The following is a 72,089-nucleotide window of genomic DNA, read 5'->3' on the forward strand; positions in this document are numbered from 1 at the left end:
CTGGATGAATAGTATCTTCCTCCATTCGCTCACCCATTCGATTCACTTTTAAACATACGTCAAGTTCATGGCCTACACTTAAAAATAGGTAGAAACATTAAACATAATTTTGTATCAATCTCGAGAAAATCTCATTAAAATTATTGGTGCTGTTCGTAACAGAGAATACTTTCAGATTATGTTTGGAGATTTGGTATCACGGATTTGAATGTATTGATGTGTAAAGCAAGGTCCTGGGATCGAGCCCGACAACCGGTAGGATTTTCTTAAAATGTGGACACATTTATTCGAGTAAAAAATTTTCATTCCATATGTTTGATATTTAAAATACATAACTATATGTCCGATAACCACTTTTAAAGTTCACACAATGGATCACGTAATCAAATGTTGGACTAATAACCAAAATACGTTTTTCAATTGGTAGATGAAAATAGTGTTGTTACTTCACTTTCCACTGCGTAGGCAAAATCTGTTTGTGGACGGATGTTCTGAGCTGATCATCACCACAGAGGAAATGGAACAGAGATACTATGATTCATAGTATGAATAAATAGATAAATAATATACGAGTATCACTTTCCAAGAAATATTTATAAATCATATACGCAAACCTAACTCCTGAACTAATCTATTAACGAAAGCCATACCAAAATCCTTACAGTGGTTCCTGAGAATTGCCTGAACATAGACAAACTGCAGTGGTTGACTTTTTATTATTAATAGAAAAATCGTATCAGTACGGAACTAACATTTGGCATGTGTTTATTCCATGTCTTTATGTATAAAAAAAAGGGAGTTAGATCGTCACAAAGTGGACCATTCGATTGCATGCAAAATTACAGATTGTAAGTTGTTGTTATACCTAATAACGTGGTTACATGTTTGAGGGTCCTTGGGCAGTTTCCGCACTAACACTGCAGTCGTGCAGTTGAGCGACGGAGAATCGACCAAGTGTGTCTCCCTGTGACAGTGCATTCGCAGCAGATAGTGTTGACTGAATCCTCCACTGCATGTAATAAGTGCCTGATTTGGCTGAGGCAGCAAGGGTGCTGTGACAGCACTACAGGAATAACGGTTTCCGTTCGAATGGCTGTAGCCATGGTTACGAAAGTTAAAAAGTCAGCCAAGAAGGCTAGGAGAGTATTCTTACTAGAAAAAGTAGATAAGCAGTTGTTAGCATCGCACTTAGTAAATGAATCGACTTCATTTACTTCCGGTACGAAGGACGTGGAAGAATTATGGGCAAATTTTAAACACATTGTAAATCACGCATTGGGCAAGTATGTGCCGAAAAAGTGGGTTACAGACAGAAAAGACCCACCGTGGTTTAACAGCGCAATTCGGAGAATGCTCATGAAGCAAAGGCAGTTGCACTCGCGGTACAAGAAAGATCGGTAGAATGAGGACTGGCAAAAGTTAGTAGAGATTCGTGCTGCCGTAAAAAGAGCGATGCGCGAAGCAGTCAACCACTACCACCGAAGCATTCAACCACTACCACCGTCATACCTTAGCAAACGATCTTGCTGAAAACCCAAGGAAATTCTGGTCTTACGTAAAATCGGTAACCGGGTGGAAGGCTTCCATCCAGTCACTCACTGATCAGTCTGGCCTGGCAACGGAAGACAGCAAAACGAAAGCTGAAATTTTAAATTTAGCATTTGAGAAATCTTTCACGCAGGAGGATCGTACAAACATACCGCCGTTTGAGTCTCGTACACATTCCCCTAAGGAACACATAGTGATAGACATCACTGCGTTTGTGAAGCAGCTGAATGGGTTGAAAATAAATAAATCTCCAGGTCCTGATGGGATTCCAATTCGGTTTTACAGAGAGTACTCTATTGCATTTGCTCCTTAGCTTACATTTATCGCGAATCTATTGCCCAACGTAAAGTCCCGAGCGACTGGAAGAAAGCGCAGGTGACGCCTGTAAATAAGAAGGGTAGGACGGATCCTCAAAATTACAGACTAATGTCCTTAACATCGGTTTGTTGCAAGATTCTCGAACATATTCTCAGTTGGAATATAATGAATTTCCTTGAGACAGAAGTTGCTGTCCATGCATCAGCACGGCTTTAGAAAGCATCGCTCCTGCGAAACGCAACTCGCCCTTTTTCCACATGATATCTTGCGAACCATGGATGAAGCGTATCAGATGGATGCCATATTCCTTGACTTCCGGAAGGGGTTTGACGCGGTGCCCCACTGCAACTCCTAACTAAGGTACGAGCATATGGGATTGCTTCCCAAGTATGTGAGCGGCTCGAAGACTTCTTAAGTAATAGAACCCAGTACGTTGTCCTCGATGGTGACTGTTCATCGGAGGTGAGGGTATCATCTGGAGTGCCCCAGGGAACTGTGGTAGGTCCGCTGTTTTCTATCTTCATAAATTACATAAATGATCTTTCAGATAGGGTGGATAGCAATGTGCGGCCGTTTGCTGATGATGCTGTGGTGTACAGGAAGGTGTCGTTGTTGAGTGATTGTACGAGGATACAAGATGACTTGGACAGAATTTGTGACTTGTGTAAAGAATGGCAGCTAACTCTGAATATAAATAAATGTAAATTAATGCAGACGAATAGGAAAAAGAATCCCGTAATGTTTGAATACCCCATTAGTACTGTAGCGCTTGACAGTCACGTCGATTAAATATTTGGGCGTAACATTGCAGAGCGATATGAAGTGGGACAAGCATGTAATGGGAGTTGTGGCGAAGGCGGATAGTAGTCTTCGGTTCATTGACAGAATTTTGGGAATATGTGGTTCGTCTGTAAAGGAGACTGCTTATAAAACACTAATACGACCTATTCTTGAGTACTGCTCGAGCGTTTGGGATCCCAATCAGGTCGGATTGAGGGAGGACATAGAAGCAATTCAGAGGCGGGCTTCTAGATTTGTTACTGGTAGGTTTGATCATCACGCAAGTGTTACGGAAATGCTTCAGGAACTCGGGTGGGAGTCTCTAGAGGAAAGGAGGCGTTCTTTTCATGAATCGCTATTGAGGAAATTTAGAGAACTAGCATTGGAGACTGACTGCAGTACAATTTTAATGCGGCCAACTTATATTTCGCGGAAAGACCATAAAGATAAGAGATTAGGGCTCGTACAGAGGCATATAGGCAGTCATTTTTCCCCCGTTCTGTTTGAGAGTATGGTGCATTGCGGAGTATGTTTGTAGATGTAGATGAGTGACTGTGGACTTAGGATTCATGAGACGCCTTGAGCAAAAATATCTCTGCTGCCACCACCACCAACCCACCGAAATGAAACACAGATAATTATTTAAGGTTGACTTTCAAACTTAAAGAGTGATTTTTATAAAAAAAAATACAAACAGAAAAAAATTAATAAACTTTCACACTATAAATGTAAACTTTGAAATTGTGCTTTAACTCAAATTAAACAGAAAAAATACAAAGAATTTGCATTAAATTTAGGAAGGTATCAGGACGCAATACACGGATTACTGAAATAAGGAGCTTTGTCCTTGCTCTGTCATTTGAAAACAAATTTACGATTTTTGCGTACTTGAGTTTGACTGTCAAGTCTGACTCGACAGCAAAGCCACCGACGTAATCAAGACGATCCTGTTTTGTGATTTTCTTAAATACTTATTTGTGTATTTTACAGTGGAAAAAGACCTTACTGTGGAGTGTGCTCGAGTGTATTTGAAGAGCAATGTTCAGTTTTGGCTAAAGATTCTCCAAGTTGCTACCTTCTTGAATCCTGCACGGTTCTGGAAGACAGTACTATTCACTTTCATTGTTTACTTGAGAGGTGTCGCGTATGAAGTGCAGTAACTCGAGTACAAATGCTTGTGGGAACGACGACGTCGGTGACTAGCGAGGGCAGCTGTGTGGACTCGCTCTGACTGTTTAGTGCGCGCAATCCTCAGTCGTGTCAACATGTTCCGTGCACATTTGCAGACAACATCGTAATTACTCCATGTACGGGGTAGGTAGGTAGGTTTGTGGGATTTAAGGGACCAGACTGCGAGGGTCATCGGTCCTTTACGGGGTGTGTACCGCGTGTATTGTGTATTAAACTGCGGTCCTAGAAACGACGGAGAGGCTTCTTCCCGCCGTAACCCCCAGTGGTCCACAACCCCACAGCAGTCCACCCCTCCGCCGCCCCACACTTAACCCAGGGTTATTGTGAGATTCGGCCCCCAGTGGATCCTCCCCCTTCCCCCCCCCTCCTCCCAGGAACGTCTCGTACTACAAAAGTGGAACCCGAAATGTCTGCGTGGTAGTGTAATGTCGCTGTACGCGTACGTGGAGACAGTGCTGGCGCAGCAGTCGCCGACATAGTGTGAGTGAGGCGGAATAAGGGCAACCAGCCCGCAATCGCCGAGGTAGATGGAGAACCGCCTTAAAAACCGTCCACAGGCTGGCCAGCAAACCGGACGTGACACGAATCGGCCGGACTGATTCGTGCCGGGGACCGGCACGCCTTCCCGCTCGGGAAGCACGGCGTTAGCCCGCGCGGCTAGCCGTCCTCCACTGGTGGCCCGCAACGCAACACTCGAGCCGCCACGGCAGCCACTGTGACCCTCCCACACCTCCGACGTCACGGACCAGAGGAGCGCCCCCTTGACACGCCTGCAGGACCTGATGATTACGTTTTGGTTTGTGGGGCGCTCAACTGCGTGGTTATCAGCGCCCGTACAATTTCCCAACCTTTGCTCAGTCCAATTTCGCCACTTTCCTGGATGATGATGATGAAATGATGAGGACAACACAAACACCCAGTCATCTCGAGGCAGGTGAAAATCCCTGACCCCGCCGGGAATCGAACCCGGGACCCCGTGCTCGGGAAGCGAGAACGCTACCGCGAGACCACGAGCGGCGGACACCTACAGGACCTGCAGCGCCACTTGTTCCTCTCCCTCCTCCCCCTCCTCTGCTGGTCGCCTCACCGCACAGTGCTCCGGACTCCGTGCAGGCGGCTCTGTGCAGACATCCGTCCCAGAGCGACCCGACATCTTTGTACGAGGGCCGGTGTGGAAGCTCGACGAGACAGCGCGACGCGACAGGGCTGCGAGCTGGACAGTGCGGTGGACCAGACGCTGTGTACCAGTGCTCGGTTTTTGTTTTCCTTCCAGTAACTCGTACTGGCTCCATGTGGGTAATGAGACCGACTTATGTTGTTGGTGGCTCAGGCCGAAAGTGGTTCATTTGCTAAACAGAAGGTGTATATACGTTTCTTTCCCATAATTCTGAAAACATGTTTAGGTGGTTGTGTTTTTTTTTTAAGTCAATTGAATTGTTGTTCAGAGGTTACTTTGTCTGGCCATTAACTTATGTAGACATTTAATAGCAAGGAAGTGCATTCATTTCTGGTTTCAAGTTGTGGATTATGTGGGAAAATTGCTTTGAACAGACATTAATTGGTAAACAACTGAATGCTATTTCTGAGTTGAAGTTTATTGTGTTTCAAAACATATTAACGATTATTTTTAGTAGTTCACTTATGCAGTTGGGCGATTTACAAGGCGCTACGGTCGCAGGATCGAATCCTGCCTCGGGCATGGATGTGTGTGATGTCCTTAGGTTAGTTAGGTTTAAGTAGTTCTACGTTCTAGGGGACTGGTGACCTCAGAAGTTAAGTCCCATAGTGCTCAGAGCCATTTTAATTTACAAGGCCTGTTGTGTTGTTTCCTTTTAAAAGTATTATCAATGTTATTAATAACAAAGTGTGTTGTAAAAAAAATAAACAGTGAAGGAAGTACCTCAAATGCCTTTGGTCCATCCTTGGGTGGTATTAACAAACTGTGAAAGCCCGTTTCAGTTCGCAAATCTTGTTTCTTCTCGGTGGATTTTAATTCCTACTGCAAATTTTTCTTTTGTTTCCTTTACCGCTTGTTCAATATACATATTGAATAACATCGGTGATAGGTACAACCCTGTCTCACTCCCTTCTCAACCACTGCTTCCCTTTCATACCCCTCGGTTCTTTTGACTGCCATATGGTTTCTGTGCAAATTGGAAATAGCCCTTCGCTCCCTGTCTTTTACCCCTCCCACCTTCAGAATTTAAAGGACAGTATTCCAGTCAATACTGATCCGGTCGTGTCTTCTCTATCGGCGGTTTACTACAGCCATGGTTTCCTACTAGATGCGTGTTAAATCCTCGAGATCTGAACTGTAGACTTGTCGAATCCTGGACTACCCTTCCTGAATTTCGAGTGGACTTGGCTTCTTCAGTTCTGACACAAATACAAATAGCTCACTGAAATCCTTATAAGACTAAAAATTCTTGCTCTGTTCTTCAGCCAGTTTATCCAAAATCAAAAGGATATCCACACCTCATCTAATCCATTACCTTCTTTGATATCCGAATCATATTCGTCGAACAATTTCTTCGTTTTTCTTATCGTGTTTCTTGTCCTAACTTCACTTTCTCGAACTTCGAGCAATTTTACGAAGAGATTCAAATTTCTTCTCACATTGATTCTTGAAAAATTGGTATCCCATTTTAATTTCTTCCGAGAGACTAACTACGGAACTGTGCAACTGCGGAACACTGGCTGACTTACAACACTGAACCTTTCGAGAATTGTACCCGAACTCGCAATCGCAAAGGATGTTTCAAAACTACACAATTTCTCCGTTATGCCTTTAGCTTCAGAGTTCAACAAAGGCTACACACTTTAATTCCCAATAATTGACTGTGATGCTCTGACCACTGCCTCGCTATCTATGTTCGAAGTTTTGCAAACTTTTTCTCTTGCAGCCAGCCTGTCCAGTTGTAGAGAGGGATTTAACAGTCAAACTGTATTTGACGAAAATTGTGCTTAAGTATTCCATCGCTTACTACAACCACTGAAAGAATTAAATACAGCGTGTCCATAAGTTTTTACCCCACTTTGTATATTAAATATCTATGATGGTATTTTTTTGTTACAGGTCTGCTAGGGAACCCATTAGATTTCGAGAAAACAGTGTGTTGTGTGGCTAGAAGAAACTATATCATCGAACACAGTGAAGCGAAACTGTCCCATTTCAAAAAAAAGAAAGTCACCTCAAGCTGCGGCAGACCACTTGTTTCGGGTGATTCTGGGCAGGTAGCTCAAACTGCATTCACGAGGTCGCCACCGAAACCGATTAGACAAGCTTCGATCGCCGAAGAATACAGTTCATAAAGCTGTTCGCAAACGTCTTAATCTTTATGTATACGAGGTCCCAATTTTTCACGCAATATAAGCAGATGATGGCCCAAAACATGAACGATTTGCAGTGTAGATGCTGAACGGTTTGGATGAGGACAATGATTTATTGAAGCGTGTGTGTTTTTCCGATGAAACTACATTTCACTTTTGTGACAGAGGTATCAAATGTAATGCCCGGATCTGGGGATCAGAAGATCCTCAGATTGTACGAAAACAGCTTTGGGACATTGGAAACGTTATTTTGTGGTGTGGGTTGTGTGTGATCGAGTGACTGGCCCAATTTTCTTCCTCGAAATCGATATAAGTGAATATGTGAACCCCTAGACATGTTGGTGAATTATGCCGTACCCCATCCATGGGATATACAAGACACTGTCATCTATCAAGGAGATGTCACTCCCCATCACTGGGCTCCAGGGATTCCTTAATGAAAGCCTCCCCAACAGGTGGACAGGCAGAGGGGGCCCAGTTCCGTGGCCGCCGCCGTCACCTCATCACATCACTTCACCATCCCCTTAGATTGATTTCTTTGGGGATGTGTGTACAAAACAGCTGTTCGTGATATTGTGACAATGCAACACCGCATCAGAGAAGCCATTAGTACAATCACACCACACGTGGTGTAGAATGTGTGGCAAAAGATTGAATACTGTCTCGATATTTTGCGTTTACCAGTAGTGCACACGGTGAAGTTATTTCAGTGTTGAAGTGAATACCTATATTAAATGTTTATGTAATGTTCTAACCTTGATGAGTAGACACCTATGTGGATACCAAATCTTTCATTTGTCGTATTCAGTGAAGAGTTACACTGTTTGTTATCAGGGTAAACGATGGATTTATCACAAAATGTCAAAAAAAGAAGTGGAATGATAGCAACATTTTACTGTACTTCAGCCCACTAAATAGAATGTGTGTGCTGAATAAGGAATATAGTGAGCGTACAGAGAGACAGTTTTAACTGTCGCTTCCAAGACAGGGTAAATACAGGGTGGTTTTAATTAAAGTGCAATTACTGCTGGAAGTCCAGTGCGGGCTGTAATTATCGCATGACAACGAAACTTGTACATATGCTAATGCGTTAATGCGAAACTGATTTACACGGGAAAAAATATTTGTTTTTTCCTCCAGGTGCAAATCTGGTGCTGCAAACTGTTTGTATGACAGTATTTTTTTTTTTTTTTTTTTTGGTTGGGTTTAAGGGCGCTCAACTGCTGAGGTCATTAGCGCCCAGTCACTGTGGTTAAAGCACATGGAATCTGGTAAAACTCAAGGGGATGGAGGGGACACAAGAAGGACCTGACAAAGATGCAGACAAAATAAGTAAAAAGATTAAATGTCTTTGGACAAGCCAGTTAAAGTTATAAAACGCAGAATACGAGCAGCTGCTCGAGCGTCATCAGCTAAAACATCCGGTAAAGTAGATGGCAGGGACAGGACAACACGAAATTGACTAAAACGGGGACACGACAATAAAACATGGCGCACTGTTAATACCTGACCACAAGGGCACTGCGGGGCTGGGTCACCGGAGAGCAGGTAGCGGTGGCTAAACCGGCAATGCCCAATCCGCAACCTGGTCAGAAGGACCTCCTCACGCCGAGATGGTCGGGAGGATGTTGTCCAAGCAGTTGGTAGCGGTTTCACTGCCCGGAGCTTGTTTCCTTGGAGGGATGACCAAGCATCCCACCACAACGACACAAGCCTCTTACAGACAGCCCCACGAACGTCGGATGACGGGACACAATGGGAGGCTGGCCGAGGCAAGAGGACTGCAGCCTTGGCCGCAGCATCTGCAGCCTCATTCCCAGGCACTCCCACATGTCCGGGAACCCACAGAAAGCTGACAGAACCACCGTTATCAGCGAAATAGTGGAGGGACTGCTGTATCCGTTGAATCAAGGGATGGACCGGATAGGGAGCTCCAAGGCTCTGAAGAGCACTGAGTGAGTCAGAGCAGAGTACATATGATGAATGGTGGTGGCGGCGGGCATACTGAACGGCCTGATGGAGAGCAAAAAGCTCGGCCGTAAAGCTGGAACATTGGTCGAGGAGCCGGTATTTAAATGTGGCGGCCCCGACGACAAAGGCACAGCCGACACCATCGTCAGTTTTGGAGCCATCGGTGTAAATAAAGGTGTGACCGGCAAGTCGAGCACGAAGTTCGGCAAACCGTGAGCAATACATTGCAGCCGGAGTACCATCCTTCGGGAGTGAGCTGAGGTCGAGATAAATATGAACCAGGGCCTGGAGCCAAGGTGGTGTCGGGCTCTCACCCTCTCTGAAGGTGGTAGGGAGGGCAAAATCCAATTGTCGAAGCAGGCGATGGAAGCGGACTCCGGGGGGCAGCAGGGCAGACACATACAACCCGTACTGACGGTCGAGAGAATCGGCGAAGAAGGACTTGTAAGAGGGGTGGTCGGGCATAGACGACAGCCGGCAGGCATACCGACACAGCAGTACGTCGCGCCGGTAGGTCAACGGTAACTCGGCAGCTTCAGCATAAAGACTCTCGACAGGACTAGTGTAGAAGGCTCCGGTCGCAAGACGTATCCCCCGATGGTGGATGGAGTTGAGCCGGCGTAAGAGGGACGGCCGAGCGGAAGAGTAGACGAAGCTCCCATAATCCAGCTTCGATCGGACTATGGACCGATACAAGCGAAGCAGGACAGTGCGATCCGCTCCCCAAGATGAACCGCTAAGAACTCTGAGGACATTAAGGGAACGTGTACAACGGGCCGCCAAATAAGAGACGTGTGGAGACCAACACAGTTTCCTGTCCAACGTGAGCCCTAGAAACTTAGTTGTGTCCACGAATGGGAGAACAACGGGACCGAGATGTAAGGATGGCGGAAGGAACGCTTTATATCGCCAAAAGTTGATACAAACCGTCTTTTCTTCAGAGAACCGGAAGCCATTTGCCACGCTCCATGAGTAGAGGCTGTCTAGACAACGCTGAAGGCAGCGCTCCAGGAGGCATGTTCTCTGGGCACTGCAGTAGATCGCGAAGTCATCGACAAAGAGAGAGCCTGAGACATTAGATGGAATGCAATCCATAATTGGATTGATCGCAATGGCAAAAAGGGCTACGCTCAAGACGGAGCCCTGAGGCACTCCGTTCTCCTGGAGGAAGACGTCGGACAATACGGAGCCCACACGTACCCTAAACTTTCGATCCGTTAAAAAGGAATCAATAAAAAGGGGCAGGCGACCGCGTAGGCCCCACCTGTGCATAGTGCGGAGGATACCTCCTCTCCAACAGGTGTCATAAGCCTTCTCCAAGTCTAAGAACACGGCTACCGTTTGGCGCCTTCGCAAAAAGTTGTTCATGATGAATGTCGACAAGGTCACGAGGTGGTCAACAGCGGAGCGGCGGCGACGAAAGCCGCATTGGACATTAGTAAGTAGCCGTCGAGATTCAAGAATCCAGACTAACCGAGCATTAACCATGCGCTCCATCACCTTACAGACACAGCTTGTAAGAGAAATGGGGCGGTAACTAGAAGGAAGGTGTCTATCCTTCCCGGGTTTGGGTATAGGAACAACAACGGCGTCACGCCAACGCATGGGGACTTGACCTTCGGTCCAGACGCGATTGTAGGTACGGAGAAGGAAGCTTTTGCCCGCCGGAGAAAGGTGTGCCAGCATCTGAACGTGAATGTCATCCGGCCCCGGAGCAGAGGACCGGGACAGTGCAAGCGCACGTTCGAGTCCCCGCATAGTAAAGGGGGCATTATAGGTTTCCAGATTCAGCGAGTGGAAGGAAGGTCGCCGAGCCTCTTCTGCCTCTTTCCTGGGAAGGAAGGCAGGATGGTAATGGGCGGAGCTTGAAACCACCTCGAAAAAGCGGCCAAAGGCGTTGGAGACAGCCACCGGATCAACAAGGACCGCATTACCTGAGGTCAGGCCAGGTACCGAGGAGTGGGCCTTAATGCCCGACAGCCGGCGCAGGCTACCCCAAACGACGGAAGAGGGAGTAAAACTGTTAAAGGAGCCGGTGAAAGAGGCCCAACAAGCTTGTTTGCTGTCTTTGATGACTCTACGGCATTGCGCTCGGAGTCGTTTGTATTCAATACAATTCGCCAGCGTAGGATGGCGGCGAAAGGTGCGTAAAGCACGGCGTCGAGCACGGATAGCGTCCCTACAAGCCTCGTTCCACCAGGGGACGGACATGGATACCATCTGGTCCTGGGGCGGAGGAGCGAGAAGATGAGAGGGCATGTTGGAGTTCCCGCATGGAGAAAACAGTATTGTAGCTTTCGTGTTTTTGAAAGGAGAAAGAAAGAGGTCGCACTTCCGCTACACGTTTCTTCGGGAGAAACGCTGGCGGCTAATTTGAAGAGCTCGAAATCTCAGCAAAGTGCTGACCCAACGAGTTAGAAATTGCGACGTGGTCCACTAATGTATCATGCGCGACAGTGAGCCCAGAGACCGGGGAGAAACTAGGCGCGCCTGAGAACCGTCGAAGCCGACTCCAAACTTCCGAGGAGGGAGTGAAGGTATTAAATGAGCTAATAAAGAATTTCCAGCTTGCCTTCTTGCTATCGCGGATGACGCGACGGCATCGCGCACGGAGCTGCTTATAGCGGATACAGTTGGCCAAAGTAGGATGGTGACGGAAAATGCGAAGAGCACGTCGCCGCTCACGTATTGCATCACGGCATGCCTCGTTCCACCAAGGCAAGGAGAAGGACGCAAGGAGAAGGAGGCAAGGAGAAGGAGGCAAGGAGAAGGAGGCAAGGAGAAGGAGGCAAGGAGAAGGAGGCAAGGAGAAGGAGGCAAGGAGAAGGAGGCAAGGAGAAGGAGGCAAGGAGAAGGAGGCAAGGAGAAGGAGGCAAGGAGAAGGAGGCAAGGAGAAGGAGGCAAGGAGAAGGTGGCAAGGAGAAGGTGGCAAGGAGAAGGTGGCAAGGAGAAGGTGGCAAGGAGAAGGTGGCAAGGAGAAGGTGGCAAGGAGAAGGTGGCAAGGAGAAGGTGGCAAGGAGAAGGTGGCAAGGAGAAGGTGGCAAGGAGAAGGTGGCAAGGAGAAGGTGGCAAGGAGAAGGTGGCAAGGAGAAGGTGGCAAGGAGAAGGTGGCAAGGAGAAGGTGGCAAGGAGAAGGTGGCAAGGAGAAGGTGGCAAGGAGAAGGTGGCAAGGAGAAGGTGGCAAGGAGAAGGTGGCAAGGAGAAGGTGGCAAGGAGAAGGTGGCAAGGGAAAGAGTAAGGAAGACAGTGAGATGGAGAAGAACCAAGAAAGGAACCAACCAAAGGAACTAAGAAACGAGAAGTGAAATACCGAAAATACCACAATTATAGGTCGTGGAACCGTCCGTCTCTGGACGCAGGCGCTAACTACCCCCTTGAGGGGGATGGACTCCTTTTGGTCGCATCTTACGACAGGCAGGAATACCGCGGGCCTATTCTAACCCCCTAACCCGCAGGGGGGAGTCTGCATGTCGATCAGATCAACTTGGCAACGACTGCTGATTTCTGAATGAAGTATGGGTTTCGACATGTGCCCCCTTTCCTTAATGCTCCTTTTGCGCTGACAAGTTTCACACATAGACAGATAAATGTGTATCGTGTCCACTGTTGCGCTTGCGTATTTTCTTTATGTTTCAACGTTTAATCTGTCTCTAAATCCATGACCGACAGCCTGATGTGCTGCTTCAATAATGTCGAAAATTTCTTCGACACGTAAGTAGTACTCCACAGGCTCTCTTCTTGTCACTGACTTGCTGGTCCCACAAATATTAATAACCTTGAATCGATTTAATCTTATGTACTGCTTCTGTGTCTTTTTCTTATCTTATTGTGCTTCTTCAGTTCCGTCCACTGATTTATCGTAAGATCCTTTTGTCGTAACATTGTAGTGGTTTCCTCTTTTGTCGTGTTCTTCAGTCTGTAACATCCTTCTCACAAATTATTCTTTCCATCGCCTTTCTTGATATAGATCTGACATGATAAATACGTACAAACTGATCTGCACGTGCTTAGCCCCTCTACCGTGTTGTTTGTTGTGGCGAAAAGCGCCCACTGGCGGGCTGGGCTATTGTCGGCCGCTGCAGCGCTGCCCAGGCGGGGGGTTTTGGCGCCTGGAACTGTCCGTGTCGGCGCCTTCTTGTTTCCACTATCTGGAAGTGTTGGGATGTATGATCAATATTCAAATAAATATTACGTTGCACAATACAAAAAAGGTTTTTATTTCAATCAGTTGCTCTTTAATATTTGACCCTAAATAAATTTAGTGAAAACTAGTTCTGTATACCAGTAGCTTAGTTAGAACGCGTTCTTACTAGTTGAAGCTAGTTGATACTGATACTCTTAGTTACAACTAGAATTTACTGCTGGTCAAAAGCGAAAGCCAGTTAAAACTAGTTTTTACTAGGCAAAACGCGTTTTGACCAAGTGGCACAGTAGAAACTAGTATTAACTAATAAGAGCGCATTCTAACTAAAAACGGGTTTTGACTGGAACAGATATATTGTGGATTAGTGAAGTTCAGTGGCAGGAGGAACAAGACTTCTGGTCTCGTGAATACGGGTTATAAATACAAAATCAAATCGTGGTAATGCAGGAGTAGGTTTAATAATGAATAAAAAAGTAGGAACTCGGATAAGCTACTACGAAGAGCATAGTGAACCTATTATTGTAGCCGAGATGGACATGAAGGCCACACCTACCACAGTACAAGTTCATATGCCAACTACCACTGCAGATGATTAAGAGCCTGAAGAAATGTATAACGCGATAAAAGCAATTATTCAGCTAGTCAAGGGAGACGAAAATTTAATAGTCATTGGGGAAAGGAATTCGTTGGTAAGAAAAGGAAGAGAAGGAGAAGCAGTCGGTGAATGTGGATTGGGGGTCAGGAATGAAAGGGGAAGCCACCTGGCAGAATTTTGCACAAAGCATTACTTGATCGTAGCTAACATTTGGTTTAAGTATCATGAAAGAAGGTGCTATACATGGAAGAGGCCTGGAGACACTTTAAGGTTTCAGATAGATTATATAATGGTACGACAGTGATTTAGCAACCAGATTTTAAATTTTAAGACAATTCCAGGGACAGATGTGGTCTCTGACCACAATACATTGGTTATGAACTGTAGATTAAAATTGAAGAAACTGCAAAAAGGTAGGAATTTACGGAGTTGGAACCAGCATAAACTGAACCAGCCAGAGGTTATAGAGTGTTTCAGAGAGAGTATTAGTGAGCGATTGACAAGAACAGGGAAAAGAAATACAGTGGAAGAAGAATGAGTAGCTTTGAAAGAAGGAATAGTGAAGGCACCAGGTGATTAAGTAGGGAGAAAGACGAGGGCTAGTAGAAATTCTTGGATAATAAAAGATATTGAATTTAATTGATGATAGGAGAAAATACAAAAATGCATTAAATGAAGCAGACAAAAAGGAATATAAACGTCTCAAAAGTGAGATGGACAGGAAGTGCAAAACGGCTAAGCAGGGATGGCTAGACGACAAATGTAAGAAGCATGTAGAAGCATGCATCACTACGAGTAAGATAGATACTGCCAACAGGAAAATTAAGGAGACCTTTTTAGGAAAGAGAACCACCTGTATGATTATCATGATTGCTGAGATGGAAAACCCATCCTAAGCAAAGAAGGGAAAACATTAACGAGGAAGGAGTATATAGAGGGTCTTTAAAGGGGCGGTGTACTTGAGGACAGTATTGTGGAAACAAAAGAGGACGTAGATGAAGATGAAATGGGAAATATGATACTGCGTGAAGAATTTGACAGGGCACTAAAAGACCTAAATCGAAACGAGGCCCCTACTGATAGCCTTGGGGGACCAGCCATGATAAAAACTCATCTACAAGGGTTGGAACTAATAGTGGTAACTATTTATTTACAGCTCCTGCAAAATAGATACGTGTTTCAAAGTTTGACTGACCTTCAAAGTAGTCACCAGCATTGTGTATGACCCGTTGCCAGCGATGTGGAAATCGCTTGAATACTCTTAGCAGTGCCAGTTGTGTTGACAGTTCGAGCGGCGCGGTCTATTGCTGGACGAATTTGTAGCAGTTCTGAAGCGAATGCCGTTAAGTGTTTCTTTCAGTTTAGAAATCGAGTTGAACTCACAAGGGCTTAAATTAGCAGAGTGCAGTAGGTGACATAGCACTTAGCAGCGCCATCAGTCAAACAAACCAGTAACATCTTGCACTGTACATGCTTTAGCATTGTCCTGCAAAACGATGGTCAGGTCCTGCAGAAAGTGTCATCGCTTCTGTTTCTAAGCTGGTTGTAGGTTGTGTTCCAAATTGAACAGCAGAACAAAAGATAAATTTGGAGTAAGAATTAAAACCCATGGAGAAGAAACAAAAACTTTGAGATTTGCCAACGACATTGTAATTCTGTCAGGGACAGCAAAGGACCTGGAAGAGCAGCTGAACGGAATGTACAGTGTCTTGACAGGAGGATATAAGATGAACATCAACAAAAGCAAAACGAGGATAATAGAATGTAGTCGAATTAAGTCGGATGATGCTGAGGGAATTAGATTAGGAAATGAGACACTTAAAGTAATAAAGGAGTTTTTCTATTTGGGGAGCAAAATAACTGATGATGGTCGAAGTAGAGAGGATGTAAAAGTTAGACTGGCAATGGCAAGGAAAGCGTTTCTGAACAAGAGAAATTTGTTAACGTCAAGTATAGATTTAAGTGTCAAGAAGTCGTTTCTGAAAGTATTTTTATGGAGTGTAGCCACGTATGGAAGTGAAATTTAGACGATAAATAGTTTAGACAAGAAGAGAATAGAAGCTTTCGAAATGTGGTGCTACAGAAGAATGTTGAAGATTAGGTGGGTAGATCACGTAACTAATGGGTGTGTGTGTGTGTGTGTGTGTGTGTGTGTGTGTGTGTGTGTGTGTGTGTGTGTGTGTTTGGGACGTCATCGTGTATGTGTTAGAAACTAATGTATTGGTAGAAATTATGTCATAGCAATTTCTATAAGCGCTACAGATGTCTAACCAAGTATGTAACATAAGAAATACCACACTCCAATAGACAAACCCCTTCCAAACCACCACTACATTACTATATTGTGTGACGACATAATAAAATACCGATGCCTCCAACAGAAGATACTGTTTCAGATGCTGTACAGCGCTATAAAATACGCACCTAGAGATACAACCGTCCAATAACTGAAACCACCTCAGCGAACATCAGTTCGCTGACGGTAGCTTACCCCTTTGACTGCAAACTGGATGGATAGCCGCGAAAACTGCTGCTTGGAATATGGCCGCGAACATGCGGAGCAACTGCTGAGAACGTTGGCGTGTAGTCATCCCCAGCCTGGTGGCTGACACTGCTGCCGTATCAGTTTTGCCCGAAAAGTCTCCTGCCCGCTGTAATATAAAAGCAAACAGATCCCAACATATCGGTGTAAATTCAAAGAACGCTACAAATACACACCTGGATGATGAGGATCTGCTCCCCCTGTGTTCACGGGATAATGCCAGCAGGGTACCGAACTCCCTGTGCGGTCGCGGCCACAGAGTCGCGAATGGGAGAGCACTGCATGTCTGCCTAACACTACACCAGACCGTCTCCCCAGGTGTGGAGCAGAAATTTGCGTTATTTAAACAGTATGTATCTGTGCACACGCAAGAGACCTAGTGGCTGCCACAAATAGCAGTCAGTGACTGGGGGAGAGGACAGTCCGCCACAGCAAACGTGTCGTAATGCACCGACGCCCTTGCAGATAAATGTTGCTAACAAATTTAGCGCCGAGTACTCCCTTTCCCACCCCCTTTTCTCTAGACCAATCAGAAACAGGCTTGCTCTGCTACCGCCTACCATCATTCTTTTAAAACCTCTGTGGGATACTGCTTTTGTTGTGTCCATTTTCCATTTTATATGTCTTTATGACAGATTGATTACATATACAGGTTCTTTTACACAATCTGGTGATGCCACAAAACGGTGAAATGCATCGTCGATGTTAAATAATTTCGCAATCCAGTTTGTTGTTATGCTGAAATTGTATGGGTGACTTTTTCAGCCAGGTGGACTCCCATGTTGAGTGAAGACAAGTGATTACGATGTATAAAAGTAAACTCTGCAATATTGTTTGTATATGCGAGATCACTAAGTCTCGTATATTTACCAGCGGTAAACCAGAGTTTGATCATTGCTACTAACATTATTTGACTGATCCATAGAAATACAAAGACACACGCTGGAAAGCTAGTACATTGTAGTATTTAAACATTTATTGAACGTAACTTCTACAATACAATAGCTGGCTGTATAATAGATGTAGACATCCATCGATCTAGTCAGATGTGGTTCCTCTCGGTCGACTAGTACTTCGATCGGCGGTGCAGTACAGCGGCCCGGGGGTATCTTCTCACAGACTCTGCTATAGCGGTTGCCATTAGTAGCGGACGAAGACTGATCTTCCTTCGACTGGCCGGGCCTATATAGTGAGCTGTAGCCAATAGAAACCCAGTGTAGGAATCTGTGGCTGGCTATCTCGCGGTGACCTCTGCAAGGAAAGGTTCCTATTAATCGACTGGAATGTTTGACGTGTTTACCTGATGTCTTCGGCTGTTGGTTTGTTTCCCCTCATAGCGTGGCTGTTATGCGGTGCTGCCTGCCATTTAGGGGAACCCGATGGCAGACAGTACACACCTCCCTTCCTGGGTGGGGGGTGGGGGGGTGGGGGGGGGAGAGGAGGGCGACGTCGTCCTGCTCGGTCTTGGCGGCCTCGTGTAGGAGGCGGTGAAAACTCACACCCGCAGAGTAGGGCGCGGCGTGGCGGGCCAGACGGGTAGAGCTGCGTTGTGGAAGAGGCGGGGAAGCCGGCCGCGATGGTTCCAGGGGCATAGGTTCATCGACGTCCGCGGGATGCTGCCCGAAAAGTGGACTGCGTGGGTGTCACTGGCTAGGCTGCGACACCGGCGGCGGCGGTGCCAAGGTCATGGGGGCATCGTCAACGCTGGCGGATGGCGCAGCCGGTCGGGCCGGCGGAGGAGCCGGTGGAGCCTGCAGCCGCTGTGGAGATGACTGCTGTTGCTGCTAGATCGGGTCTGGCACCCCTGCACGCCGACCACAGGTGGAAGAGATCACATCCGGGTGGCCGGAAGAAGGCGGCAGAGCGGTTTGCCGGAAAGACCCTGATATCAGCGCTGGAGTTGGTTGCGGTGCCGGCAGACCACTTTGTCGGCAATGCAGACATCAAAGAGCTGACGGCCTCGCGGCTGGACGATCACCCCCTCAATCCATCCGGCTCTCGGGCCGAAACCTCACGCCTAGATAAGGGATCCCGGAACAAAGGGAGCCTGTGCAGTCGGAACCCACTGTTTGGGTCCGGGCCGGAGGAGGTGCAAAAGGGTACGAGGTTGCCGGCCGTGCAGAAGTTCTGCCCGACTACGGGAGCCGATGGGCGTCGACCGATTGGAACTGAGGAACAATGTCCGCGACTCGTCCAAAGTGTGGGTGGAGGCATATTTTGACATTTGGGCCTTAAATGTCCGGACGAGGCGTTTGGCCTCGCCGTTCGATTGCGGGTGAAAGAGCGGAGTGAGGACATGTTGGATGCCGTTGGCAGAACAAAACGTCGCGAATTTCTGGCCGTTATCGGTAACAATTGTTAGCGGCAACCCTTCCAAGAAAAAATCTTCCTTGAGAGCAGCGAGGGTCGCTTCCGCAGTGGTGCTGGTACGACGGATAACGAACGGAAAACGTGAAAAGGCATCGGTGACGAGAAGCCATTGGTAGCTGAAGAAGGGGCCGGCGAAGTGCAAATAAATGCGATCCCATGGACCCGCCGGCTTAGGCCAAGAGAGGAAGGTTTGAGGGGGTTATTTTTAATTGTAATCCTGAAGTATTTAGTTGAATTTACAGCCTTCAGATTTGTGCGACTTTTGGCGCAATCGAAACTCAGCGGATTTTGAGAGCTCGTTTCTCAGAATGGAGCAGGATAAGGTTACGATTGTGGATGGAGCCGTAATCACTTACTCTCAGTTGCACAACAAATACGTAAACTTTATTTAAAGAAATTAAAATTTTAAAACGATCTCTTAAAAAGACGATTGACTGTGTGATAGCACAGAAAAAAATATCCACAATTTTAGGGCCGAAGGCCACCAACAATAACCTCAAACAACAAACGGCTGAAGGCCTGAATTAGAAGTGAGAAGAACAATTCCAAATTGCACTTTTAAAATAAATACGTTGCTTTTAAAACAAGTTTGCTTAAAAAACTTATTGTAACACGGCTGAAGGCCTTATCACCAAAGAAGTTGCTGTGGCCTTCTCCACCCGACATCACGGCGCCTACAGCATAAGCAACGAAACTGACAGCCTGCAGCCGCGGGTTGCCCGCGTCGCGGCCACACCGAAGCACTACACGAACGACAGGCAGTATTGATGGATGGCCACAGCAACAACCACAACAACACCACAGCAAAGACACCAGCAGCCACCAGGGGCCACTACCGGCCCACATAAACGTCAAACCACGTGACGGAAAATAGTTCCGAGGTACTCATCCGCCGAAGCGCTATAAAGGCCGGCGCTCGGCCACACACCGGCAGTTCATGGACCACCAGCAGACGTGGACAGCTGCCGCCGCGGCAGCCCGGCTTTGATCTTCTCGCTGATCTCTGGATTAGGCTTGGTATATCGGAGAAGTCTCTGGCCGAGACTAGTAGAAAATTATTCAGTTGTTTTCTATCTTATTGTTGTATGTAGTTGTGATTCGAAGACGAATCACTTTTTTGTGATGGTGTTATACTTGCAGAATTTGTTTTGGTTAATTGAACAGCCCAATAAATTCTTTTCGGACTTTGATCGTTAGTTTCTTCTGCTTACGCAGACATATCAGAAGTGAAATTATTGCTCGGCTGAAGGCCACATCAACAATAATTAGTGAATTACAAATATCCTTAAAACAAAGATCACAATCTAAGGAATCAGGACAAGCAGTTCTCAGCAAGTGTTCCAAGGGTCGGCCTGGGAAAGTAATTCAAACATAAAGTAGGGTGAGACAGGCAGTCAAGAGTAGTAGCGACGCAGGAGGATAGCAACTAAAACTACTCAAACTAGGGGCAGATTAAGCGTAGACCGACCGACTAACCAATGCGCCTAACGTCCAATCACTGGTACAACGATGGAATATTTTTAGGCAAGGGCGAAGACAGACAGCACTACGTCTTCACAAAACACCCAAGGGTGAAAGAAGCACTAGGACCGACGTAGACACCCCACCCCACCAAATTATATATATACTACCTCAACGGTAGTGAAGGCGGAGAGAACGAATCTCGGTACGGTGGAACTAGCGGAAGAGGCACATAATACAATAAATCCACCTTGCGTCTGACTTGTAACAAGCGGCACTGTGGTCGGCGTCTGTTCACCAGAGGTGCGGCCGTAATACAAATTCTGGAACTAACCACTCCAGTCTTAACCACTGAGCTTTTCTGAGCTCAACCCTTTGATTCTAAGTACTATTATGGAGCGTTTTAGTAATTACAAAATTACCCCAGGTGGTAACAAATCCTCCGCCATCAGTGGCGCAACTAGTCTATCGGATTCTGGGGAGACTAGGCCGAAACGCTATATCCCAAACCAGAGGAAATCGAAGTCTTTTGACCGACTCATGCCCAAGGTCGAAACATTTTTTGGAACTATCAATATTAACTCTCTCTTGGCACCAGGAAAACTCTATAAATTAGGAGACACTAAAAGAACAAAATATCAAAATTTTAGTCCTCCAAGAAACAAGGTTGCCTGATGAGAATACCATGGATTTTGGAAACTACCGATTGTTTAAAAGTAAAACAGACAAAAGAATTCTTAAAAACACTCCGCATCTGGGTCTTGCAATCGCAATTTCGCAAGACATTCTTGGCTCCGTAATCGAAGTAAATCCAGTAAACAACAGACTAATGACAATTTCCATGAAATGTGCAAATAAAATGTACTGTTTAATTAACGCACACATGCCTATCAACCAGGAGAATAAAACAAATCCAGAAAAAGTAAATAAGTCATGGGAAGTGTTAGAGAATACAGTCTCCAAAATTCCTCAAAATTATGTAAAGATTTTAATGGGTGATTTTAATGCACAGTTAGGGAAAGAGAGAAAATTTAGAAAAACGGTCGGTGAATTCCCTGCACATAAATAGACCAATCAAAATGGAAAGAGGCTGGTAGAATTTTGCAGAAATTTCAATCTCAAAATTATGTCAAGTCATTTTAAGAAAAAACCTTCAAAACAAAAGACATGGCGATCACCTAACAAGGACATAGGTGAATTCCCAATTGACCATATTGCAATCTCGTATCCATGTCACAAAGAAATTTTAAATGTTCAAGTTCGTAAAGGCGCCAATATTGACTCAGACCATTACTTAAACCGTGTGAAACTAAAGCTAAAACCCCAAAAGTTCAACAAAAGGACACCATTAATCCCCAAATTTGACACCAGTAAAATCCAACCATCATTATTAGCAGACGAATTTGACAAAACAAGTGCACAAAATTGGGAACAACTCAAACACAAGATTATCAAAACAGCTCAAGATCAAATTCCTTTACGAAAACACAAGAAACATGCTTGGTGGAATGAAAACTGTGATCATGCAATCAAAGCCAGACAAGAGACATTTAAAGCATGGAATAGCAACAAGACAGAAGACACATATGATACATTCCTGACAACTAGAAAAGACACTTCAAAACTAATTAGACAAACAAAAAGACAATATGAGAATAGTCAACTCTTAGAAATTGAAGAAGATTTTCAGAAATACAATACCAGAAATTTTTATAAAACTTTTAAAACCAATATAAAGGGGTACCAACCCCAGAATCTTTGCTTCAAGAAGGAAAATGGACAGTTGGCTCTTAACAACCAAGAAAATTGCAAAGAACTTTCTAAATATTTTAAGAATCTTCTAAATTGCCCCGAGCCCACAGAAAGATTTCCACCAAAAATTCCCCAACAATGCAATCCAGTTTCACTTGCACCAAATGAAGAGGAAATCAATAAAGAAATTCATAGGTTGAAAAACAACAAAGCATCTGGTGAAGATGGAATTGTTGCAGAACTTGCCCAGAACAGATTTTAGCCCTCAAACTAATTCTCAGACATCAAAAAATTTACAATAAAAAACTAGTTTGTACCTTTGTAGATTTTAGAAAGGCTTATGACTCAGTGGATCGTGAATCTCTTTTCCAAATTGTGAAAGAACAAGGCCTGGATCCTAAAACCACGGCAATTATCAGAGACACGCTAACTGGTACAAAATCAAAAAAGTTCAGAGGAGAAATTTCAGAATCCTTTGAAATAAAAACAGGCGTGAGGCAAGGTGAGGTGATGGACTCTCTCCGTTGCTATTTAACTGCGTTCTAGAAAAAGTAATACAAGAGTAGCGCGAACGAAAATTGGAGTTCAAAATTGACCAACCAGTGAAATTAGGACGAACAAATATTCGAATAGACTGTTTGGCCTTTGCAGACGACTTGGTTATTCTAACGCAGGACATCCAAATTGCTCAGAAACAAATAGAAATTCTTAAAGAAACAGCAGAAAGAGTAGGTCTCCAAATCTCATTTGAAAAAACACAGTATATGACTAGCAACAAACTGGCACCCAAACTTTTGGAAACTAAGTATGGAAAAATCAAAAGAGTTTCGCAATTCAAATATTTAGGTGAAACAATCTCAGAGACTGGTCTAGAAAAAATTGGAAATGAAATTCGTTGTCAAAAGATGGAGACAGCTTTTAGACTTACAAAAGACATCTACAACAAAAAATGTCTCTCGAGGTACTCTAAATTGAGACATAACAACACGGTCATAAAACCAGAGTGCCTTTATGGGGCTGAAACGCTAATTTTAAACAGAAAAAAGGACATTCAAGAAATCCAAAAAAGAGAAAGAAAAGTAATCAGAAAAATTCTAGGTCCAAAATATACTGAAGAAGGAACATACAGGCTAAGAGCAAATAGTGAAATTCAACAATACACCAGCATATATTCGGATATGAAAAAACGCAGATTAAAATTTTATGGGCATATTAAAAGAATGGATGCTACCAGACTAACTAAACAAGTAGTAGAATTCTACGAAAATCGAAGTGAAGCTAAATTTGAGACAATAAAATGGATTGCTGCTATGAAAGAGGACATGAAAGAGGCAGATATAAAATAAGATGAAATTCAAGACAGAAAATTATTTAGGCAAAAAATTCATGACTGGGTAGTTGGTCAAGCTGAAAAACCAAAGAAAACTGGAACCACATGGTCTGATGAAAGGAAAAGAGCTCATTCCGAGAGAATGAAAACAATTTGGGCAGAGAGAAAGTCTAAAAGAAAATAACTGAATGCCCGTGATTGTACTTCGCGTGGTCCAGTAGGGCCCAAACGTGAATAATAATAATATATACACTCCTGGAAATGGAAAAAAGAACACATTGACACCGGTGTGTCAGACCCACCATACTTGCTCCGGACACTGCGAGAGGGCTGTACAAGCAATGATCACACGCACGGCACAGCGGATACACCAAGAACCGCGGTGTTGGCCGTCGAATGGCGCTAGCTGCGCAGCATTTGTGCACCGCCGCCGTCAGTGTCAGCCAGTTTGCCGTGGCATACGGAGCTCCATCGCAGTCTTTAACACTGGTAGCATGCCGCGACAGCGTGGACGTGAACCGTATGTGCAGTTGACTCACTTTGAGCGAGGGCGTATAGTGGGCATGCGGGAGGCCGGGTGGACGTACCGCCGAATTGCTCAACACGTGGGGCGTGAGGTCTCCACAGTACATCGATGTTGTCGCCAGTGGTCGGCGGAAGGTGCACGTGCCCGTCGACCTGGGACCGGACCGCAGCGACGCACGGATGCACGCCAAGACCGTAGGATCCTACGCAGTGCCGTAGGGGACCGCACCGCCACTTCCCAGCAAATTAGGGACACTGTTGCTCCTGGGGTATCGGCGAGGACCATTCGCAACCGTCTCCATGAAGCTGGGCTACGGTCCCGCACACCGTTAGGCCGTCTTCCGCTGACGCCCCAACATCGTGCAGCCCGCCTCCAGTGGTGTCGCGACAGGCGTGAATGGAGGGACGAATGGAGACGTGTCGTCTTCAGCGATGAGAGTCGCTTCTGCCTTGGTGCCAATGATGGTCGTATGCGTGTTTGGCGCCGTGCAGGTGAGCGCCACAATCAGGACTGCATACGACCGAGGCACACAGGGCCAACACCCGGCATCATGGTGTGGGGAGCGATCTCCTACACTGGCCGTACACCACTGGTGATCGTCGAGGGGACACTGAATAGTGCACGGTACATCCAAACCGTCATCGAACCCATCGTTCTACCATTCCTAGACCGGCAAGGGAACTTGCTGTTCCAACAGGACAATGCACGTCCGCATGTATCCCGTGCCACCCAACGTGCTCTAGAAGGTGTAAGTCAACTACCCTGGCCAGCAAGATCTCCTGATCTGTCCCCCATTGAGCATGTTTGGGACTGGATGAAGCGTCGTCTCACGCGGTCTGCACGTCCAGCACGAACGCTGGTCCAACTGAGGCGCCAGGTGGAAATGGCATGGCAAGCCGTTCCACAGGACTACATCCAGCATCTCTACGATCGTCTCCATGGGAGAATAGCAGCCTGCATTGGTGCGAAAGGTGGATATACACTGTACTAGTGCCGACATTGTGCATGCTCTGTTGCCTGTGTCTATGTGCCTGTGGTTCTGTCAGTGTGATCATGTGATGCATCTGACCCCAGGAATGTGTCAATAAAGTTTCCCCTTCCTGGGACAACGAATTCACGGTGTTCTTATTTCAATTTCCGGGAGTGTATATGCACAGTACAATACAAGAGGTTGTCAAACTACACGCCGTGTCGGACAGCATCAACACGACGAGGAAAGGTACACTGCCGGAAAGGTACCCTAACCTCCAGGGCAGGTAACTGGGGGGCGTTAGCGGCCACAAGGCAGAAGATGCCACTGGTTGTACTTCACTAATAAGAGTAATACTAAATTCAGTGATGAATAACAAATAGAGAAAGACGGCTGCAATATTTCACCGCCTCTAAACACTTCACCCGTTGCCGCCAGGCTCAGCGGCCCTGGGAGCAACAACCCGCCTGCCAAAGTCGAGATCTCAGAATAGTCGAGGTTGCCTTAGCAGTTAACTCTTCACTCAAACGTCCAGGGTTCGGTGTGCAACGAAGTCGCCGCTCTCACAGCCACCCCTCCTCGATCCGGCAGTGGCAGCACGCCGCCAGCAACCCCGGCTTGCCCCTCGCGCTGCACGGACCTGCTCGCTGCTGCGCCCCCTAACGACCTCGTGTCCGTTCACCCTCCCACTGACACCAAATCCAGTACGCAGACAGCATTAAAACAACTGCTCATTCAAAACCACAAGATCACAAGATACACACGGAGCCCGGGAAACAATTCCGACAACAACTCACAATACTAAAACCAGTCACTAAGAAACAACATGGACGAATTACAAGTCGGCACAAACACAGAGAAGCCGAAGTGGTTGGAACACCTAATGTACGTCGTCCGCTGCGACGACCGACCGACCGAACGACCAACCAACCAACGGTCGTCTCCACTCAAGTCAGGTACAGGAAAGATCCCAGTATAAATCATAGACTGGCAACTTATTTCCATGAGATCACTTCGACGGCCAGAGACAGGCGCGCACACGCACACACACACACACACACACACACACACACACACACAAATAAAATATCACGGTCCATTCAACTGAACCTCGCTGGATCCGGTCCTTGACGTGGCCGTGCACTCTCGCGACCACATCCTTCCGCCGGACAGTGGATGTGTGTCGCGAGCGGTCGGGCGAGCACTGGCTGTCCGGACCTCACTGCTGCTCTGTCCAACTCCTCTTGTTCGACACACGACGACCCGGAAATACTAAAGGCTGCTCCAAAGATGGTACCACAGTAAGCGCTATCGATAAGCGCTGCTGCTGCTGCCACTCACGGACAGACAACGCGAGCAAACGTAGCGGCGACAGTGAACACACTAAGAAAACGAGGCGCCACTCGCTACTACAAGATGCCAAGCTATGATCCTGATCAGTTACCGCTTAGCAGCCAGCTATGTTGCTCGAGCATCAGATTAGCGAAGCTGTTACTTCACGTCATCAAGAGAAACAAGGATATTCCTATCTTCAGTATCATTGTCGTCCAATTGTTTTTATTGTGATTATTGCGTCTGCTGAATCATCAAGTAAATATAGTAGTCATAGTGATGGGAGTGCAATAAAAATGAAGGTAATTGCGGGTAATGCTGTTCAGATAGTTTCAATTAAATGTCCAAGCTGTAAATTTCGGTTTGTATAGCTCTCTATGGATCGGAGTGTGGAAACAGATCCCTTAATCTGGGAGGTAGGTTAGAAAATTTAAAAAAGGAAATGGACAGGTTGAGGATACATATAGTAGAAATTAGTGAGGTTTGGTGGCAGGAGGAAGAGGGCTTCTGGTCCAGTGAATAAAGGGTTATAAATACAAAGGCAAATATGGGTAAAGCAGGAATGGTTTAATAATGAATAAGAAAATAGGAATTCGGGTACACTACTGTGAACAGCATAGTAATGCATTGTCGCTGATAAGATACATTGAGGTAAAAAAAAAAGTCATGGATAGCAATGTCAACATATAGAGGTGGATGTAGTATCGCGTACATGAAGTATAAAAGGACAGTGCATGGATGGAACAGTCACTTGTAGCCAGGTGATTCATGTGAGAAGGTTGCAGATTTCATAATGGTCACACGACGGGAATTAACTGACACTGAAGCGTAATTTGAGCTAGGCGCTTGGGAAATCCATTCCGGAAAGCGTTAGAAAATTCAATATTCCGCGATTCACGGTGTCAAGGGTGTGCCGAGAACACCACATTTCGGGCATTACCTCTCATCACGCACAGTGCAATGGCGACAGCCTTCACTTAACGACAGAGAGCAGCACTATTTGCGTACAGTTGTCAGTGCCAACAGACAACCAATATTCCGTGAAATAAGCGCAGAAATCAATGTGGGACGTAGGACGAATGTATCCGCTAGACACAGTGCGGAGAAATTTGGAGTTAATGGTTTACAGCAGCAGACGACCGATGCGGGTGCCTTTTCTGACAGCACGACATCGCCTGCAGCGCCTCTCCTGGACTCTTGACCATTTGGGTTGGATTCTAAAGGACGGGAAAACTGTGTCGTGGTCGGATGAGTCCCAATTTCAGTTGGTAAGAGCTGATGGTAGGATTCGACTATGGAACAGGCCCCACGGACCCAAGTTCTCAACAAGGCGTTGTGCAAGCTGGTGTAACGGTGTAGGCTGTGTTTACATGGACGGACTGGGTCCTCAGGACCAACTGAACCTATCAGTGACTGGAAATTGAGATGTTTGGCTACTTGCAGATCATCAGCAGCCACTGACTGACTTCATGTTCCCAAATAACGGTAAAATTTCTATGGATGACAATGCGTCACGTTATTGGGCCACAACTATTCGTGACTCGTTTGAAGAACATTCTGGACAATTCGATCGAATGATTCGATTGCCCAGATCGCCTGACACTAATCCCATTTAGGGGACATATAGACAGATCAGTTCATGCACGAAATCCTGCACAGGCAACACTCCCGCAATTATGGGCGTCTATAGAGGCAGCATGGCTAATTACTTCTGCAGGGGACTTCGAACATCGTGTTCAGTCCATGTCACATCCAATAGCTGCATTACGTCAGGCGCAAGGAGATCCGACAATTTTAGGAGGTATCCCTTGACTTTTGCGACCTCCGAGTAGTAACGAAGCCCACACCTCTCTCTGAATTTTTAGTGAATGAGAATATCCTGGGAGAAAACTGGTAAGCATAGTTTTCCCAGTATGTCACGGTAAGAAACTTATTGGCTGTTGTACCCGTCCGCGTCGGGCGCGAGGAAACCATAGACGACAAACTTAAGCAAAAAATATCAGAAAATGAAATTAATTACACTACTGGCCATTAAAATTGCTACACCACAAAAATGACATGCTACAGACGCGAAATTTAACCGACAGATGCTGTGATATGCAAATGATTAGCTTTTCAGAGCATTCACACAAAGCTGGCGCCGGTGGCGACGCCTACAACGTGCTGACATGAGGAAATTTTCCAACCGATTTCTCATACACAAACAACTGTCAACCAGCGTTGCCTGGTGAGACGTTGTGATGCCTCGTCTCAGGAGGAGAAATGCGTACCATCACATTTCCGACTTTGATAAAGATCAGACTGTATCCTGTAGCGATTGCGGTTTATCGTATCGCGACATTGCTGCTCGCGTTGGTCGAGATTCAATGGCTGTTAGCAGAACAGAATATGGAATCGGTGGGTTCAGGAGGGTAATACAGAACGCCGTGCTGGATCCCTACGGCCTCGTATCACTAGCAGTCGAGATGACAGGCAGCTTACCCGCATGACTAACGGATGGTGCAGCCACGTATCGATCCCTGAGTCAACAGATGGGGACGTTTGCAAGACAACTATCTGCACGAACACTTCGACGACGTTTGCAGCAGCATGGACTATCAGCTCGAAGACCATGGCTGCCGTTATCCCTGACGCTGCATCATCACAGACAGAAGCGCCTGCGATGGTGTGCTCAACGACGAACCTGGGTGCACGAATGGCAAAAAGTCATTTTTTCGGGTGGATCCAGGTTCTGTTTACAGCATCATGATGGCCGCATCCGTGTTTGGCGACATCGCAGTGAACGCACGTTGCAAGCGTGTATTCGTCGTCGCCATACTGGCGTATCACCCGGCATGATGGTATGGGGTGCCATTGGTTACACGCCTCGGTCACCTATTGTTCGCATTGACGGCACTTTGAACAGTGGACGTTACATTTCAGATGTGTTACCACCCGTGGATCTACCCTTCATTCGATCCCTACGAAACCCTACATTTCAGCATTATAATGCACGACAGCTTGTTGCAGGTCCTGTACGGGCGTTTCTGGGTACAGAAAATGTTCGACTGCTGCCTGGCCAGAACATTCTCCAGATCTCTCACCGATTGAAAACGTCTGGTCAATGGTGGCCGAGCAACCCCACAATACGCCAGTCACTGCTCTTGATGAACTGTGGTATCGTGTTGAAGTTACATGGGCAGGTGTAGCTGTACACGCCATCCAAGCTCTGAGTCAATGCCCAGGCGTATCAAGGCCGTTGTTACGGCCAGAGGTGGTTGTTCTAGGTACTGATTTCTCAAGATCTATGCACCCAAATTGCGTGAAAATGTAATCACATGTCAGATCTGGTATAATATATTTGTCCAATGAATACCCGTTTATCATCTGCATTTCTTCTTGGTGTAGCAATTTTAATGGCCAGTAGTGTATTTCTGATAACCGATGCAAATTAAGCATCTGTTTACATCACCGTCCAATAACATCGTGAAGCAGAACACCACCAGTCCACTGAAACGACAACCTGTGTCATTGTTCCACGTTAATGGACCGATCAGCTTAATACTATTCTTATGTAAAGATATACGCAACAAATGAAAAGAAATGATCGGCAATTTGATCTCTGAGTGGTTCGACCTGGAGATATTCAAGTAAGTAACGAAAGACACGTAATATATCCGGTGGTTCTACCCTCGAACAATTCTTCAGTTATATTTTATTTACTGGCTGTGAACAGTGACAGAAATATTCGTACATAATCCTAGTTATCACAGGACTCAAGAGGTGTGCTTTTTCTAAATAAACGCGATTCATACATTTCCCTTAATATCGTATGTTTAACTAAATACAAAGGACCACAGGAGCAGATGCTTACCCTCTGTAGAATCCGACAGAGAAAACGCCACCATCAGGCGAGGATAGATGAAGTACGTAACGATCGCTTATTTCTTCACCGTCACTATGTATTTTGCATTTGCCGCTTCGCTCACTTACCAAGTGTCTATCCAAACGATTTTAATTACAAAACATTTCTTTGTATAAAAAAAACAGAAGACATTTTTCGGTACGATAAATTACAGTATTAATAGACTTCTATAAATACGTTTTTGAAATCACTTTGGGGGCAAGACATAAATGTCTTTCACAGATAATGAGGATATATTATGTGTTGTAAGCCCAATGAATGAATGAATGAATGAAAGAATGAATGAAGTTATATGATGAACAGAACATACTTTATGCATTCAATCAGTTATCAGCTAGTACTTAATTGTTCGTTTAAATATTTTTCAAAAGAATTTTACTCTTTTTTTAATGTATTGGTTATGTATGATTTTCTGATGGCAAATTATTTTCAGAAATATTCTCATTTGCTTTAGTTGTATAATAACCAAATAAAGTTTACTTGCGCACTGATCAATAAACTGTCATTATTATAAGGCTTAGTTTTCAGGATTGTATGAGAACTTTTTTTCAATATTTACATTTGACTGAGGCAAAAGTGAATAGTTGTGTTTACGTGGCATTATACTTTGTTTCCATTCCTCCCAACGGGAAAAAACTCAGCGAGGGATAAAATTTCCATCCAGTTTTGTTTAACATAAAGTTTGCTTCATATTTACAACCGCTGCGTAATAGAATTACACACAAAATTGTTTTGCTTTAATTATGTTATCAATATTATTGTACTGATTGTTTTTAAGTCCGAGCTATTTTTGGCTCAACAGTTTACAAACTGTAGTAAAGTTCTTAAACTTTAGTGTGATACAAGTCAGCGTTGAAGTCTTAATTGTAAATTTCATTTGATACGACTCTCTATGTAATTGATACGGAGCTCACATCACACGGTCGGCGGCTCCTATCATCTGTTCTGTTGCGGCTCTGCCGCTACACCAACTGCTTCATATGAACAAATGCCTGCTGCTGGTACCAAGGTTAGCACGATGTGTCGCGCGCTGCGCTTCTGCTTTTCACCTCAGCATCGTTTATACGAAACAAATTAAGTGCAGCATCACAGAGACTAAACATTTGTTATCAACTATACGGCACTGTAAAGAGTTTTGCTTAGCATATTTGTCTAGTCAGTTGTTTAATGTAGTTTATACGCAGTTACTACTGTTCGTTCATTTCAAAGTGAGAACACGTTTCCTTGTTGGCAACACTGTCAGCGATCAGAGCGCCGCATGACATCCACTACACTACAGAACTACTGTTAGCCTGTTGCACATAGTTCAGCTCTCAGCGAATCATATTATAAAACTGTCTACGACAAACTGTAGTTTAGCGTTCTTTTAGGGCACAGGTTATTTATTCAGTCTATAAAGTTTTTGTACTTTAAACGCGCACAACCATACGTGACAATTGTGGACTTGTTAAGCACTGTTACTGAATACCACAACGGCAGACATCAGTTCGCTTTGTTAGTACCACGTTTATCAGACGCGTTTATTTGTGGTTCGGTGCGAGAACACTTATGAAGATACACTTGGTTAAAAGCGTTCGTGCATACTTCATCCGATTACCTCCATAATCCGACGCAGCAGAGGTGAGTACAGATTCACGTACTACTATGGGCTTTCACATGTTTTATTTGTTTATGCTTGCGTAGCCTTTCAGTATGTGCTGAGTTCCACAGTGGGTTTTAAACTGCACTATCTACAGAATCATTGTGTCTCTTTTCTCAGGAGCTTCTGTGTACGTTGACAATCAAATAGTTGCTGTGCAAGTATTTTGTTCTCATGCAAGGTGAAGCTTAATACAACACTAGAATTATTTTTATATTAATATCTCTCTTTTGTGATTTTAGCAGTGGAGCTATGTAACAAGATTTATATGTTCTCATAGTATTCGGTCATGTACTTAGTTACTTGGTTTAGTGGCCTGATGTTTACATGTGAAATATATTTCATAAAAGAAAAACTTTTTTTCTTTTCGTACATGGCATCGCTATACGACCTTTACTTCCGTAGAAATTACGGTGTCTACGCAATAAGCGAAAATTACCACAGGAAAAAATGGGTAAATAAAACGTCCGCCGCGTGCGCGAATCAAACATGGGCATCCAGACACACACAAAGAGAAATTTTGTGTAACTACGAGATTGACAAGATTCAATAAGCAACTCATATCCTAGATTTTTCTATTAGTACTATGTGCTTGCTTTATTTATGTAGAAAAATTCACAAGAAAAATAATTACTGGCTCCTGCCAAAACTTAGCAACTACGTTTGTAAAAATAAGCTAAACATAAGCCATACACAATTACAGATTTGTGCCTTGCTTGCATAGCTAAAGATTTTTATTTCTCTTGCTTGCTGGTATATCCTACCCATACTGGTTGTGCTTACAGTAAAAGTGTGATTTTATGGTGTACATTTTAATATTCATTCCCATACCATGTATCTATCATAAATTAGTACTTTCCCAAATTATTTTGAATTAACTATTGTACTGTTCAGGAGATATTTAAAATTCCTAGCTTTACACGCCACTGTGGTTAGTCCATGAAACAAAGCGTACTTCTACTGCTTCAAAGCTTGTGTCCAAATCTTGATCAGTTGTTATACAAATATATTTGCATTTATACATTAGTCCATGAGATTAGTACAGCCGATCATCTGTCTGAGACTGTCATGAATTAAACAGAAATATTTACTATCTATAATTACAAGAAATTCACTTAACTTTGAAGGATCATGCTTTAAAATTAGAGAAGTTTTTTTTTCATTTTTAGAAGAGAAATTCGCCGGACTGTCTACAAAATGCCATCCTAACTATTAATACTATATATGAAGCTAAATTCAATAGAAATAGCACCACCTCTCCTTAGGCCCAGAGAAAGCAATACGTCACATGACAGTACTGTATGTGCAGACGAAGTTGGTAGTCGGCACATGACTGGTGTGAATGACCTGAAGGCATTTCGCATTTACAGTTGCCACTGCGCGCGGTGTCAACTTAGTTTGCGCCTATGATACTCGTACCCCTTGATACCAGGCTTATGCGGTAAGACATTTGAATATTTATTCAGCAAATCAGCTAGTTCAGCCTTTTGTTGTTCTGTTAAATGCCCTGATTCGCCTATTTTCGTTTGAATATGGGATACAATATCCATGGCATCTCCTGTATTCTGACATTCTAGTGCATTATGAACGCAGTACTGCCCACCACTAGTGGACAGAGCCTTAGTTTAAAGTTTGAGACTTTGGCCTTCACTTTTTCGCAATACCTACCATGACATGATGTTTTCCTTAAGAAACTTACAACTTGTTCCGTTCAGAAGGTCGATCTTTGTGTCCCCTCTTCGCAGAAATCCCATGCCTACCAGACAGGAAACAGACAAATTCTTGACAGTGAGAAACGTTGAGCCCGGGCCGAATAACGCTGCGCGAACGGCTGGGCACCTTTGGGGAGAGTGGTGGTGGTGGTGGGGGTTACGGGCGCGTCCTGTAGAGGAACTTTAGAGCGCTGGAGGTATAGTGCGTTCTAAACCGAAGCGTACGCTCAAAATTTTCGTTTAGTATTAAGTGGAGCCCTCACTTGTATGGTGACCATTCGAAAAGCTCTGCCACCTCTGCTTTCGTTAATATCAAAAAAGAATTCCGCTGAATTGGTTTTCGCCTGGTTTATTAACCATTTGTAATTTTCAGAGAAGCATCATGAGTGCCGAATTTTAATAATACCTGTACTTTTAACTTGTTGCCCTGTTAAAACTTGCTTCTTTTGCCAGAGCACAGCAGAGTTTACAGTTTCACCTCACAAACATGTTGTGCAGAGACAATTCCGAAACAGTGGCTCATGAAGTTTAAGTAAGGAACTGAGGAAAAGTAAGATCGGTAGCTTATGAAAAAGCACACCCGCGGTATAAATATAAACGTGTACTGTCTAATATTGTTCCGAAACCTATAGCATGTGCTTTCTTCGAGAAAGTCTAGTTCGTGGAATAACACGGTAAATGAAGTTCTGCATAATAAACATAAGGAAAAATAGTCTCTTTGCGTTTTATCATTTGCCAAAATCTCATTTAGATATCTCAAACAGTTGAGGAAATATAAGAGATGATGTTGATATTACACTGTGGCTTCATTGATACGTCAGAGCAGTTTTTTCGAGATCGATGACAGACACCGAGTCCCAAGTCTAAACAAAAATTCAGTATGTTAGCTAAATTTAATACACCGCTATAATATAATGTAGTATGCACCGAACGTTATCATAGCGACTCTTGTTTTTCAATGCAAACTTTTTTGAAATTCGTGCAGCGCCTTACTTCCATGCAAATATTCAGCTATGACTTAAGGAAATTATGTGCACACATTATCATGTAGATGATACTACTGTTCGGACCTCACGTTCCACAGTCACCTAACTAATTGTCCCTTGGCACCAGTAGCACCGGAGACTACACAGTTTTGGAATGGCATTATCGGTACACTAGTTTTACTAGTTACACTTTTGAAAATTTCACGTCACGGACGTTAATACCTGGTCCTCTGTCCAGTACAACTGTCGTGGGTATGCTCTCCACTACAGCATTCACGGCTGCCTGAACTAGTTCTTTAAGTTTCATTATGTTTAAAGCGTTCAAAGAAAAATAACCAATAAATCAGCAAGGTGTCAAATGGTACGGTGTTCATGTGCTCTTGTGCTCTTACCCAACAGCTGCCACTGCTCTTCATGCCGTCTATCAGTTCCACTCGCCCCCCTTTCTGACGGTCGTAGTGAGTACGATGGGGGCGGTTTTTGTATGACCCACCAGCGTTGCTTGAGGACCATTCCTGGGACACCTCTAAAGTGCTCACGGTATGATTTTGCGGGGGTGGCGTCCAGTTAGGCGCAGGCCCCGTGTTTTGTCCCGATATACTGCGTCCATTATTTCTGCCATTGTTATTCAGCGACAGTTTCCTAGAATGTGATTCCAACCTATGAATTGGGTTCCGAGAGCAGTTATACCCTGGAGTATAATCAATGTCCAATACTTTGGTTACTATGTCGGCCGTCTGCATGCGACGGTTAGTGCATATGTTATTATCTGTTGTGGCGTTCATTCGCGTGATACGGCACTGCGCCGTTGCCACACTCACCCTAACAAACAGTATTTACAATTAGTCCAGTAGAATTAGCATTCCAATCGGAAATAATTGCTACAAAAATTTTATTGTTTTAATGGCTTCGTTTGTGTCCCAGTATGACTATCGTAGGTTTTCCCCCCACAGCCGAGTTATGGAAAAGTGCGGGGGGGGGGGGGGGGGGGGCAAAAATGTACCCGAGAAAGTGGTATTTTTCGGTTTCGTGATTATATCTCGTAAATGACTCACAAATCGAAAACATAGTGCAATTAAAAATTGTAGGGCATGAAATTCTGCATTGAACGAGACCATCTGTATATTTCTTGGACCACCCGTTTCCATACTAGTGTTCTTCAAAATTGGACCAATTTCACATGTTCATAAAAAGTTTTCGTTTTAACCTGTTTTTTGGTATTATCGTAGAAACTAACCCACCTATCAATAATGTCGTTCAGAGAAAACATATGGAGAGAGAAATTTGGCATTCGATGAAACCAAAAGTGAATTTATTGAACCACCCATTTGTGTACTGCTCCTCATTAAATTTGGACCATTTCTCATCAATTTCAAATGTAGTTCTTCAGTAATTCTTATGTACAGTCTTTTAAACACAGAACTATAGCAACCAATTGTCTTGTACTTATGTAATATAGTACTAGAATAAAATACTAAAATTTTGTAAAATTTGAAAAATATTAAAGTTTCTCATATGTCGAGGGTTAAGAACTGAGACCTCGTATCTGACAGATGTCAGAGAAAGTTCTGACTCAAAAAAACTTGCAAGTGGAAAAAATACATGTTATAACAAAATGATGCAAACAATACAATGCACAACCTGTTAGTAATAAGTGATTATCTCTAAATAAAAAATCAAAACAATCAAAATTTTTATTAAAGGTTTTTTTTTAGCACCCCTGTGAAATTTGTCTTGTCGGGTACGTGGTATCCGTTCATAACCCTCAATATAATATATTGATACCCATTCAACTGATATGAAGGACGCAGGAAGAGAGAGACACTCCTTGAAATTAAGTAGTGATTATTATATTTCGTAATTACAGAATTTTACGTGAATGTATGAGATGAGAAGGTAAAAGTAGGTATGTACACAAATTTCACATACGTCAACGTTTGACTGTCTTGTTGAGAGGAGACTGTGGAGCTGTTTCTTTGGAGGTAGTAATGAGGCCAAGACAAACTCTGAAGCCTGCCATCCCCAGAGGAGCGGATCCATCCGGTGTCCTATCCACATTTGTACTTGTAGGTAGGTCCACAAGCAATGCTGGCGATCTGCTTCCGACGTTGGTGGTAGGGATGCTAGGGTGAATCTGAATTTCATAATCGCTTTGGAAAACAGGTCGAATCGCAAGTTGTCTGAAGTCTCTCCTGCCATACCTCCGTAAATCGGAGGTCAGCTTCGACAATAGCCTCAGCTTGAGTGTCATGCTGTAAGAAAGGTTTGATATCTTCCAGAAGACATTTATTTTGACCTGTAGATTGACCACCTTCTTCTTGCCCTGACCGAAGGGTGCTGAAGTTGTGTCACATCAACTTATGGGGTAATGAAATATGAGTGACCTGATCTTTGCCAGTTTGAAACTGTTAGAATCAAAAACTTTTGATGAGGTCTTACCTCTTCCAGGTTTCAAGAAATATATATTTGCTGATGGTGTGGCTAGGGCATTGAGCATGATGAGAAGGTCCTTATCCTCACAAACAACCACAACCTTCTCATGCTCCTGTGAAACCTCAAGCACTGTGGCAACAATTAGGTGGTCTGCGTCTTCAGTAGCTTGCCTTACTGAGAAGCCTTCATCTTCGAGCCTCGAAATAAGCAAGCTAATGAGATGTACTTTATTTCTGGAAAGGAATTGCTCCTGAGTCATAGTCACCATCACTAGCTCGGTAAATATGACCTCAGGAGTAGTGTGTCTTTCGCTTCGGCAGAGGTGCTTAGCATATTTGATTCTCTTGGTGGGCAGGTCTTCTGGGTAGCCATCGACCACCACATCTGTCGCACTTCCGCTGTAGTGTCTTCTTACAGGGTGTTTCAAAAATGACCGGTATATTTGAAACGGCAATAAAAACTAAACGAGCAGCGATAGAAATACACCGTTTGTTGCAATATGCTTGGGACAACAGTACATTTTCAGGCAGACAAACTTTCGAAATTACAGTAGTTACAATTTTCAACAACAGATGGCGCTGCGGTCTGGGAAACTCTATAGTACGATATTTTCCACATATCCACCATGCGTAGCAATAATATGGCGTAGTCTCTGAATGAAATTACCCGAAACCCTTGACAACGTGTCTGGCGGAATGGCTTCACATGCAGATGAGATGTACTGCTTCAGCTGTTCAATTGTTTCTGGATTCTGGCGGTACACCTGGTCTTTCAAGTGTCCCCACAGAAAGATGTCACAGGGGTTCATGTCTGGCGAATAGGGAGGCCAATCCACGCAGCCTCCTGTATGTTTCGGATAGCCCAAAGCAATCACACGATCATCGAAATATTCATTCAGGAAATTAAAGACGTCGGCCGTGCGATGTGGCCGGGCACCATCTTGCATAAACCACGAGGTGTTCGCAGTGTCGTCTAAGGCAGTTTGTACCGCCACAAATTCACGAAGAATGTCCAGATAGCGTGATGCAGTAATCGTTTCGGATCTGAAAATGGGCCAATGATTCCTTTGGAAGAAATGGCGGCCCAGACCAGTACTTTTTGAGGATGCAGGGACGATGGGACTGCAACATGGGGCTTTTCGGTTCCCCATATGCGCCAGTTCTGTTTATTGACGAAGCCGTCCAGGTATAAATAAGCTTCGTCAGTAAACGAAATGCTGCCCACATGCATATCGCCGTCATCAATCCTGTGCACTATATCGTTAGCGAATGTCTCTCGTGCAGCAATGGTAGCGGCGCTGAGGGGTTGCCGCGTTTGAATTTTGTATGGATAGAGGTGTAAACTCTGGCGCATGAGACGATACGTGGACGTTAGCGTCATTTGGACCGCAGCTGCAACACGGCGAACGGAAACCCGAGGCCGCTGTTGGATCACCTGCTGCACTAGCTGCGCGTTGCCCTCTGTGGTTGCCGTACGCGGTCGCCCTACCTTTCCAGCACGTTCATCCGGCACGTTCCCAGTCCGTTGAAATTTTTCAAACAGATCCTTTATTGTATCGCTTTTCGGTCCTTTGGTTACATTAAACCTCCGTTGAAAACTTCGTCTTGTTGCAACAACACTGTTCTAGGCGGTGGAATTCCAACACCAGAAAAATCCTCTGTTCTAAGGAATAAAACCATGTTGTCTACAGCACACTTGCACGTTGTGAACAGCACACGCTTACAGCAGAAAGACGACGTACAGAATGGCGCACCCACAGACTGCGTTGTCTTCTATATCTTTCACATCACTTGCAGCGCCATCTGTTGTTGAAAATTGTAACTACTGTAATTTCGAAAGATTGTCCGCCTGAAAATGTACGGCTGTCCCAAGCATATTGCAACAAACGGTGTATTTCTATCGCTGCTCGTTTAGTTTTTATTGCCGTTTCAAATATACCGGTCATTTCTGAAATACCCTGTAAGTATTCAACGTATTTGGTTAGCATTAACTTAAGTGTTTCACCATTCTTCCATACAACGCACTGGAGAAGAAATCCACCATCGATGACAAGGGTGCCATCTCATATTGGAAGAATTCTTTAATAAAATGAAGAACAAACCGCCTTCAGTCACAAGTGGCGTTCATTTACTGCACTACGCATTTCGAGCACTGGAGGCTCATCTTCAGGTGCTTTTTAGTGATTTACGTAAGGTTTTTTAGTTGTTTGCCTGTTGATATTACATTTTTCTGTTACAACATGGTATATTCTAGATGTAAGTTTAACAGCGTTAATAATATGAAAATAACTTACAGTTTAACATTGTATGATGTCTGCTTCTGTTGTGCAGTTGGTATACACAATATACGTCTTTAATTTTGCAGTACATACTGGAATATATACATAGTCACACACTTTCTCGCACATTGTAGTAGCAGAACGTAAACATGCCACAGATTCTCGTTCATACAGATATTCTACTTCTATATATAATCGACTTTCTTGTTTCACAGAAGATAATACGATAGTATTATTAGTACACAGGTATTATTAAAATAATTATTTGGCACAATGTTGTAGGTTGTCAGCTGTTCGTACTATTATGGATTTGATTTCTCAGGAAAATAAACTATTGTAGGCGTAAAAAAATTGTGGCTGTTAAACTCTGTTTGCTCATTCAACAAGTTTTCGGAATATTTTTCTTTGTGTAGCATTCTTTCTAACTGTTCTAGTAGATTAAATTTTTTACTGTTGGGTTCTGTGTGAAGTACAATTAGGCTTTTGTGGATATCATCATGTCTGTTTATTAATATACATGTGGTTAGTTATTGTAGATTTTTCAAAATGGTTTAGTCGAAAGGCGTCGGTGTGTTCTTTATACCGTGTGTGGAAGGTTCTTCTAGTTTTTCCTATGTAAAATGCAGGGAAACTATTACATTGTAATTTATATATTCCACTGTGTTACGTTATTGGCTTGTTTGTGTTCCCTGCGTGAGGTAAGTGGTATCCAAGTTTGCCATTAGTGGAGAAAGATATATTAATATTTTTTTTAAATAAGTTAGCTACTTTTTGTGATACTGTGCCTAAGTATGGGATGCTTGTGAAGATTTGTTTGTGTTGGTAGTTTTCTATCTGCGCCTAAACTAACTTGCATCTGTGAAGGATGACAGAAAGAGGGTGGAGTGACCGGTTGAGATGAGGTTGTAGCAAAGTATGATCTAATGGTAGATGATTTAATGGTAGATGCATTCTAGAGAGAGGAAGATGTTGTATCAGATCATTTAACAATTTTTTTCCGTTCTGTTGGGGTGCATCAGTTGTGTGGCATAACCTGTGTTCGACTCGTATACAACTGTATGTTACGTCTGTGGCTTAGACCACTATCTACTCGCGATCGTTAACAGCAGATCTGTCATCAGAGGAGTTCCATCTCATGTGTGTGATAATGAAGACGACGAAACATGCCCATCTTGTTTCGGCCCTTTCCTCTAGATGAACGAAGATATTTGCAAGGTACTCCATTAACCTGCCGCATCTTTGGCATAAAATCGAGTCTTCAGTTTCATAATTACATTGATTCTATGTTAGTAACAGTTTGTGAGATACTGAATTCCCATGCATACATCTGCTTCACAGATGTTCTGTTTACGGATTTAGTGACGGCATGTCTTGTAATTTCACATGTCGAACATCGTTGCTATGCGTTGGTCAGTTTCCTTGTGAGAGGTATTCTTCGTTACTAACGATCATTTTGTATGGGACTGATGCAGGCATAGTATAACTTCTAAACCGTGATAGGATATGAACAGTGGATGCCATACACCTCTGCGAAGCTATATTGTGCATGTATCACAGGGAATCGATGTTTTAAGGAAGTAGTTATTTTTCATTTTACAGTTTATCTTGTTATAGTTTTAGGGCGCAAAATTGCTACGGTCATTAGCGCCCATTCTGTGACTTAGGGAAGGGCACAAAAACCAAATGGGAAATCTGCAGCAATGAAAGCTAAACTCAAAAAGAGGGGAAACTAAAAAAACCAAAGGAGAACTTAGGAAACCACTGTAGGAGAGGAGGTTGTTTTTCCCAAAAAGAGCTTCAAATGACCGACGTGATCTCATTGACACTGATAAACTCTAAGGCGCGATCAGCTGAGCGTGTGTCATCATCTAAAATGGAAGGTATATCAGGCGACAGCTGTAGATGGGCTCGTAGCGGAGTAAAATAGGGGCACTCAAGAAAAATGTGTCTCACCATCCACAGTTGAGAGCAGTGGGGATAAAGTGGGAGAGCATCGCCACTTAAATGATGTCAGTGGCTAAAAAGAAAGTGCCCTATCCACCGTCTAGTTAAAATTACCTCCCCCCGATGACAAGTTCAGGAGGAAGATGTCTGAGCACTGAGAGGTGGTTTCACATCCTGCAATTTATTCGCGGGAAGTGTAGACCAATGTGCGTGCTATAAAAGAGCAACACGACGACATAAGACACTCTGCAGATCGGTGAAGAGAACCATGCGAACAGTGGGCCAAGGAAGGGAGATTGTAGCATTGCCTGCTATATCAGCTGCCTCATTTACATGGATACCAACAGTAGGGGGACAAGGTATGTTCTATCCCACATTCCATTGTTGCCAAATTTATTCAAAATGACGGCGATGACGTCATCCAAGATGGCGGCCTCTAGACTTAGCAACAGCACATGACATCATCCTAGATGGCGGAATTTAATGGGAAGTTTGAATTTTGGCTGGAAGATAGGTCAATTGGGCTACCTCCACTAACCTAACCCACCAGAAAAAAAATTGGTGGGAAATTCAAATTCCAGCAAGATAATGCATCACACCACGAAAATGGCGGGAAAATAGACCAATTGGGGTACGTCCACTAATCTAACCCCCAACCCCATAGAAAATGGCGGCAAGCTCAAATTTCAGCACAATAATGGCAGTAAAACTTGTCTTTATTATTACTTCAACAATATCATGCAGGTGTGTTCGCCACGAGGTCCAGAGTCCAACTGGCAAAGTCACATAGCCACCAGCAGAAGACGTCATTCAAGATGTCGGATTTTGGCGAGAAGTTTGAATTTTGTTGGGAAGAAGGCCAACTGGGCCACGTCCACTCAACTACCGTCATCCAGGACGGCGACTTATTTTGTTTCACCACTCAGATGACCTGATTGGCGGTGCACATTCAGTCTTTGCTGTGTTGTCATCGTCAAAGCATCGTCACATGTTCGGTCATCGAGATGAATGTGGAGGTTGTAGACATTCGTGGGAGGACTAGCCACATTTCGCTACATCATTTATGGAAGAGTATGATAATGCAGATGGCAGTTACAAGAGTCAAGGGGCATGAAAGGGAAGCAGTGGTTGGGAACTGAGTGAGACAGTGTTGTAGCCTATCCCCGATGTTATTCAATCTGTATATTGAGCAAGCTGTGAAGGAAACAAAAGAAAAATTCGGAGTAGGTATTAAAATCCATGGAGAAGAAAAAAAACTAAGGTTTGCCGATGAGATTGTAATTCTGTCAGAGACAGCAAAGGACTTGGAAGAGCAGTTGAACGGAATGGACAGTGTCATGAAAGGAGGGTATAAGATGATCAACAAAAGCAAAACGAGGTTAATGGAATGTAGTCGAAATAAGTCGGGTGATGCTGAGGGAATTAAATTAGGAAATGTGATGCTTAAAGTAGTAAAGGAGTTTTGCTATCTGGGGAGCAAAATAACTGATGATGGTCGAAGTAGAGAGGATATCAAATGTGCTGGGGGTCATAGTATTTTCATGCAGCACTCGACTGTTGATAACTTATTCAATCTAGACATGGCAGTAACTAGTACTAAATAGATGGCGCCCATGTGTTCAAGCTGTATACAGTAACATCATTAACTGGCTTCAGACATGTAGCATTCACATAGAAGATATAGACCATTGTCTTAGCACCTGTATAACTGCAGTGCCGAAGTCTTGTGCTATTCCTCAAATAAGTGTTGATAATGTTGAACTCAAATTTACTGATGGGATACCCAACTATTTCAATAAATCTGTAACATTATGAGATACACGTGCTGAATTTGAGGGATATAAGAAACAGCTATTTTCGAAATACTGTACTTCTGCTGCACCATTTGAAAAATAATGAACTTATTGTTTTCCATGCTGATCATAATTGTATGTCTCGAGTAAATAAATATATTTATAATATTAAATTTCTCTTTGTCTTTTTCATTTCTCTAGACAAAAATGTCACATTTGTTAATGCACGTTAGCGCACCTTTACGTACGTTAATGTATGTGACACACTTCCCTTTAAATAAACCACGTGGAGTTCATTCTGTTGTGTAGCCGTTGTAGCTCAGTTGGTAAGGTGATTGCACTATAGTGGCTACACACACACACAATATATATATATATATATATATATATATATATATATATATATATATATATATATATAAGCCTATTGCACGCCAGTACATAGCACAATAGGAATCGTGGCAGGCTGGGTGATGCACACTTGCTGCAAAGACTGTTGTTTGTGACTGGTCCTGTGATGATCAAGACCAGAAGACCAAGAAGAAGAAGAAGAATGGAGCACTCCTTCCCAACAGCATACGAGCTATAATTTTAGGTCCTTTCAACTGTGGTTAGACGAATTTCTTCATGGCTCTTAAGACACATAGACTGAGTCCGCTTCAAGCACCTTTTCGTCTACTCTGAAACACTGCTTCCACGCAAGTACCAGTTACTGCAGAAAATATTAGATGGGGTAGATGGTGTAATGTACAGAGCATTCAGTGAAAGCTACGACATCCCCCCCCCCCCCCACCTGAAAAGGTAAAGCCTAACACTGTCTTCATATTTGACTATGTGGCTGTCGAAAAGCAGGATCAAATTCGTAGATATTTCTGCTTTGGTCGTCATATGGGTGTTTACGTATTTTATCTCAGACGTATTCCAGGATCCCAAAACAGTTGGTGAGGGATAATGCCAACCTCATTATAGCCTTCAAACAAGACAATCTCAATTTAAAATACATTTACCAGGCTCATGTAGGGAGTGACATGTCATACAATGAATTTGTAAAGATATGTGCTGATTGTTGAAATCACTCACAATCCGGTTTTCTCGTTATTGATAAAAGGCCGAAACTGAATGATGGTAGTTATAGCCGGAACTTCCAGCAGTTTCTCCATATATAAACGTACAAAATAGCTGAGTGCGTCAGTAGACACTACACCATGGTATGCTACGAGATGTCCAGAAAGCATGAAGTCATTCAGGCACGCAAAGCAGTTCCAGAGAAATTGGGGCATATGGGTTGCGAGCAAACATTAAGAGAAACTTTTAAACTTGTTACCGAATCTATCACTAAGATGGCTTCGCGTGATAATGATTCAATCGCAGAATTCACCAACCAGTATTGGGCGGGTAAGACAGAACATTTGGTGTCAGCAGGGAGAGATCGTACATGCTAGGCTCTCAAACTAAGTTTATCCGATAGCACGACACGCATCGGGGATACAGAGTTTAAAAGAACACCTGGCTTAATGAATCTAATCTTCCTAACGCCCTCAAAAAACTTAAAATACTCTACCAATAATCGCAAAGTGTATGGTGAAATACTGCAATTGACTGAGCTGTATAAAATTCCTGACAACACTGAGAAACCTTGCAAAAATCTAAATACAGAGCCATTATACAACCTTTACTGAATGAGCATCCTGAAACCATTGGTGAGGGTGTAGACTTTCAGCATAAAGACGTGAGCAATAAACTCCCACACTATATATATTACGATGAGCCGGATGAACTAATAGACTTCGACTGTTGATGGCTTCTGCTGCTGCAGGCAGTACAGCTCATTCGAATGAGGTTGTTTCGATAATCTCTGAGTTTTGAGAGAGAGGTATTATTTAATAAGTATGGAGACGGTAGTTCGAGAACTGCGTAAGCCACCACGCAAAACATATCCTCGGAGGCATGTTATGATTAAGCGGCTGGATGACTTGTGGGAGGCCAGTCTTGTAAATATGAGTCAATATTCACATGAGAATAATGGATTCAAATGCATTTTAATGGTTATTGATACATACTCTAAATTCGCATGGGCATTACCTGTCAAAACTAAAACCGGTAGAGATGTTGCTGTAGTGTTTGAGCGTTTGCTGCAGACAGGATGGAATCGATGACCAGACAATCTTGAAACCGATCATGGTGGTGAGTTTTACAATGAACATTTCAAGACTGTGATGGAGCGGTACGGGATACACGACTACTCGACGTTTACCCACCTGAAAGCTAGATTCGTGGACAGTTTGAACAGAATGGTCAAAGCTCAAATGTGAATACCTTTTAATCTTCGCGGTTCTTACAAGTGGCTAGATATCATCCCACAAATAATTGCGCGGTATAATCGAACCAAACATAGTTCAATAAAAATGAGACCGACCGATGTTCGCTATAATTCACTCATGGACAAAGTATATTTCCACATTAAATGCTGGACCCGCGCAAACAGAGGTTCAATGTAGGCGACTTAGTACATATTTCAAAATACAAGTCAGCGTTCGAGAAATCTTACTTACCAAACTGGTCAGCGGAGATATTCACAGTATCCAAAGTGAACAGAACGAACCCTAGGACATATATCCTAAAGGATGGCAAGGGTGAAGAAATTGCTGGATGCTTTTACACAGAGGAATTGCAGAAGAGTTCAGAACCAGATGTATTTCTCATCGAACGCGTGATAAGACGTCGCGGGAATAGAGCGCTAGTTAAATTGTTAGGATTTCCATAATCAGAAAACAGTTGGATTGACGCTGACGAGTTAGTATATAACAGGAAGCGTAGACCTCTATCTCCTCAGTAGCGTACCATGCATGATAGGCAGCACACCATAAGAGGTGGAGGTGGTATTTTTGAAAAATTGCCTGTTGAATTACACATTCCGGGATACAACTTCTGTGGGCCTGGGACAAAGATTCAGAAACGCCTGGCACACGGTGGTAGCGGTATTAACCTACTACACGAAGCCTGCAAATAAAGATCTCCCAGCATGCCACGTTGCCGACCGAATATCAGCCGATAGAGCTAAGCAAATAAGACGAAGAAAAGATCTCTGAATATGTCAACACGTTGCTGCATTCGTAGTTGATAAAACCATGCGTGGAAAAATTAAATTGGACATGGGGGTGATGAATTACAAACGAATTATGAATGCAGCGCGAACAGCTTTCGGGGCGAAGGAGGAACCAGGTTCTTTGAAAAACTGTATTCTCACTTCGATGTGTGCAGCTAAACGTGTGTTGAAGGGGGGGGGGGGCGGGGAGGCCAAGAAGAAGACTGCAATTAAACCACCTAGAGTCCTACCACTACCAAACACATCAGATGGAATTATTCCGTTCCTCGTTCCAGACTTTTGCAGCTCTGTCGGCGGTAGGTTCACTCACAGGTCGGGGCTGCAGCTGTAGCCAGAGCGTCAAAAAATGCACAGGCGCATCTAGAGGAAGCCAGAAGACATAATCGGGCCACGGAAGCAGCAGCTATCGGAAAGGGTCTCTACTTTAAACCATACAGAAAAGGACTAGGTCTCTTCATAAATAAAAAAGTTCGTTAGTTATCCTACCTGATCGAGTACTTACGAATAAAGATATTATTAATATTGTTAAAGAGAAACATCACATTCCTGGATTCCGTGGCGTCTTTATGCGGGATACATTACCGGAGACTATGTGGCGGACTAATGAGTGCGGAATTTTAAATTTAGATGTTGCTGGGAGTCCAGGAATCCATTGGGTGGCGTATGTTAAGAAAAGTGCCAATACAGTACAATATTTCGATTCATTTGGGGATTTACAGCCGCCTGAAGATTCACAGCGCTACTTCACCAGCAAAAGTCGTGTTTTCTACAATCTACGGCGATGTCAGGACTTTAACACATACCTGTGCGGGCATCTCCGCATTATGTTCCTCATCACAGCCATGGCAAATTAGCCTTCGCCTGCATCAACGAACTTCTGGAATGCGCGCTATATTTAGACCGAACGGTGAGAAGTGTGGAATGCGCGCTTCCTCCTCTCCTTGTCAGAGCCGGTGTGCGAACATCCACACATATGAAAGAGCCATAACTGAACGCACACCCATCATTTGAGGTTTAGATGCTATGTCATACACACTGACTTTAAAAGAGCGAGTGTCAGCATTACGTGCAGATTACTTTCCGCCGATTTAAGTGCAGGGGACTGGCGTATTGCTCTGATTGGTCTGGAGGCGTATAACAGCATTCCAAATATCACGAAGAGCATCTGGAAATTGACGGTCGGAAGGAGAGTCTACAAATACAACTTGGTGCCTACGATATTGATGATTTAAACGAAGTGTTAAAACAGTCAGGAAAAGGTATTGAACTGCGGGCAAACATTAATATCCGTAAATCAAATACGGGCAGAGAGCTACGATCGACTTTAGACAGATTCAATAGGTCCACTGCTAGGTTTTGCAAATGATCGTGTTTTGGTGAGGGACGCCAGTAAATTTTATGCATCGGATCAAGCTGTAGATATACTACCAGTCAGCACAATCCACGTTGAGAGCAATATTGCCACAAACTCATACCACAACGATAAGTTGATTCATCCCTACAGTCGGCACTGGGTATAAAATAGTTCAAGCCCACACAAACTATATATGTCCCAGTAACAGTTCAGATACTGGATTACCTAGAATTGCGTATTGTTGACCAGAGTAATCAGCTTGTTAGCTTTCGAGGAGAAGAGATCATTGTACGCTTGCTCAATTATTGGAAGTATCACAACACATGGTGCAGAGTTGTGGGAACTAACTCAGAGGCAGAAAGATCGCCTGATGGCTGTCGAGATGGATTTCTGGAGGCGAAGTTGTGGATACTCCAGACTTGACCATATTACAAGTGATAGGATCAGAGAGGTTATGAATGTCAAAAGCACAATCCTAGACTAGATAGAAAGGAAGCGCCTACTCTGGTATAGTCACTTACAGCGTATTCCAGACACAAGATGGCCAAAACGGGTATGGTAATGGACTCCACATCAAAGAAGGAAGCGCTGTAGACCTGCGAGATGTTGGAAAGACGACGTCAACGAAGCAACGGCGGCGAGAAGTCTTAATGAAGGAGACTGGATAGACCGTGAACGATGGAGGTTGGGATAAGAGAGGGGGCGGCAGCCGTAGAAACCTCGCTCATCTATATATGAACACCTAATAATGCCTAACCGGAGAATAAACGCGGGATAACTAAACCGTTGATTGTGGCAGGGTTAGTGAAGCTAACCGGAGAATAACTTACGTAATTATTCACGACAAGAATGTTTATTAGAACGAAGGAGCAGAAACGGGGATATCACACAAATTATGTAAGAGTAAGACGATTCCAAAAAAATGTTGAAGTATGTGTGAAATCTTATGGAACTTAACTGCTAAGGTCATCAGTCCCTAAGCTTACATACTACTTAACCCAAATTTAGCCTAAGGACACACACACACACACACACACACACACACACACACACACACACACAAAGGAGGACTAACCTCCGCCGGGACCAGCCACACAGTCCATGATTGCAGCGCCCATAGACCGCTCGGTTACTCCCGAGCAGCGACGATTCCAATTTTACACAAAAATTTCGTACTACTACTTTCGATCTCATGCTTGGGAAGCTGGAGCATATGAATGAAATGTGAAACTACTTCCGAACATGAAGCTTTTTGCTTGTAGTAGGCTTGATAAGCATTTGATATTGGTACTTCGTGAATTATATTTTCTCGTGTTGTAAAAATGACCATTTGTGCCAAAACTGCCTCGTTTATTTGGTGTTTGTTAAGATAGCTACAATATTAGACAGGCTTATTTTGTTTTATCTAGCAGTGACAAACACGTAATCAGATTGAGAAATCACCAAGTCTTGGGTATTGTATGTACTAACGGCTTTTTCAGTATTAGCCAAATAATTTCTTTTTTCATGTAGCAAAACATTTGACGATCTTTGATGAGGTAATAGATTCTTTCCCAGAAAGGAAAGCACGTCATGTAAATCTGTAACAAAGTTAGAGAGTAAAAATGCTAGGTTTAATGTCTGACGAAATGTACTGTCTTGCGTGTCTCTTCTACTGGTTTGATGTATCCTATATTTAATTTTATATCACACAAAAAACGAGTTATTAGCTATAGGCAATAAATAATGCAAATTTTCTGAAGAGTTCTTGTTCTCCCGGTTACAAATTATCCCATCCAATATTGATTGCGAGTCTCAGTTATAGTGGGAAAGGTGATAATCTTCACGCGACCGACGTTTACGTTCAGTGATTTTGCTGTTTTCTCTTCGTTTATTGCTCTCACGTCAAGTGAAAACAAAATGGATTTCTGTGGCTGAGAGCTATCAAGTGAATTAAAATACATTGACACGAGTACGGAAGGCTAAAATATGTTATTAGTTTCCGATTTTATTTTATTTCCATCTTTCTGACAGTCAAGCATTAATAGCCTTACAGAACAATGAAGTTATATTTGTCGAAGAGATTTGGCTTTCATTAATCTTTTCCACTGAGGCAGTCTATTTGAAACGAAGTGTGTAATTCCACACTACTGGCTGGTTTCAACGGTTTGCTGCATTTCAAAAGTGCATGTTTTCATCTTCTAGCACGTATGAAGTTATGTCATAATGAAGAACCAAAGATGAAATAATACATTACTGGTACTCCAAGAAAATTTACATCCGAATCTGGACATAGGAATGTTCACTTCAAGCCGAATTACGCGTTTTAGTGTGGTTCACGAAATTCCGATGCACTTTGAGTATACTCTGATGTCTTTTCCTTTTATGACAATGTAAGATCGTTTAATGTCTTACACCTACGAACATACGAGCTTCCAGAATCCTAGTAGCTGCGCAAGCGCGGTGACGCCTGTTATCTGGCGCTCTGGCAACTACTGAGGCGAACCTATTTCTAACAGGTCGCGGGAAAATATTGCGAATAGTTGTTTGAAAATCGTTACTTTCAAAGTAAATTTCCTTTTATGTAAGATGTACTATGTGCGAGAATTTACGATGAACTCCTTAAATCACAGAGCGTTTGACTCATTTAAAAATCAAGTCTGGTACGAACATTTAGAAAAATTTCGAGCTCAGAAGATCAGTCATGTCCTTTGTGGGAAGTGTAAGTGTAACGCGCAAAAAATCAACATGATATGTTAAAGCTTAGCTTCTCTTGCAGCTTATTAATCTTAGAGACCAAGATTATATGTGAAAACTTTGCTTTTCTTGTAGTAACAAGATGTATATTAATTTGAACCATTATTAACGTTTCCTATCTGTGAACCCGCTACTGAACAGTGGTATTGCTATCACGTGTCATATGCTCGAATATCCGCTGTCATCGCCTGGCGAGATCACGTGACATGAGCTATGACTGGCTACAAAAGCGCATTGCAATCTTTATTTCAACGCTTCAGAAAGTGACATGCGGCGTTTGGTGGAATTTAAATTTACACTTCCGTAATACGAAAATATGTAGCGTACACGTTTCCAAATTCATTTATGTTTTTTACTGAATGTGGCTTTCTAAAGGGCCGAGAAGTACTACGCTGGTGTATAAAGCCATAACCATTCAAAGGATTGATAAATTTTAAAGGTTCGAGGAAAAGTACCCTGTCACTTAACAAGGAAAAAGTGTATTTTCACCCTGGAGAAAGTCTAATTTTAACCGAGAAATCCTGGAATTTTTTTTCTCGTCCTCGTATACACCTTGTATTTACTCCTGTCAGCTTAACGTCTGGGAATTCGGTTATAAATTGAATGTTATTCACAAGAGACCAATATGTGCTTATGTGCTGTGTCAAATAATGCGCCTTTTATACGAATCAGTCCACGTATATCAACCGTCGTAGAGAATTTTGTATTAATAATTTTATAACAAGATTATAATACGGTTTCGGACTGCAAGAAGCCTCTTCTTTGACATGCATACTTACAGTAGAAATATTTGACGTAACATCTGAAACGCCGACTTCTCGATAATTTGCACCAAGATGAATTAATTCTTAGCCTATTTCTTTGGAACTGTCATCAGAAACACCTCTCACCTCTAAAAGGTGTCACCTTTTTAGCACACATTGCAACAAACTTGGCTGTTTTTTATTACAACCTACATTCCTGAAGGAGATAGTGGGGGATTTCATACAACTGTATTTCTTTAAATGAGTGTTCGCAACTGGAAACACAGAAACGATCAGTTTACGCGTGACACATGCTGTAGAATTTCTGTTTCAGTTTACAACAAATATTTATTCCTTACTTCGCTTTTTGGACACTCCCGCTTCCTCTACGTTTACGCATTGGTTTCAGTTTTACTTGTTACTGCAAATACTTCCTCACTCTGCATGATTACAAATACATCACGAATGAGAATCCTGTGGTGGATGTAGTTGCGCAGGGATGAAGGTACGTTTGACGTTTTTGGAGTCTAACATTACGTATGACTTGGCCACGGCCTCTACGCTCGGCCACTGGTGCGGGCAGGCTGTCTATGTAGGCTGTGCTCAGCACACCCCTCATGTTGTGCTCTATTACTCCGTCATGCAAAACTAGCCCGCCCCAACATCAACCGCTCTACTACACACAGTTTATTGACCGACCGACAAATTTCGTAACAGTCTACACAACACACGTCCCGACCGACTACATGATTTCAGCGCCCCCCTGCTCCTAGAGCTGGTTATGACGTTCTGTTCTACGCGATACCGCTTAGTATTCCACAGGTAAATAATTGGGATTTGGCTTGGCTGTTCGAACTAACAAGGCCAGAAAAAGCCGTGATAAAACTGTAGGAAAAGAAATGGCTAGTGCATTGGACCAAATGCACCTACGCTTTCTTACTTACGGAGCTGAGACCCGAGGATTTTCGGAATTATTTAAGAATGGATGAAAAATGCTTTTCGGAGCTCCTGAACGTCGTCATACGATAGCTAATACGATTTCTAGCCACTGGCGGAATTTACGAGGACCTCAGATTCAGCGCAATTAATCCCCAAAATTATCTAAAAGGATTCATGAAATCTGCAAGGTGATTAATAGTTGCTTGAGGAAATACTCGTGATAAAGCTGAAGCGAAACGATAATTAAAATATATTTATGTAAACTTTATGAATTTATGTTCGAATGTAATAATATCCCCTGTAAGTTCAAGAAATTCATTTCAGATTAGGACGACGACTGCAAATGGCGGCGGCGCGTATTATGTAATAAATTCAGCAACATATTCATAAGAAATGAAGCACTTAACAGTTGTTAGAACTTGAGAAAAGCTCTTCACTTTGCTCTTCATAGCAGGAGGAGCGACGATAGGTTGAATTTTTGTAACACTTCTAATAATGAACCAAATGTGTCTATAATTCGGTTTTTAGTTTTTATTTTCGCTACGTATCGGAAATTAAATAAAAATCCAATCTGTCTGTATTTAAGATTATCAGACTTCCTTTCCGATGAGTATAGGGAATAAAATCGAGAAACAGACAGACGACCAACAGTTATTCACAAAAATGTGCATTTTAATTTCTCTGTTTGCCACATGAAACTACTACAGATTCGTTAAAAATGAAAGAAGCACTTCACTTCTTACCCTCTATTGCTATACTGCTCGCACGGCATGTCCCACAGACGTCTGAAGACACGAAAACTTTCCAGGAACTCTCTCATACAAATTTCGTCTGCCTCGCACACTGCCATGTTAGCCACATTCGGAGTGCGCTGAACCCCGCGCGCGGTGACTGAAAAGGAACTGTTGTGGGGCGGCTTGCACGACAGACTACACGATTTGCACGGCGAATGGGGTCGCGGGCAGGCGGGTGCGGCTGTCTGCTACTCTTAGCCAACCAACCCACCGCAAAGAAAAATCTCTCTTCAGACCAACAAGCCTAGAGGCGTACTGTTAGTCGGTCGGTCGGTCAACAAGCTACACGGGCACAATTTATCGGTCGGTCGGTAAACCGGCGCATGTGTAGGGTAGGGTCCTTTACTGACAGTGAGACACTGATAGTAACCCAATGAGAGAAAGAGCTCGAAAATCTAGATTTCGCAATAGCAGATTCCGATGTCTCATAACAGGCTTCCGACTTCAGCGTTGAAGGATTTCAATACTATATGTAGTATACCGAAGCAACATTACGACAGATCACTGGCGACACACTATGGGGAGTTACTGGCAATGCTTGAGGAAAGTTCGGTTGAGTGGCTGACCACGATTTCTCGCGGAGGTTTGCTTGTAGCCTCAGAATCGCTCCTTCAAACTACTATGAAATTATCGAGTGAGGTAACGCAGTGGTTAGCACACTGGACTCGCATTCGGCAGGTTGACAGTGCAAACCTGCGTCCGGCCATTTAGGTATGGGATTTCCGTGATTTCCCTAAATTGCTTACTGCAAATGTCGGGATGGTTCCTGTGAAAGGGCACGGCCGACTTCCTAGTCCACCCTTCAACAGTCCGAGCTTGTGCTCCGTCTCTAATGGCTTCGCTGTACACAGCACGTTTAACTCTAACCTCCACCTCCCAGCTACGAAATTTTTTTTGTCCAGATCTATGGAACCACAATTTCTCCACGGAAATTGGTGTCACTAAGAACCTGTGCTCCATACTTTGGGAACAATTGTCCATTTTTCATCCGGAAGTAATTAAAATTTGCGCCAGAGCGAAAACATCTATCCAGCTGCGCTGGCTGTCATCGAAGGCCAGGCAAAGGAAACAGAGGCAGCTCAGCGTCGAGAAGCAGAAAATACGGATTTGTCATCGGTTTAGGGTCTCAATGAACAGTATGTGCGTATACAAGGCTCCTACACACACACAAATTTATCGGATGACAGAATGACCAAATTGGTCGCAGCCTACACACGTCCGAACCGACTGTACTCGGCGATTATAGTGCCGCCCTGTTGTTTGTTTTATCTTCAGTTAATTCCGTTTTTGTTCTACGAGATCTCGCCTGGTTTTTCAGAAAAATAATAACGCGGTTTGCTTTGGGTGTTTTAAAGGTGAGAAGGGAAAAAAACAGAGAAAGCTGTGGGCAAAGAAGTGGCCAACGCAAGGGAAGAAATTCACCCATGTTCAGGCTGGGAGCTTATAATTTTCCTGATTATTTAAGAAGGGGTGAATCATGCATTTCGGGGCTGCTGGACATCATTCTTAAAGGAGAAATAATGCAGTCCTGAGAGAGGTGCTAAACTCCGAGGAGAGACTGTTAGTTGCATTACGATTTCTCGTCACTGGCGGCAGACGTAAGATTCAGTACTGTCATACCGCTGCAATTATTACCTAAAATTATTCCTGAAACGTGCAACGTGATCTATAGTTGACAGAGGTAATAAATCATGATAAAATAAATAAAACAAAACGTTATTAATTTATTTACGGATGCTATACAAAAGATGATCTGCAAATTTCAGAAACTCATATCATATTTGAACAAGAAAGACTACACATGACGGTGGCGCGCATCATCTAGTAAATACAATGGATACGTAAGAAATGAAACATTTAGCGACTGTTAGAATTGCTCGGTTGGGTTGTTTGGGGGAAGAGACCAAACAGCGAGGTCATCGATCTCGGCCGTGCCCTTTCAAAGGAACCATCCCGGAATATGCCTGGAGCGATTTAGGGAAATCACGGAAAACCTAAATCAGGATGGCCGGACGCGGGATTGAACCGTCGTCCTTCCGAATGCGAGTCCAGTGTGCTAACCACTGCAACAACTCGCTCAGCGTTAGAATTGCAATAAATAAATAAATAATTAAAAATTAAAGATGCCACATTTGGTCTACAGGGAAATTAAAATCTAAAAACATAAATAAAGAAGATCAACAGACTTAATCTCGTGTTGCACATAGAGAAACCGTTATGGATTCGTTAAAAAATGAAATAAGTGCTTCATTTCTTGCACCTCTATTGTTATACTCCTCACACTATGTGTCGCGAAAAGATGTACAGTCTTTGAATTTCTCTAAAAACTCTGTCCTTAAAGTTTCGTCCGCCTCGGACGTAGAAATGTATATTACAACAGTATTTAATTCCGAGAGCTGTGTCAGAACTGGAGTTTTAGTCATGCGTTTGTCACGATCGCGATACACACGACACAGTTTCTTGGGTCAGTTGTCGACTGGTCGGACGCGCCCGACTACCCGACGATAAAAATTCGTCGGTCGGTCAGTCAAAACACCGACACACAGCCAATTTGTCAGACGGATGGTTGGTGGGGTGCCACGAGAGGCGCTGCTATCGAGTCATGTGATCTGCCTGACGGCTGCAACGGATGATACGAACTGCTGAGGGTTATTCGTCGTACTTGATTAGATGTATTCACATTGAGTATTGCGCACTGACTTGGCAGGAGTTGTTGTTGCTGTTGCTTTGGGAGGAGAGTTGTTTTGTCTCGAGGGGAGTTGTTTTGTCTCGAGGGGAGTTGTTTTGTCTCGAGGGGAGTTGTTTTGTCTCGAGGGGAGTTGTTTTGTCTCGAGGGGAGTTGTTTTGTCTCGAGGGGAGTTGTTTTGTCTCGAGGGGAGTTGTTTTGTCTCGAGGGGAGTGGTTTTGTGGAGGGTGCGAGTGGTTTTGTGGAGGGTGCGAGTGGTTTTGTGGAGGGTGCGAGTGGTTTTGTGGAGGGTGCGAGTGGTTTTGTGGAGGGTGCGAGTGGTTTTGTGGAGGGTGCGAGTGGTTTTGTGGAGGGTGCGAGTGGTTTTGTGGAGGGTGCGAGTGGTTTTGTGGAGGGTGCGAGTGGTTTTGTGGAGGGTGCGAGTGGTTTTGTGGAGGGTGCGAGTGGTTTTGTGGAGGGTGCGAGTGGTTTTGTGGAGGGTGCGAGTGGTTTTGTGGAGGGTGCGAGTGGTTTTGTGGAGGGTGCGAGTGGTTTTGTGGAGGGTGCGAGTGGTTTTGTGGAGGGTGCGAGTGGTTTTGTGGAGGGTGCGAGTGGTTTTGTGGAGGGTGCGAGTGGTTTTGTGGAGGGTGCGAGTGGTTTTGAGGAGGGTGCGAGTGGTTTTGAGGAGGGTGCGAGTGGTTTTGAGGAGGGTGCGAGTGGTTTTGAGGAGGGTGCGAGTGGTTTTGAGGAGGGTGCGAGTGGTTTTGAGGAGGGTGCGAGTGGTTTTGAGGAGGGTGCGAGTGGTTTTGAGGAGGGTGCGAGTGGTTTTGAGGAGGGTGCGAGTGGTTTTGAGGAGGGTGCGAGTGGTTTTGAGGAGGGTGCGAGTGGTTTTGAGGAGGGTGCGAGTGGTTTTGAGGAGGGTGCGAGTGGTTTTGAGGAGGGTGCGAGTGGTTTTGAGGAGGGTGCGAGTGGTTTTGAGGAGAGTGCGAGTGGTTTTGAGGAGAGTGCGAGTGGTTTTGAGGAGAGTGCGAGTGGTTTTGAGGAGTGTGTGTTTGCTTTGGGAGGAGAGTGCCATCAAGATAACAGCCATGGTAAGTGAACTCTGATATTTTTTGTAAATTGTATTTTGCTGGGATGTTAAGTTTTAAGAAAATGACAGTGTTCATATTTCATTTGATGTTCTTATTAACATGTTATGCATGTAAAATGAAAGTCCCCTATATTTATATATATCTCTCTCTCATTAAAACGTCCCTCTGATACAATTTGTATAATAGCATGCTCATTGCGATTATTTTTTTACAGTAAACATCAAAAACACTTTTTACATTATTATTTTGCCTGTTTCGACTCTATACATTGTTGATTCTTTAATCTGCAGTGGCTGCGCTGTTTACTTTCGCATTAGAGGATTTCCTTCAGTCATCTGACTTCATATTTCGTATCCATCAAACTCGAAAAGCTCTGGGTGAAGGGTGTGAGAAGATAAGTTTAGAAACCCACCAAACGTTGCATAATACGTTTTCAGAATTTTCAGGAAGAGGACAGGTAATTCATATAAAATTCGTTGTCTGTGATAAGGAAATTTACGAGTAGGTCATTGCTTCCTGCAGTGGGAGAAGTTGTTTGTGATAAGTTTCCAGCAGCTGTTTCGACCAATAACGAACGATTCTTTCCATTAATTTAAGGTGTTTTCTTGTTAGTGTTTGGCAAGAATTTCTACTTCTCGTGGTTGGCCCGTTAATTCGAGTTTTTAGTAGTGATTATTGCGCATGTTCAGTTTGTTCGCGGATGCAATGAGTGGCACTATGAGGGACATATTCTTTATGCTTGAAACCCAGATGTGGGATCGCAACCTATTGGTAATCCCGTAAACAGTGCTGTGCAATGAACATTAAAACTATACTGGTACATGTTTACATCCTGTTACTTTAAGCACAAGGTTTGCAATTGTAGTTCAGGGATTATACGCTCTCGTGTTCTATAAATTGCAAGTAATAGGTTGGGGTGAATGTAACGGTTGCTGCTCTAGTGGATCAAAGATACGTTCTAGACGTTCAAGAAAACGGAGGGGGGATGGAAGAGACTGCCGATTTACTTCGATACACAGCTCTCAAGGGTCTTGTACGAAGAGTTCATAGTGAGTAGAAAGATAGTGCAAATCAGAAATTTTTTCCCTTCATTGGAACTTTGAAGGAAGGATCTGTCTTAGGAAAAACGTGAACCTAAACGGGAAAAATGAACACCTCACGGTACACCAAATAATATCCTTATAACCTTAGCAATATGGTGGAATGCCTCACATGAAGTGAAAGAAGCCCAGTATTTTGTTCTAATGTTTGAAGAGTCAAAAGGGTTTTCGAAAACTGAGAAAATATAGTCATTCGGTGCTATTTAGGTGGTAACGTATACGAAACGTCCCTAGTCTTCGAACCTATAAAAACTTGGTCGCCTACATTAAGAAAAAACTACCAACCGTAATTTAAATTTCTGTTGCACAATCACATGACGGAGCTGCTCCTACGAGTGATTTTTATGGACGTATTCAAGCTGTTTTAAGCAAACAAATCCCACAAGCCACCTACACACACTATCATCGTCCTTTAAAGGATGAGGCTGTTGCCTGTTACGACCTTTGAAACAAACTCATACCCATCTTTATCCAGGCCTTCCAATATCTCCCATTTCTGCTTGTAGTTCACAATCGTATGAGGAATTCTGTGACCTGGAATTATCATGAGGTGTTTGCTCCCAATCTTCACGATATTTTTTTTAACTTTTTCATTCATGATGGAAATATTTCTCTTCTAATTCTTCGTTTTCAATCATATCTTCTTGTGCAGCTCTTTGTCTTTCTCAGGAACCCCATTTCTTCTGTTTGAATTTTATTTTCTTGTGGTAAACAAACTTTCGATTGTGTAAGATAACACCGGAACCGCCGTTACTTTATAGAATATCACGACTGTTTGTTTTTGTGCTTTATAAGCCAGTGTTCTGCTAGCGGCGCCACAGAGAGCTTGAAATTTCTGTATTTAATTTTCAATATCAGGGTCCAAATCAAAACTTCCAGCGGATCCTAAATAAGAGTTGAGACACTTGTTCTAAAACTCAATTATCCAAAACAATTTTTGACCTGACTGGAGATTTTCCTCAGAATGCCATTATTTTTGTTTTGTTACTAGAAATTCTAAAGATGTACTTCCGTTCTGCTGATATATTGATCTTTGTTAGCTGGTACACTGATCTTTGGAGGTCAGTCTGAAATACATTCAGATATTGCTCATTCGTTATGTTAATTCCTTTATTTACTTTACATTTGTATTTGCGGTAATGTCATTGTAGTATTAAAAAGGATAGGTGACAGTCCACATCCTTATCTAACCCGTTGGTTAATAATTATTTCATCTGTTCGATTCCTACCTGTGTTTACTGCATTGCATGTGCTATTGTAAAGACTTTTCACTACCTCAGTTAGGTGGTACGTATATCAATATTTGGACATAATCTTCCATAGGCTATCACGGCTCACGCGTCCAAAAGCCTTCTGAAGATCGGTAAGACCATATGGGTTTGTACATTAAACTCAGTGTTTTTCCTATCATGTTTTTAATTACAACCACAATGACTGTGCATAAACGACCTAAAACCATTATGTTCCTCAGAAATAATAGTTTCTGTAATATTCTGCATGTCGTCATTGATCTATCTATATAGTATGTAGCCAGTGTTTGGAAGACTTACGCCGCGATAGCTCCTACAATCACTGTGTTTCCCTTTCCTGGAGAGAGATCACTTCTGCTATGTACCAATGGTCTGGGATCTTACATTTCGACCAACATTCATTTGTTAATTGTAAAGTCTTATTTAGTGGTAACCCTCCATATTTAATTAGCTCTGCATGTATTCCATCTATTCTTTTTTTTCCTGTATTTCATGCCTTTCAAAGCGTATTGTAGTTCGTCCGTAGTAATTGCGCTACTGATTCATTGTTCATACTTTCTCGAGTGTCATTTTCAGCATTCAGTGTACACCACTGATCTGTCTAATTTATCCATTGCTTATAATGTTTAGTAAGGCAGCGTCTTTTTCTTTCTTGTTGAGCGCTTTCATGACCTCGTATGCACATTGCTGTCTGCCATGTACATCGTGTTCTAAGACGCTTATGAATGTAGTAGACTGTTGGTGAGATTTGCACAGTAATTGTTGGGCAGCATTCCGCTTTATTCCGTACGTCTGCAAACTTCCTGACGTTTTCATCTGTAGAAACTTCGACAAGCTACGTATTGTTCTTTAATCACTTCTTTAATTTCTGTGTTCCAAATTGAGTATTTTCCCCATCTGTTTTCTTCCTTCTACCAAGTGCTTGTAGGGCTTCTTCAATTATGCCGGTTTTGATATTCAGTTCTATATTGTCTTTATTGACTGGTAATAAAAGAAGCTTTCCTTGGAGTCAGTACTGATGAAGTTTCCTAATACTGTATTCCGACAGAAGATGTATTTTGAACAACTCGTGGTGTGGTTTCTTTAGGAGTTTGTCTCCTTTCATTTTGGCAGTAGCCTTATCTTACTGCGTAGAGGGAAGTGGTCACTACCTATGTCTCGTCCTCTACAAACAAATATATCTTACATCAGATTATTCATTTTATCATTAATCAGTGTGTAATCAATCACAGACATTAATCTTCGTGCACTCCACGTAAACTTGTTCTGTCTTTGTCTGCAAAATGTGGTAGTAATTTTAAAATTGTTGGAAACAACTGTGCGTAGTTCATTTCCATTATTATCAAAGATCTTTCCTCCAAATAAGCCTGATATTACTGGTGTAGGTAGATTTCCAGCTCTGCATTACAATCACCAGCGATGACAACATGGTCTGTCGTGTTGATTTTTATTCACTTTCTGAGGATCATCCTTTCCTCCTCTGGGCTGTAGACAGCTTTTAGATAATCTCTTGGAATTTGAAATGGTCCATTATTCATAAGGTTGAATTGACGAACCTGCCCTCTCCATTTATCATTGACTGAAATTGACACTCCAGCACTGGCTCGTTTTCTTTGTGGGAACACACTGTAAGCTATCGTGTAGTCAGTCACATCTTTTGTTTCTCTTGGTTTTTCTTAGTTTCTCTTGTTACAGTGTATACTTCCCTCTCCTTGCGTACTTAGTTTAACTCGTTTTCTGTGTTGGTCAGTCGTCTAACATTCCACATTGCCAAAGACACACAACCTGCGCACGTGATGGGGCTGCCACCTCTTGCTTGATTTTCTGTCGGGGTTGTCTGGCTTGGGAAGCTGGATGCACAGCGCCTCTAGAGCCCTCCCTACCCTATGTATGAACCATGACTTGGTATGGTGACATGTAGACGGATCAAGTCGGCTGTAGATATTTGACACTGCAGTACTGTTTTTACAAGTGATTCGGCAGCGCATTTAATTTTGATTAAAAAATGAGAATAAAGACTTCTGAGAGAGACATTAAAAAGGGACACTAAATAGGTCTGTCAGTATGGTTCACGAATGGCTTTGAAGTTGACAGTTTAACTCTGCTGAACATTCAGGCAGAAAATTCGGAACGAGCTGCAGAAGCATCAACATTTAGTGCAGAATTTTTCATTTATGTCTGTTCACAAGTTTTCTAGAAATGTGTGAGTTAATACTAAATTCCATTCAGGGGCTCGACTGTTACATTGTTGCTATAATCTTATTAGTAGGAGTAAATGAGATTATTTTTAACCAAATGTGTGGGTCAGACTCAGGTTTCATTTATGAATTGAAAGGAAATGGTGGGTAGATGTGGCAACAAAGTAGGTGCTGATATTCCCACAGCTTCGCGTTCTTTTCAAGGGTTCCGAAGTTGCCAAAATGTCTTGGGTAATATGTAGGTGAAATGGCGAATAAAAATGACCTTTCAAGATTTCGCTGTCAGTAGGGTGTGAGCGTGGATACTAGAAGGCACGGCAGGGATCACGAGGTGTGTCCACAGTAGCGAGCCCGGACAGCGCCTAGCAGCCCGGGACTGCCGCTATGTTCTGTGTTGTAATTGCGTTTCCGAGCGAAAACAAGGTTGCTTGCGTCAATGTGAATTTTTGTTACTAACTGGTGATTGAATACAGAGTTACGGCTTAATTATCGGCATGTTGAGGGATTTTTAGAGAAAGTTCTTAAGTGAAAAATAATGATTTGCTACGAGCCCTAGAAGCGGTGAGACAAAAAGAAAATAGACAAGTGTTTGAGACTTGCAGATTCGCTTCCAGTTGAAAATGCTCTTGTGGGTTGCGATTACGGAAGAGATTTGAAAAGAACTGTGGACTACTCGTTCTAAATGCAGGTAGAGTGATGCTGTTCCAATTCTAAATCCATCCACTGCTGATTCAGGCCGTAGTAATGAGCCTAATAATGAGAGAAATATTCGGGCACGAAAATGGAGCTATCGCAAGGAATTAGAAAATATTTTCCAGGAAAATAGAGGTAAATTAACGACTAAGGAAGAAATTGCTACTAGACAAAACGTTAACGACGAAAACCCACTGCTGTGTGACTGTCAATGCGTGCCTGCGCAAGTAAATAGAAATTATGAAAATAGAAACAAAGGATCTTCAGACAAAAGAATACAGGATATAGCACTGAGTTACGGAAATTAAAACATGTTCAAAAAGTGATTCAGGGCTCTTTCTGTATCAACAACTGTTTATGGAGGGACAGCATACTAACTGGTCACTTTAAGATATTCCATAGTATGCGAATTTACGTTGCCTATCTTATAAGGCGTTACCTTTTCTCTGATCTTTCCTGGAATGTTACACAAGGGCACGCATTTTCTTCAGAATTAGAGCTATCAACAAGGAAAAAAATGTAATAAGTGAACTGAGAGGAGACAGAAACTGAAAAATGAAAGGTTATGTTATAACCTTCCAGAATAGCAAAGAAAACTTAATACAGTTATGGTTTAAAATGACAATATAGGGGGTTTCTCCGTACCACAGATTTGGGGTCTAAGGCTGTGTGAGCCTTTTTTTTTTAAATCTTTATTCATCAAAACAATTATTATACATAATAACCCACCAACTAAAACATTAGTGGGTCCTAAGTACATACAATGTACTGATTACCAAGCAGCATTTACTATTCTTTTATCTACTAAATATTAACTACAGGATGGAAAGCTAGCTACTGTATGGGAAAGCCTACTATTCAACCTACTACTCTACCAAGCTACGTCCTGCAGCGTTAAGTGTGCCAGCAAAATACAAACCTCTTTCTTGGCCGTGCCCACTGAGCTAGTCCCAGTGGGCGTACCCCTGACACTGGGCTGGCCTTAACTGGAAATCGCTGCAGGTCTTTCTAAATTATCCAGAAAAGTATATTCTACCAATGAATCCTAACTACTAGGGTCATAAACAGTGTGCAGTGTCTAATTTTGGTAAGTTCACACCATCCCCATAATCCAGGACGTGGCGGATTCCAATCGTCACGGCGGTCGGCCAGTCCGCGCGCCATCGATGTGGGATGGTTGTGGGATGTTGATTCATTGCTCGCCACTCTCTCTCTCTCTCTCTCTCCCTTCGGTATACATGCAGGACGTTGGTGGATACCTCGCTGGCAAGTCTGTCAATGATGTTACAGGTGACCGGATTCCTGATCAAGTGAAATGTCTGTCTTGGGTAGTTGGTTCCTTAATTCCGTGGCAACATCATCAAACAAGGGGCACTTGTGGACGACGTGGTCCGGTGTACCTATCCCGGCACCACAGTCACACGAAGGGATTGCCCTTTTCCCAAACCGGCAGAGATATGCCGGATACGGACAATGTCCAATGAGGAAGTGCAGTAGTCCCTTAATAGGTTGAAAACGTTTAATTTGAAGACATTCCTTGATGTTTGGAAGTAACTGGTAGGTTCTTCTGCCTGTCTCGTCCCTATCTCAGAAGTACTGCCATAATTCTTCCCCCTTCTTCTAATCGACGGTTTGTCCCCCACTCGCACCCCCAAAATGCCCTCCATCTTTTCAACTTGTCCCCTTTTTGCCCAACAGCACGCAGCCTGCTCTCTGATTGTAACGTCTAGGGGGTACAGCCTCATGAAAATCAGCAATGCTCCCCCTGGGGATGTGCGGTAGGCTCCAATCGATCGCAGTAGCATGTTGCGCTGCACCCTCCTCACTGCCAAAGCAGGAACGACCCTTGTGAGCCCAGACTCCAGACCTGTAGCCCTCGATGGAAACAAGGATGGTGTTATGGTATAATTTGATGAGTTGTGGAGGAAGATGAAATCGCCTGTGCCCAATCATTATAAGGTTGTTAAAGACCTCTAGCGACCTATGAGATGCCACTTCAGTGTGTCGGGCGAAGCTCCATCTCTCATCCAGAATAACACCCAGGTATCGTGCCTCTCGATGGTGCATAACTAGTGTGCCCTCAATCCTGACGGTTGGGTTCCTGGTCAATTGGCATTTTAAAAGCAAGCAAGTAAATTGACTAGTTTGGCGCCATTTTAAGTTTGATCCTGTAGCACCATTGCGACAATATGGTCATAGTTCTCCCGATGTTGGGTTCTAGTTCCTCTCGGCTTCAGCTGCCAACCAACAGGAGGTGGTCGTCAGCGTAGGCTATCACCGCTAGCACATCAGCGCTGCTCTCAAAGTTGTCTAGGAGAGGCTCCGTATTGATGTCCCAAAAGAGTGACCCCAGGACAGAGAGAGACCTGTGGATACTCCTTCGTTATCCACTTACCCACTCTCCCACTAGGGGATGATAGCCAGACCTCCCTTTCCACAAAATTGCTCCTAAGACACCCATAAAGAGGCCCTTGGCACTCTTCCTCCCACAAGCGGCAGAAGAGCGAAGGCCACCACAGGTTGTCGAAGGTGCCACTGATATCTATCGTGATGCTAACTAACAAGGGAACCTCCCAATCGCACCCCCCTCAGATTTAGTTATAAGTTGGCACAGTGGATAGGCCTTAATAAACTGAACACAGATCAATTGAGAAAACAGGAAGAAGTTGTGTGGAACTGTGAAAAAATAAGCAAAATATACAAACTGAGTAGCCCATGGGCGACATAGGCAATATCATGGAGACAATTTGCACACGAGCGCTGTGGTCTCGTGGTAGCGTGAGGAGCTGCAGAAGGAGAGGTGCTTGGTTCAAGTCTTCCCATCAAGTGAATATTTTACTTTCTTTATTTTTGCATAGTGTTTATCTGTCCGTTCGTTCATTGACGTCTCTGTTCACTGTAATAAGTTTAGTGTCTGTGTTTTGCGGCCGCATCGCAAAACCGTGCGATTAGTAGACGAAAGGACTTGCCTCTCCAATGGGAACCGAAAACATTTGATCGCAAGGTCATAGGTCAACCGATTCCTCCGCAGGAAAACACATCTGATATATTCTATACGACACTGGTGACGGCATGTGCGTCACATGACAGGAATATGCTGTCGACCCACCTAACTTGTACACTTGGCGAATGGATAAAAAGATTCTTCTACCTTGCCCGATTTAGGTTTTCTTGTGAATGTGATAATCACTCCCAAAAAAGTGATGAAAACATAAGAGTTTGTCACATAAACTGAAAATAAAAAATTAAACTTTTCACTCGATGGAAGATTTGAACCAAGGACCTTTCGTTCCGCAGCTGCTCACGTTACCACGCGACCACGGCGCTCATGCGTTTCCGGCGTCCTTGATGTTGCCTATCTTCCCATGAACTACTCACTTTGTATTTTTGGTTATTTTTTCACAGTTCTATACAACTTCTTCCTGTTTTCTCAATTGATCTGTGTTCAGTTTTTCAAGGCCTATCCACTGTGTCAACTTATAACTAAATCTGAGGGGGGTGCGATGGGGAGGTTCCCTTGTAAGTACTTCTGTGTGGATGACCTGCAGGCCTCAGCCGCCATGGCGATTGCGTCAGACGCATATCGCCCTGGCCAGAAGCCGCATTGCCTACTGCTCATCCCACAGAGCACCCGGTGTGCCATCTGCCTGTCAGCTAGTAACCACTCCAACAATTTCCCAAGCAGATGCAACACACAGCTCGATCAGTAGGACTCGACTTCCTTAGGATCTTTATCCTGCTTTTCTTGATAATTACTACGTAGGCTTCTTTCCAGATTGAGGGAAACATTCTGAGCCTCAACCCCTTATTGTATATTCTTGTTAGAGGTGTTACCAGTTGAGGAGCGATGTATTGCACCACCTCCGCTACAATGCCGTCTGGTCCTGGGGCTTTACCTCTTTTAAGTGATTTAATGTGCGTCGCCACCTCGTTCTCGGAGAATAGATACACTATGTTGTTGTTGTTCGGATATTCTTCCCTGCCTAATTAAGCCTTGTTCTTCAGTATCCTCCTTTTCCTTGTCGTCCTGGAGCAGGGATCGGCAATTTCCTGCCAAGACCCTGTCATCCGGTTCCCATCCTTAATAGTTGAAAGTACCATTGGTGACCGTATCTTTTCCCCTGTTATTTTTTAGGGTGTGCCCCAAGGGTCAATAGCCAATTGTGTTTGGACATACTTTTCCCAGTTTAGGAGTCTGACGTTTTTTAGTTCGCTTTGGAATTCTTCCTTGGTGTCCCTGTAAGTTTGCAGCCATCACTGTTTCTCTTTCCAGACGACACTCACTGGTAGTACCTCCTCGGCCTCCTGGCAGACAGATGCGTCTGCCCTAGTTCAGCGGACCATGGAGAGCCAGTCACAGCCCTCCTCCTGGTTGGCACGGCTGCCTTAACTGCTCTAGTAAGCGTCCCACTAGCTCTTCTGGATGCTTATTGACTTCGTCACCATCTGGCCTTGTCAGGACGTCAAACTCTCTTGCTAGGCGCTCCCAGACTGTTGTAGTTGAGCTGAACATCCCAACCTATGTCCCAGTGGCATAATGTCAGAAATCGTGAAGGTAATTAAGTTGCGATCACTAGTAGTCACCTGGTCTCTGACCATCCAGTTTTGCAAGTGGCCGGCAACGTTAGCTGACACTTAAGTTATGTGTGTGTTAGTAGCTTCACCTCCCCCGCCAGTATAGTATGCTCCGTGAACTCACATTGGATATTTTGATGGAAAGAAGGTGATGTTTTCACGAAACACTCTTGATATCTCCAGCTCTGTTGGCTATGATATACTGCGGAGACATGATCGTTTCCTTCATTTTTTTCCCTCTTACATCCAGAGTGCCACTGTGCCACAGGCGGACTTCGCATTTACGTCTGCCACCACCACTATCCTTCGACCTTGCAGCGCCGTGGTTATTTGCACAAGTTGGTCGAGTTACTCTTCTATATCGTCACCATACTGAAAGTACATGTTCACTAGGTGTATGACTCCCATGGGCGTCTGGAGCTCAAAGACAGTACAATGGTCATGTGAGAGATATGCATGCACTGTGACTTTTAAGGCTATGTTTATTATGATTGTGGCCTTGGGATCATTGCGGAAGCTTATTATTTGACAGTCTACCGCAGTGAAAGCTATATTTCCCGCAGGAGAGTATGAAGCTTGTAGACAGAGTACGTCAGGACTCATCTCCTCCACCACCCTCTGGAGCTCCTGCATGACCAGTCTACTCTTACGTGCGTTCAGCTGCCCCAACTGAGTCGTAGCAGTCATGGAAAATATGTATGAACGTATGAATCAGGGAAGGTCTTCCTCCAGTCATATGTTATCCTCCCGTTTGCTAAGACAGCCTGATTGTAGATATCATCAAGATCAAATGTTTAATTCCTTCTTCCAAATTCCTTTTTGACGAGGTCACGCAGGGCACCAAAGTTGGTGGGGAGATTCATGGTTCTTAACTGTATTCTATCAACAGCCTCCGTGGCCGAAAAGGTGACTTTACGTCCGTACTGACGTCCTACCACACTATGTGCCTCAATCCTGTGTTCAGGACAGCCAGATCCTCCAGACAACTGCAAAGAATGTGCCAAATTGGGATAAATTCTTATGGGGTCAACTTCAAGCGTTAGACCAAGGGCTGATCTAGGATAGCAATGGCATTCGTGCTACTAACTGCATTTATTTACACTGGTTCTTCAGGTGTGAGCAATAGCCCAGGTGTCGAGTTCATTTTTCAGTGCCAATATAGCAATTTGGCTAATCTTGCCATTTTTAACATTGGACTCCAATAGCCGTGTGATCCAAATATGCCTGTCGCTAACACTCCTGGATCTGCTCCATGTCCCCTGATGGTGCGGGAGCAGGAGGCATTGAGGCCCTCGCAGACGCACACGAGTCGCTTGTCTCTTCGTCAGCCATGTTTAGACAAGCGAAAACATGGGTTGGGGGCCCGTCTCTAACACCGGACGGGCTCCTCTGGCATGGGGGGGGGGGGGGGGGACTACTGCAGCTCACCCACCGACGGCGTCGCTAGGTTAAGGGCACCCCTGAGCTACCGGGTTCAGCACACCGTTGCCAACGTACTCGTCCCTTCAGTGGCTCCCTCATAGACAATTTCATGTGAGCTCGATGTATGAGCCTCTTCCCACAGGGAAAAAAGCCATGCCATCTGAGATTGAGAGGAGTTTATGTCCTTCTGATACTTGACAACAGCAATTCACCGACCGTGGAAGAAAATAGTTCAGCATAAAGTGGAATAATAATAAACTAAAAGGAAAATCTCGATTACATTGATACCTGCATACGAGTTAAACATGTGTGCGCCGTTTTCCTAAAGCTTCAACGCAGCGCGGCGTGGAGAGAGGGTTTAGCGCGACGTGGCAGCTCGCAGCCCACCCTCGCGTGATCCCTTCGTCTATTCTTGTATCGTCGGTGTATGGGTACCGGAAAAAGTGACTAATGTATATAGGCGTACTTCCATTTCCAAAAAAAAGAATGGAAATCTTTTCAGATATTCTGCTCCTGCTAGGAGCGCGTGTATTGGAAAATTTTATGTATGTACGTGTGCTGTAGTTTCTGGTGCTCTCTTTTTTTATCTTGCCCCGCTTTGAAATCCCCTTAATGTCGCTGGTCTCACGATAATTTGACTGGAATGGAAACAAATTTACATTTAGGGGAGAGTGACAAGAAGTGATGAAAGTAAGGTAGAGAAGACCCTGTCTATGGCCATAGGAATTAAGAGAAATTGGAAATGTTGTAGAAATGACACATTGTTAAATTTTATTTCCATTTAAGTTGTTTTCATTAAAATTCTTATACAGTGCCACGTGTTATATTCTCGTCCAAGGTGGAATGGATTTTGAGTGGGTAACAGTACAGACATAAAACCTGGCAGCCGGGCGGCTGCCGTAGAGTCAGTAGAGTTGTTCACTCAAGCTGCCAAGTATAACCCTCCGTACCTCAGAATTCTAAATGCGGCCGTCTGCACAATCTGGCAATACTGCAGGATGCGGAAGTGTATGGAGTAATTTCTATCATACTTCACCAGCCATTTCAGGGGTATATCATGTGTTCTTCGTCTAGTGGTAAACGTCGCGCGATGTAAATACATACTCGCGAGATAAACTCTTTGATGTTTTACTTTTAAATCATATTCGTGTCTGCTGATGTTACATCTGATGGAGTCACAAAGATAATCCTCTTCACTACATAGCCAACCAGTAATAGCACAGTCTGGACTCTCGTGACAGCAGAAACTTCCAGAAACAATTCGCCCCGAACAGGTGGTGGCTGCGTAAACGTCGGAACAGATCAGCCCGAGACTTCCTCGCCGTGTATAGACTACCTGCCGCGTTCCAGGCGCCGTCCGCCAGGTTAACGCTGCGCGGGGCTGTGAGTGTATTTACCACCTGTCACTTTCTTACTTGAAGTTCTAGTGTTTATCTTGAAGTTGTGTGTTGGATTTTGCATGTTTGCAACTTAATCCATTATGCCAAAACTTTATTCTTCAATTTATTTCACTTTAAAATGATACGTTCGTGATAAATGAAAAACTTTTCTGAATTTTTAATAGATGAGAATAGAACAAGAACTCTAGGCCGTCCCATTTCTGGGACGTTGGCAAAATTAGCCATAAAAAGGCGCGATATTACCGCCAAAGCAGAAAACAAGAAACATAGTGAACAAAATACACACACTGTAATATTAGTGTGTCTATTCAGTGTGTAATGAAACAAAACACTTGGCATGTACACCAACAGAGTAGCTATGACACAGTTGTCGTCTTTATGCAGTATGAAGACGTTTCCTATATTTTACTTAGCAGCTAAAGTGCTCACCTGTCCTCTCGTCAATTTTCGTCCTTGTGGTCTTCTGCATTTCGGTGTTGATCGTATGTTCTTTGAAACGCGCAACACCACTATTCCCCTTCAGTGAGAGCTTTTCATTTGGCTTAGAGATTTGGAATGTCCACCGTTGTGTTTACCATACAGATATGTCATCTGAGTGAATAGTGGCCACCACCGGTTTTATTTTTTTATCTTATCGTCCTATAAAGTGATATCTGCTTGTCCAGTACATCAATGCCACACATATAGGCGTTGTATTCTTCAAACAGATGTGGCACTGCAATAGACGTTTCCTTTCTCTTTGCCTGTGAGTAGCTTGCATCAGAGCTCAAAGCAGTAGTAGTACTGTTGTTTGTGGCTACACATACTGGTTTGCTATCCCTCAATTTCATTATCAGAACTTCATTCTCTTTGTCAGACTTGTAGCCATAGAACACTCATTTTCCTTCTCCTTTTTTTTTCATATCGACCTCGGGCATCTCTCATTTTCTAATTTTTCTGTGTAAGGCGTGTGTATGGCACATCGACGTGGGAATGCTAATGTAACACTTCGTTCTATTATTAGGATGGTAAGATGAACCGATATTGCAGTTACTTCAGGAAATCTGAAATATACGGATTGTTAGAAGGGCATCCATACGTTCATTACACACCCAGGCAACTAAATCACAATTGATTGTTGTGCAGAAACTACTAGCAGGAATAGAGTGCAGCCAAGTGCGAAACTAAAGAATAGGAAAACTGATCTCTTTTCAGAAAAGAAAGGTTTATTTTTTCAATTTTCAGCCATTATAGAGCTCCGTCAGTTTAAACTTTTAGAAATAGCAAACAAGGCTAAAAGTTTCATTGATTGTGTAGAAATAATTATAACATTTGGGTGCTAAAAATGGGTTGAGAACGTTGTTAAATAGTTGTAAAATATTTTCAAGTGGAAAACGTTCTAACATTTGTGACACATTATTCGCTTTGGGTTTAATAGAAGGATGAATGCAGCATAGACAGCTCTGAATCTTTGTATTGCGTGTGGGCGAGTGTCTTTGGGCAAAAGATTCCAGAAAAGGATATTGTTGTTTAAAGAACGATCGTTCTCGCATGAATGATTTTCCACAGGATTAGAAGCCTGGCATAGGATTACTCCATGCTAAAATTGAAAGCAATATTTTACCCGAACGCGATCAATAAATACATTCAACATTCCTATACAGCACTCAGTGTGAACATAATTTGCATCTATGGAGGGGGAGGAGGGGTGCTGTGCACTAGGACATAACGCATACTGCTGATTTGAAAAACAAAACTATCCAGGAGGTTGTTTGGAAAATCATACCACACATACTTATTTTTCTGGTTTTGTAACGTCAAATGTTTACCTTTCCCACTCTTTATCAAACAACCGTTAAGAAAATTCGTTTCCAGACTAAAATGCGCTTCAGGCCTGGTTTGACAACATCCTTAACTTAGAACCAGAAGGTTTCTACAGGCGTGGAATTGAAGTACCTGAGCATTGTCAGATGGTTTCAGATAATGTTGTGGCTAGGAGAGGTACATCGCATTGTGAAGGAAGAGATTACTTACAGTTTCCACGTGGAATTATCTTCCGGGATTGAAAACTATAAATTGATAGCCTTATGTGAAAATCGCAAAGATTATTCAATGGTAATGACACGTGAAATAGTGAATTTAGCGGTATAGCTCTGTGCCGACCAGAAAGTAACTAGTCGCTCACAGTTGCCAAACTTGTATGCTTCTTCTATGTTATACTAGCAGCAGGAAGAAAACTAGTTAATATGTGCATTGAGGGGGCTCGGAAGTGACAACAACTTGCCTCTCAAAGACGTCGCTTCCTAGGGTCGGAATACCAAAAGTATATGTCCCTGAATTTTGTCATTTCCGTAAGTAGCGTATTTTTGTCACAAGGTCCCCCCCCCCCCCCCCCCGGTCGGTGGTTCGAGTCCTTCCTCCGGCGTGTGTGTGTGTGTGTGTGTGTGTGTGTGTGTGTGTGTGTGTGTGTGTGTGTGTTTTGCCCATAGCGTAAGTTAAAGTTAGATTAAGTAGTGTTTAGGCTTAGGGACCGATGACCTGAGCAATTTGGTCCTATAAGACCGTACCACGAATTTCCAATTGCCGTAAGGACACCGAATACTGAAAGATCATTCACCACAAAAGATTCACATTTTTTGGAGCGTATCAGTGGTTATACTGCAGGCATTGCGTACACAACATGTCTTGAACATTATTCACTTTCAAAATATTTTTGAGAGAACGCTTGCATTGACTCTATCCTCAAAACAGAGGAATGCAGATGAATAGATAACAGAATTGATGGCAGAACGTGAACTTGAACACACACTTTAAGCTATGACTAACATAAAGTTGCAGAAGCAGTGGTCTACTGTTCACAAAAACCATGTGCCATGTTCAAAACAGCGATCTCGAAAACAAGTGGAGAAAATTGAATTAGCTAATACGAAAAGAGTAGTCAGCAGAAATTAAACAAGGAACACAGAACATTGGCACGTCTAGAATAGTCATTCAGAAGCAAAACAGTCATTTCGTCTATAAATACCGAAAGAAAGAAAATGATCATATGATTACAGCATTACTACTTTTTATACATTGTTAGTAAAAGCCAAAAGCGCTTGTTTTGAAGAGCTTTTAAAGTTGCAGTACGCTTAAGACAGAGAACTCGAAATAACTGGTTACAAATCTGAGCGTGGTGCTAGGTTCTATATAGCA

The 72,089-nt window shown here is 43.5% G+C and overlaps 1 protein-coding gene across 1 annotated transcript; it reads left to right on the plus strand.

Annotated features, from left to right (window-relative positions):
• Positions 1-11,838: 11,838 nt before the first annotated feature.
• Positions 11,839-56,285, plus strand: LOC126109498 (uncharacterized). Its single transcript, XM_049914521.1, has 2 exons — positions 11,839-12,273; positions 55,416-56,285. The coding sequence occupies exons 1-2, from the start codon at positions 11,839-11,841 to the stop codon at positions 56,283-56,285; spliced, it is 1,305 nt and encodes a 434-aa protein (XP_049770478.1).
• The last annotated feature ends 15,804 nt before the right edge of the window (positions 56,286-72,089 follow it).

This window comes from Schistocerca cancellata, chromosome 12, assembly GCF_023864275.1.
Source record: "Schistocerca cancellata isolate TAMUIC-IGC-003103 chromosome 12, iqSchCanc2.1, whole genome shotgun sequence".
Classification (NCBI taxonomy): domain Eukaryota; kingdom Metazoa; phylum Arthropoda; class Insecta; order Orthoptera; family Acrididae; genus Schistocerca; species Schistocerca cancellata.

Coding starts and splice junctions, on each gene's coding strand:
- LOC126109498 (XM_049914521.1), top strand. CDS start 11,839: ATGCCTCGTTCCACCAAGGCAAGGAGAAGGACGCAAGGAGAAGGAGGC. Junction 12,274..55,415: donor GAGAAGGTGGCAAGGAGAAG/GTGGCAAGGAGA, acceptor TTTTGTCTCGAG/GGGAGTGGTTTTGTGGAGGG.